Below are 72,089 nucleotides of genomic sequence, written 5' to 3'. Positions count from 1 at the left end.
GTCCAAGTCACCCTGCAACCTCCCCAAAGTCTAAACAGCCTAAGCACATACAGCAAAATGATTAATAACGTTTTCACATCACGGGGATTACTCAAACTACTTTGGCAACCTCAGAGTGACAGACAAATGAACACAGACAAAAAAGGTCAAAGGTCGAAAAATGCTCTTCAAAAGTTTTACAGCAGGTGAAAGAGGGTTTTTTTTAAACTCCTTAGCAGCTTCCTTTCCACACTCCAGTAAGTACATTGCACTGATAGGATGGTAGGCAGATGACATCCCTTCACCACCATAACTAATGCTGGTTAATGGACTGTGGATGGCTGATGATTCAATTTGGGAAAAAAAACATGCACTCAGTGAGGCTGAAGCAGGAGAAAGTCCTTAGGATTTCTAGACTACAATTAACCATGAAAATACAAACGGGGAAAAATTCCGTTGCACCCTGTTTGGGGGCCATAATACTTGCGAGGTGTGAAACTTTGCGCCAGGCGCAGAAGTCTCGCCTCTCGCGAGAATTTGGGGTTATCGCCCCCAAAAGGAGCGCAAAATAAAGCGATCCACTTCTTTTCTGGGGCACTAGCGGGTCGGATACGTCGGGAGTGGAGCACAGCGCTACACACTGGAGGAGATGCTGCGTAGGAAAGGTTCTTTTCTTAACTAAAGAGAAGGGCCCAAGCTGCAAACACTGCATTATAAAAATGGGCGTACCTGGACCACTGGGGAGCAGGGGTGCCATGCGAACAGCCCGGTACTCAAGCAGAGTACAGGGCCTGATCACGGTATGGACACCGCATTCAAAGTCCCAGCTGGATAAAATTGTCAGAATCATTTTTTTTTAAAAAAAGGCCCACACCTCCCCTTTGACATACGCCCGCGAGCAGCCGGCTGCACACTTCACTTCCCCTGTCATCGCCTGGTGCAGCTTCAGGGGGCAATACCCAATTTAGGGCCTGGGGCGCTAATGGGGCACTGCACACAGTGATGATGTCGTCATCACCGGCGCAGCACAGCAGGGCTGTACGGGTTACCGCCACCACTCAAGTCCCGTGGAATTTAGTGGTAGTCGTAAGCGGCGCCACGACACTAACAAGAGGCGCAAACAACCCGAATTTCTAGGCCAAAGATTAAAAGGAAAAGAACAATAAACCAGGCAGCCAAAAGGAATCAGGCAAGGATGCCAAAAAGGGCTAAACAGCACGTACAAGAATGGTTTGCTGCACCCCTGCATGCGAAACAATAAATACCAGCACAAGCTACCAGGGTCATCTGCCCTAAATCAGTATCAGGATCTAAAGGTTCATATATAATGCGCATCTACAATATGGTGTAATAATGTACCAAGACACATTCTAGTCCAGCAAAGATAATTCACATGTCACATGGATCAAGCACTGCAAAACAGGGAACTAAAATCCTCAAGTATAAATCCCCAGCTTCAATAAAATCTTCTGGGATTCCAAAGGCAAGTTTCAACATCCATGATCAAAGACATGCACAAAGTGGTAGAGCACGTTCCTGAGAAACCTTACATAAATCATCAGGGTCTCACACCAGTCAAGGTCTAAAACAATGCCTATTGATTTTCTTGATGGTTCGGTCTTTAGTGATGAAGGCTCCGAAATTGCCCTTCACCTTGATTGGGGGTGGTAACCTTCCAGGGCCAGGTCATCCGGTGCCCGGCCTGGAAGTCCCGCTCACAATGCGGAATTGGGCTTTGCGCTCCTCAAAGGAAGCGGAGCACTGTCTCCAGTGCTCCACTTCCTTTGAGGGGTGCTCCTGGGGCGGTAGCGCGACAATGAGTCCAGCGCCATGGGGAGTGGGCCAGCACTATGCAGATGCTCCACATGGCGCGCTACAGTGCCCTTCCTTCAATTAAAGGGGAGGGCCGCTGCACATTCTGCAAGCCCTTTGGTGGCTGCCACTGGACCACCAAGGAGGCGATCGACCAGGCCAGCAGCCCGACAACCAAAACGGAGTGCCAGGCTGCACGATGGTGGCCCGGTTGATGCAAGGGCCGCCATTGTCAGGCTGACGCAAGAGTCGGCCGACAAATTAAAATGGCGGCCCGGGGCACTAAAGGCCTCCCCTTTAAAGGGCGCTCCGGCGGCAGATCTCCGCGACCTGCGAAGCTGCTGTTGGCATCCACCCACACCACCCTCGCGGCCCGCGAGGCAATTTTCCCCATGGGTTGTTAAGGGGTTGGCGTGGGGCGGTGTGCACGGTGATGACGCCATCGGCGGTTGCGCGCTGGTCCAGGGCGCTAATCATGGTACGGCGCTGCCATTGCAGCGCCCCCCACCCCCGCAAAACCTCTGGGGCATTTTCCCCCAGAGGTGCTAACGGGGCTATAAAAAGAGGCATTACATCCCCAGAGTATTTTGTCTTTTTCCCAGTCTGCAAATTTTCATACAGCAACATTTCAAAACTCAAGACCTAGCCAAACAAATTTGACTTGTTTATTTTCTGATCTTTTGATAAGTTTCTGCCCATTTGTTGTGAAGTTGTGACAGAAAAACAACACAAGACCAAACAACTCAAAAAGTATAGTTACCTGAAACGAAACTTGAAAGCATGTTTTTATATGATTACCACAGAGAAAGAATAAATATATAATAAAAAATTTCTTGTATAACGCATGGTAGAGGTTTGCTTCTCTTGTGTTCACCGTCTTCAAAAAACATATGGGGCTAGATTTTACACTTTTGTGCGGATCGCCCAAAAATGGGCAGTATTTCCGGCAAGGGCGGTAAAAATGGGTTTTCAGATCGCCGGCTTGTCACCCATTTTTAAAGCCCCTAGTCTCCATTTTAAATATTGGGCATTACCACGAGCAATCTGAAATGGGCGGTAGCATTAAATCTCTCTGACCTTCTGCCATAAAGTTTCGCCGTCCTTAGCAACGGCATGGCAATGCTCGTTTTCCCGTGATTCAGGAGGTCAGGGTTCATCATTACATGCACAGAAGAGGAGACAGAGAGAGAGGGAGCAGAGAGGGACTGAAAGCCTGTGTGGGTGTGGTGTGTGCTTGTTTGGCTGTTGTGGGAGGCACGAGGGAGATTCACCATTAGCAAAAAGCCTACTAAGCACCAAGAACATAGTTGGCACCGAGTTTTTGTCCAACAAATAATACATAACATGGAAGGGATGGAGGAGGCCCTGCAACTGTTAGCCAGGAACACTGGTGGCAGAGGGCTCCCAGTGGTCTCGGAATGCGGTACTGCACCCCAAGGTGCCGCACCCCCATTGCCAATGACACATGAGAGCCAGGAGCAACATCATGCTTCTGGCTCAGAGCACGTTCCCACCTCGGAACCATCTGCTCCCCTATCCGTCCAAGCAGCGGTTCTGCCGACATCCCTCCCCCCCAATGAAGCAGAGCCTGAGGAACTCCTCATCCAGGCGGCTTGGAGACAGGAGGGGAACGGAAATGGGTAGAGGTGGGGATGAGAAGTGGGGGTGGGGGGTGGGTGGGGGTTTACAGAAATACTGATGATTTCAGACAAATGGTCAGTTTAAATGTTTTTTATTTAACAAAACCTTGTTGCGCATTGACTCAGATAGCTGCACTGTTACACGCTGGTGATTCCTTATCAAAGGGTATAATTACACAACTTCAATCAACTTAAACTTTAACTGTCACCAAGGTGATGCCCAGCATTGATGTATGACCTGCACACCCAGCAGTGTGTCAGCGTTGTAAATACCACCAACGTTCTTTCAGGCAAAGCGCTCATTTATGAGCTCCTGAAATAAGAGTCTTGCAGCTATGTAGCCACCACAGGCTCATTCCTACAGTTTACAGGAGGGCAGGGGCAGATTTCAGCACCAGCCTGATTGTGTGGCCCGAGGTCAGCGTCCACCTCCTCGTCCTCCTCTTCCTCTCTCTCCTGAGGTGGACCATCAGACCTTTCTGGCAATTCTTGTCCCCTCCTGATCTCCAAGTTGTGCAGCATGGAGCACACCACCATGAATTGAGCTACCTGCTCAGGGTGGTATTGGAGCTCGCCTCCTGAGTGGTCCAGGCATCTAAAGCACTGCTTAAGCATTCCAATGGTTTTCTCCACGATATTTCGAGTGGATCTGTGGCTCTCGTTGTATCACTTCTCGGCTTCGATGTGGGTGTCACGCAGTGGGGTCATCAGCCAAGTGGCGAGTGCATATCCTTTGTAACCAAGCATCCAGCATTGACCTTGTGGCTGATTGTTAAACAAGTCAGATACAGTGCTCTCACGCAGGATGTGAACATCATGGATGCTGTCCAGAAATTTAACATTCACTACCATAATAATTTGCTGGTGGTCGACAACGAGTTGCACATTCAGGGAGTGGAATTCCTTGCGGTTCCTGAAAACCTCTGCATCCTGAAAAGGTGCCCGCATCGCGATGTGCGTACAGTCTATTGCTCCCTGCACCTTGGAAGTTAGCAATTCGGTAGAATCCTAAAGCCCCTGAGCCTCCCTGGTCATAGGGAAGCTGGTAAAGTCCTCCCTGTGTGCGTACAGGGCTTCAGTGACCTTTCTAATGCAGCAATGTTTTGCATGCTGAGACATACCGCAAATGTCCCCAGCTGAGGCCTGAAAAGAATCTGACGCGTAGAACGGTGACTTTGACCCCGACGGACAGTGTGGTCCCTGATGGTGCTGGCAGGCTGTAAGATCTCCCCTTATGAGCTGGCATATCTCAGTGATAACCTGTTTGTGGAAGCGTAGTCTCCGAAGGCAGGTGGTGTCGCACAAATTGAGATAAGACTGCTTCTCCCTGTACTTGCGGGGGTTGTAAAGTTTGGTCCTCCTCATCTTACATTGGGCACATGATGCTGTCGAGCGTACCTTCTGCCATCTAGAATCTGCAGCAAGAGAGGGTGAGAAAGGACAGGCCCCATTCCAATAGCTATCTTTTTTACCGATTGTTCACAAAGAATGAATATCCCCACTAAGACACCTAGTAAATTCCAATCGTCCACACTATGATGTTTATTCAGATGTTCCCATCACCTCCAAAGACCTCCAGAGTACATCCGAACTCCCCCAAGGTTGAAACAGATCAGCCTTTTAAATGATGCAACATGTGATTTAGAACATGGCCTCCATACTGTTGTGAGTACTTCTGGTTAGTTCGGCGAGCGATATTGTGTGCAAGATGCCGAAAGTAAGGATGGCTGATATACTGGGCGTTAGTTTCGGCAAATGTGATATTTACGACAAAAAACAGTGGCCGGGCGGTATTATTAAATCTCGGCATTACGTACAAGCGGAGAGTAACACTCGGCGATAAGTGACCGAGAAATGGGTGTTAGTTTCCATTTTGTGGCTAAATGGGCGATATCTGGCCGTTATACGTCATTTCAGTGTTAAAATGGACATTAAGTGGGTGTTATGCATGCAAAAATAATGGAAAATCTAGCTCATGGTGTTAATATTTCCAGTAATTTTCCTACTACAAGTTTTTGGGATAAAAAGGATAATCTGTTTCCAATTAAGAAAAAGCCAACTGAGCTGGTGATACATTCTTTCAAATCTAATTTCTATTTTTGACTACAATAAAAAAAGTAGTTAGCCTAATTGTAAAGTTTTGGAAGATGTCTTGGGACTGAAAGCTGATAAATCCCCTGGACCTGATGGCTACATCCTAGGATTTTGAAAGAGGTGGCTATAAAAAGTGGTTGCATTGGTTATCATCTTCCAAAATTCCATAGATTATAAAACAGTAGCTAATATAACCCCGCTATTTAAGAAAGGAGGGAGAGAGAAAACAGGGAACTACAGACCAGTTAGCCTGACATCAGTAGTAGGGAAAATGCTAGAATCTATTATTAAGGATGCGGTAAATAGGATTGGGCAGAATCAACACGGATTTCTGAAAAGGAAATCATGTTTGATAAATTTGTTAAGAGTTTTTTGAGGTTGTAACTAGTAGAATAGATAAGGGGGAACCAGTGGATGTGGTGTATTTGGATTTTCAGAAGGCATTCGATAAGGTGCCACACAAGAGGTTATTTAAAGAAATTAGGGCTCATGGGATTGGGGGTAATATACTAGCATGGATTGAGGATTGGTTAACGGACAGCAACCAGACAGTAGGAATAAACGGGTGATTTTCAGGTTGGCAGGCTGTAACTAGTGGGGTGCCGCAAGGATCGTGCTTGGGCCCCAGCTATTCACAATCTATATCAATGATTTGGATGAAAGGATCAAATGTAATATATACAAGTTTGCTGATAATACAAAGCTAGGTGAGAATGTAAGTACATAAGTAATACGAGCAGGAGTAGGCCATTTGGCCCCTCGAGACTGCTCCGCCATTCAATAAGATCATGGTTGATCTGATCATGGACTCAGCTCCACTTCCTTGACCGCTCCCATAACCATTTAGTCCCTTATCGCTCAAAAATCTGTCTATCTACGCCTTTAATATATTCAATGACCCAGCCTCCACAGCTCTCTGGGGCAGAGAATTCCATAGATTTACAACCATCCTGAGAGAAGAAATTTCTCCTCATCTCAATTTTAAATGGGCGGCCCCTTATTCTAAGAGAGTCCCCTAGTTTTAGTTTCCCCTATGAGTGGAAATATCCTCTCTGCATCCACCTTGTCAAGCCTCCTCATTATCTTATAAGTTTCAATAAGATCACCTCTCATTCTTCTGATGTGTATAGGCCCAACCTACTCAGCCTATCCTCATAAGTCAACACCCTCATCTCCGGAATCAACCAAGTGAACCTTCTCTGAACAGCCTCCAATGCAACTATATCCTTCCTTAAATACAGAGACCAAAACTGCATTCAGTACTCCAGGTGTGGCCTCACCAATACCCTGTACAGTTGTAGCAGGACTTCTCTGCTTTTATACTCTATTCCTTTTGTAATAATGACCAACATTCCATCTGCCTTCCTGATTACTTGCTGTACCTGCATACTAACTTTTTTGTGTTTCTTGCACAGGGACCCCAGGTCTCTCTGTACTGCAGCACTTTGCAATTTTTCTCCATTTAAATTATAATTTGCTTTTCTATTATTTCTGCCAAAGTAGATAACCTCACATCTTCCCACATTATACTCCATCGGCCAAATTTTTGCCCACTCACTTAGCCTGTCTATATCCCTTTGCAGATTATTTGTGTCCTCCTCACAATTTGCTTTCCCACCCATCTTTGTATCATCAGCAAACTTGGCTACATTACACTCGATCTCTTCATCCAAGTCATTAATATAGATTGTAAATAGTTGAGGACCCAGCACTGATCCCTGCGGCACCCCACTAGTCACTGTTTGCCAACCGTAAAATGACCCATTTATCCCGACTCTCTGTTTTCTGTTAGTTAGCCAATCCTCTATCCATGCTAATATATTACCCCCAACCCCGTGAGCTTTTATCTTGTGCAGTAACCTCTTGTGTGGCACTTTATCGAATGCCTTCTGGAAATCCAAATACACCACATACACTGGTTCTTCCTTATCCACCCTGCTCGTTACATCCTCAAAGAACTCCAGCAAATTTGTCAAATATGACTTCCCCTTCATAAAACCATGCTGAATCTGTTTGATTGAATTATGCTTTTTTAAATGTCCCGCTTCTGCTTCCTTAATAATGGACTCCAGCATTTTCCCAACAACAGATGTTGGGCTAACTGGTCTTACGGGCCCAAGTTTCCACACGATAAAAAACGGGCGCCCCTCTGAGCTGGGCGCCCGTTTTTCGCGCCTAAAACGGCGCCTAAAAAAAACCTCACGATTCTGGAGAGCCCTGCAGCTCCTTGTCTGTTTAGCGCGGTGCCCAGGGGGGCGGAGCCTACACTCGCACCGATTTTGTAAGTGGGAGGGGGCGGGTACTATTTAAATTAGTTTTTTTCCTGCCGGCAACGCTGCGTGTGCGTTGGAGCGTTCGCGCACGCGCAGTGTGAAAAAAACATTGGCACTCGGCCATTTTTGTAGTTCTTTGTATCTGTTTAATTTTTGAACATTTTTTTAATAAAAGCACATTGCCATCAGCACATCAGCACTTCCCCCCCTCCCCCCGCGGGAAGAATTGGCGCCTCCCCCCCCGTGGGAAAGAATGGGCGTCTCCTCCCCCCCCCCCCCGCAGGAAGAACGGGCGCCTCCTCCCCCCCCCCCCCCCCTGTGGGAAGAACGGGCGCCTCAGGCTGACTGCAGAATCATCCATGGTTGAAGCACTTTCACACAGGTAGGAAGATGGTTTATTTAATCTTTTCTTTGCTTATAAATGTTTATTCAGGTTGGATTTATTTGTATAATATTTGTAGAAGTATAAATAAGGATTTATTGTAGAATTTAATGACTTCCCTTCCCCCCCACCTCGTTCTGGACGCCTAATTTGTAACCTGCGCCTGATTTTTTAATGCGTAGAACAGGTTTTTCCAGTTCTACAAAAATCTTCACTTGCTCCATTCTAACTTAGTTTGGAGTACGTTTTCACTGTGGAAACTTTGAAATCAGGCGTCAGTGGCTGGACACGCCCCCTTTTGAAGAAAAAATTCTGTTCCAAAGTAGAACTGTTCTACCTGACTAGAACTGCAGAAAAAAAATGTGGAGAATTGCGATTTCTAAGATAGTCCGTTCTCCACCAGTTGCTCCTAAAAATCAGGCGCAAATCATGTGAAAACTTGGGCCCATAGTTTCCTGCTTGTTATCTGCCTCCTTTTTTAAATAGGGGCGTTACATTTGTGGGTTTCCGAACTGCTGGGATTGCCCCAGAATTTTGGTAGATTACAACTAATGCATCCACTATCTCTGCAGCCAATTCTCTTAAGATGTAAGGCGTCAGGTCCAGGGGACTTGTCCGCCTTTAGTCCCATTATTTTACCTAGTACTACTTCATTAGTGATAGTGATTGTATGAAGTTCCTCCCTACCTATAGCCCCTTGATTATCCATTATTGGAAAGTTTTTATTGTCTTCTACTGTGAAGACCGATACAAAATATTTGTTCAATGTCTCTGCCATTCCCCTGTTCTCCATTATTAATTCCCCAGTCTCATCTTCCAGGGGACCAACATTTACTTTAGCCACTCTTTTCCTTTTTATGTACCTGTATAAACTATCTGCAAGTTGTGAGGAGGCTGCAAAGAGGCTTCAAGGAGATTATAGACAGGCTAAGTGAATGGGCAAGAACATGGCAAATGGAATATAATGTGGAGAAATGTGAAGTTATCCACGTTGGTAAGGAAAATAGAAAAGCAGAATAATTTTTAAATGGTGAGAGATTAGGAAATTTTGGTGTTCAGAGGGACCTAGGTGTCCTTCTATATGAATCACTGAAAGTTACATGCAGGTACAGCAAGCAATTAAGAAAGCAAATGATATGTTGGCCTTTATTACTGGAGGATTTGAGTATAAAAGTAAAGACATCTTATTGCAATTATATAGGGCTCTGGTGAGACCACACCTGGAGTATCATGTACAGTTTGGGTCTCCTTACCTAAGGATATACTTGCCATAAAGGGAGTGCAACAAAGGTTCACCAGACTGATTCCTGGGATGGGGGTATTGTCCTATGAGGAGAGATTGAGCAGACTAGGCCTATATTCTCAAGTGTTTAGAAGAATGAGAGTTGATCCCAGAGGGCTGTGGAGGCTCAGTCCTTGAGTATATTCAAGACAGAGATCGCTAGATTTTTGAATATTAAAGGAATCAAGGGATATGGGGACAGTGCAGGAAAGTGGATTTGAGGTAGAAGGTTAGCCATGATCTTACTGAATGGCAGAGCAGGCTCAAGGGGCTGAATGCTCTACTCCTGCTCCTAATTCTTATGTTCTTATGTTGGGTGATAAACTGCTCCAAATCCATCTGCATTTGCTGTAAAATACATTTCCCACCTTATTTACTAGAACTATAATTGTTTGAAATTTCCTGGGAATGGTTCAAATATAAACAGCTCTATTATAAACATTGTGACCTATTAGGAATGAAAAAGTGCCTGCTCTGCTGGAGCAAGTTACAGAACATAAAATCAAATGCTTACATCTTTTATGTTTGCAGGAAAGATACTATTCACAGATGTGTCCAATGATACAACTTTAATGTCAATTAAAAGGAAACTCTTGAAAACTACAGAAGTTTTCAATATAAAGTTCAGTTTATAACAGTTGTACAATTATCATTGTCAAAAGAAGTTGTAGCCAAGTTTGATATTAAATTTGGAAAAAGTACAATTTTTTTCCAAAAGAAACATCATTTAACATTGATTTATTCCAAATCACAAATAGCATTGAAGTTTTATTCTTTCATAATTGGTTTTGCTAAAATTACTATTAAACACTGAAAATCTAAACTCCCAATAAAACATTCCGTAAAATGCAGCAACTTGCATTCGTACAGCACCTTCGATGCAGTGAAACATCCCAATGCCCTTCACAACAGGAGAAAACGGACTGAACAGAAATAAATAAATGAGTAGAGGCAAGATGAAAAGCTTAGGGCACCAATTCCATGGGATAGGGGTTAGCTAGCTAAAAGCTCTGCCAACAAGTGAGGAGTACTAGCAGGGGATGGTGGAGAAAGGAGGTGCAGGAGGATCACAGAGCTTGGGCTGGAGGAAGGTGTGGCATGGTCATGGAGGGATTTGTTCATGGGGAAGTTTGAATTCAGTGCATTGGGAACAGGAAGCCAGTGCAGTCACCAGGTCTGGTTCAGTCGGAGTGAGCAACTGGAAAGATGGATCGAATTAAAGGCAAAGATATGGGGCCAGACTTTCCAGAAAGGCCTTCAATACTCAATTGCCCGCTGAGAAGGACGCTGACGCTCGGCGGGAAATAAGCAGACGAGAATTTCCATTTTGAAGGTAAAAGTATGTAGAACTGACCGCCTGGTGAGAAAATGGGCGTTGCACAATCATTCTTGGTGGTTTTCTCAGCGGGTAAGTACAAAGTTAGCCAAATGGGCTGTCGTTACCGGAATGGACAGTAAGTAAGTAGACAAATTAAGGCCGAGGCTGTGGTTGGGCCTACGGAGGAAGGAAAACTTAAAGAAAAAATTTTCATTAAAAAAATAAACACATATAAAGCACTCCCAAGACAGTTTTAACCCTAATCGCCATGGTAAAATTAAAAAAAAAATTAAATAACTTTTAACTTACCTTTCTTTGCAGGTTCCCCCCGCCCCCCACCCCCCCCCCCCCCTTTATCGCCCTGTAAAAGCAGGTTTTATCACTTAGATACACTCAGAAATCTTTCACTATCTTCAGGATTTGTCATGCAAAATTGTGGTACGCAGGCATAAGAACATAAGAAATAGGAGCAGAAGTAGGCCATTTGTCCTCTCGAGCCTGCTCCACCATTCAATAAGATCATGGTTGATCTGATCATGGACTCAACTCCACTTCCCTGCCTGCTCCCCATAACCCTTGACTCCCCTATCATTCAAAATATCCTATGTAAGGCTGTAGTTGAGGTTGAAGAGGGCTCTTAAAAGGAATCCTACTTTTCCTAACGCGTTTTTATTAAAATATTCCAGCAGCTCCTCTAAAAATAACTTTCTTGTTAAAAAGCCATTGTAATAGCTACTACAATAGCTCCCCTGGGAATGATGCTGCACGCAGCCATACAGTCTGCATAGCAATACAACAAAAGCCAGATATCACTGCCGCGTGCAGGATATGGATCGCTGCTTCTTGCTATAGCATGCCAGCCTGCATGTAGTCCCTGATCGAGCAAATTACTTTGGAAATTTCCCAATCTATTGGCTACCCTCGAGTGGCGGGTAGCCAATGTAACCCCACTTTTTAAAAAAGGAGGGAAAGAGAAAACAGCCTGACCTCAGTAGTGGGTAAAATGATGGAATCAATTATTAAGGATGTCATAGCAGCGCATTTGGAAAGAGGTGACATGATAGGTCCAAGTCAGCATGGATTTGTGAAAGGGAAATCATGCTTGACAAATCTTCTGGAATTTTTTGAGGATGTTTCTAGTAAAGTGGACAAAGGCGAACCAGTTGATGTGGTATATTTGGACTTTCAGAAGGCTTTCGACAAGGCCCCACACAAGAGATTAATGTGCAAAGTTAAAGCACATGGGATTGGGGGTAGTGTGCTGACGTGGATTGAGAACTGGTTGTCCGACAGGAAGCAAAGAGTAGCAGTAAATGGGTACTTTTAAGAATGGCAGGCAGTGACTAGTGGGGTACCGCAAGGTTCTGTGCTGGGGCCCCAGCTGTTTACATTGTACATTAATGATTTAGACGAGGGGATTAAATGTAGTATCTCCAAATTTGCGGATGACACTAAGTTGGGTGGCAGTGTGAGCTGCGAGGAGGATGCTATGAGGCTGCAGAGTGACTTGGATAGGTTAGGTGAGTGGGCAAATGCATGGCAGATGAAGTATAATGTGGATAAATGTGAGGTTATCCACTTTGGTGGTAAAAACAGAGAGACAGACTATTATCTGAATGGTGACAGATTAGGAAAAGGGGAGGTGCAACGAGACCTGGGTGTCATGGTACATCAGTCATTGAAGGTTGGCATGCAGGTACAGCAGGCAGTTAAGAAAGCAAATGGCATGTTGGCCTTCATAGCGAGAGGATTTGAGTACAGGGGCAGGGAGGTGTTGTTACAGTTGTACAGGGCCTTGGTGAGGCCACACCTGGAGTATTGTGTACAGTTTTGGTCTCCTAACTTGAGGAAGGACATTCTTGCTATTGAGGGAGTGCAGCGAAGATTCACCATACTGATTCCCGGGATGGTGAGACTGACCTATCAAGAAAGACTGGATCAACTGGGCTTGTATTCACTGGAGTTCAGAAGAATGAGAGGGGACCTCATAGAAACGTTTAAAATTCTGACGGGTTTAGACAGGTTAGATGCAGGAAGAATATTCCCAATGTTGGGGAAGTCCAGAACCAGGGGTCACAGTCAAAGGATAAGGGGTAAGCCATTTAGGACCGAGATGAGGAGAAACTTCTTCACCCAGAGAGTGGTGAACCTGTGGAATTCTCTACCACAGAAAGTAGTTGAGGCCAATTCACTAAATATATTTAAAAGGGAGTTAGATGAAGTCCTTACTACTAGGGGGATCAAGGGGTATGGCGAGAAAGCAGGAAGGGGGTACTGAAGTTGCATGTTCAGCCATGAACTCATTGAATGGCGGTGCAGGCTAGAAGGGCTGAATGACCTACTCCTGCACCTATTTTCTATGTTTCTATGTTTCTATGTAACAACTCTTCTGTGGATTTTTTATGATTAAATACTACTCAACAGGCCTGGTGACATTCCATCCTAACTTGATTGGAACTTTGTTCATAAATCTATTTGGACTCGCTGGCAGGAATCCTGGAGCACATATCCTGTGTATGGAATTTCCCTTGCCGGGAGAAATCTTGATGTGTCACCATTGGGTCTGCAATTAGCATATTATAGGTTCCACTAAATCTCATTGGGCCCTGGGATTCCCAGGTGTCGGTAGGGATGTTGCACTTTAACAAGGAGGCTTTGAGAGTGTCCTTGAAAGGTTTCCTCTGCCCGCCTGGGGATCGCTTGCCGTGTAAGAGTCCCAATAATCTGCCAGCTCACAAGCCATTCAAATCTTTTTTCTAGTGATTAGGAGATAACACTCAGGATTTTCGTCCACCCAATCGAGAAACCCAGTAAAAAAAAACTTACACTGACATAATCATGTTCTAATAACAATAAAAGGTAAAACATGTACTGAGGAGTCCAGAGGAAGCCCCTGCAGTGGTAGTCATTAGGGCAGCACTGGAGGCCGCATCGCCTCCATTCGGTGACCTGTTCTTAAACTGATGATTTTGTTGCAGGTTTGGGCTTTCCATCCAAGAGGTTCCTTTCCTAGCCCTCCTGATTTCGACGCCTAAAGGCACTGCACTTCATACAATGCTCCAATTGTAACCCAGCTATAAATTATCAGAATTCACATTTGAATAGCCACTGCAGATCATACACTTTACTGGATTGAAAATAATCCTGTTAATGAAGAATAAATGTTAACCTCAATGTGTAATTTCATCTATAATGTGAATGCTCTGTAATTCAAAGAATACTTATATTTCCAAGGTTTTCCCTTAGCTTTCTGAAATCCAACAGTCAGGAGCTCCTCTATTCCTGGCCAAAGTGTCACATTTACAGGCATCACAGATGAAGAGTACATATTTATAGTCAGGAAGTCAAATTTGATGTCATACTGCATATGTGGGCAGGCATTAACCACTGCCAGAACAATGCCTGAAGTATACTGTCGTTTGATGAGGTACAGACAAGACGCGTGAATTAAGCTGAAGTTAGTCGCAGTCCAAGAAACTGATGAGTTCAAAATATTCTTCCAATATGAAATTGATGCATCATGGCCATTTTCTAAATCACAAATGCATAATCTTAAATCAACATCACGATCAGCACAACCCTCATAAGGGCTGTATGGAGTCATACGGTCAAATCCTACTAAAGTCATTGCAGCATCTACCTGAGAACTGAAGTCTATGACCACTAAGTATTTTTCTTCATAGTGATCTGTACTTTCTGAAGCTTTTACATAAAGGTCAAGTTTCACAATGGTCTCATTTATGTGTTCTTCGCGAATTTTCACATTGTCAAATCTAAGGCCAATTAATCTTTGACAGACTCTGTAGCTTTTGTAAGAGTGTTTTGCAGTTATCTGTTGTTGGACGATTTCATGGTTCATCTGACCAAGTGCAAATTCAGCAAATAATGCAAAACTAGAATCACTTAGTGCTGGTTTTTCAAAGTCTTGGCATATGCAAAGGTTTGGAGGAATCCTGGGAATACTGTTGCAGGTCCTACTTGGGGAAATTGGGCTCAGTAACCCATCTGCATTCATTCCATATTTCAAAACTTTCCCTTTCATATCCTCAACAAGTGGTAATAAACCTTGTAAAGTATGATGAATATCGAGGAGGCTGATCAACCTGTGCTGGTTTGTATGCAAGGATCGAATCTTCTTTTCACCCAGTAAAATGGCTGCTGTGTCTGGGACAATCATAAATAGTGTGGTGTGGAATAGCTCAACCTGAGATTCTGTGGTCATCGAAACAAACCGCCCGTAATTATTGCCATGATCTGAAAGAATGAAGGTCACAGTGTTTTGTTGATCAGCTAAGAACGATACATGTTTGGCTAGATCTTCATCCACTTGTTTTAACCTGAGGCCTGTATCTTCGTGATTGGAGTCCAACATGAGGAAACTGAACAGAGGCTTTTGCAGAAAAGAGAAACGAGTGATAACGTATTCAATATACTGTAGGAGGTAGGCATGTTGATGGATACCATTGTAACATATAGCAGCAGGTCCATGGAACATATCCTTCACCCCATTTTCTTGAAGAATATCACAGCTAGAGTATGAAACATCCACCCTGTCAATTCCACTTCTTTTGGTTGCTTCCAAGAACAACTTTAATCTTTCAGAAAATGGTGCCTTTTTCTTAAGAGCTCTCAGCTCTTTCACCAAACCCCAATCCCACTTCCAACACAGGTCCTCCAAATATAACATTTCATATCCAAATTCTTTAAAACGTCCAAGTGTCTTGTTGAGATCCACAGCCTTTGGTGGTAACACAAATGAACTAAATGGTTTAAGTGGATTGAATGACTCACCAGCAAACAGAGCTTGGAGAGACTCAAACGTTCTACTTTTTATACCTTGAACCAACTCAAAGTCAAACACGTGTCCAGATTTAAACACGTTAGTGTTCAGATTTATGAACGTATTAATAGTTTTTGGCAGAATTCTATAAAAATGATGCCTGGACACAGAGTCCAAGAGTAGAATATTCACATTCAGTGTAGGTTCATTTGTTAATTTATCAGAATTGGCATCTGCACGCAACACAGGAGGCAGAATAAGAAGCTGCGACATCTTTCTTCCATCATGGCTGAGGCAACGTATAAAGCAGTAACCATGGTGATAGGTCCTCCAATCTATTAGCAGTTCTTGATTAATAAACACCATGGCTTCCACTGTGGATTTAAACTTCTTCCATTGATTAACACCCACGTCTTCACTGTACAATCCTATCACTACAGAGGATGACGCACTGCACAGATCATGGCGACAGGTCGCTTGAGGTTTTTCTGGATTGTATTTCTTACAGAAAGCAACAACAAAAAAATGTAAAGCACAAGAATTAGAAATGTAAAGCACAAGAATTAGAATTGCCACAACAAAGCATCAAGCAGTGAGCAATTGAGCCATGCAGCCCAGAAACATCACACGTTTGATTCCCATTTTGTGCTTAATTAGCTGATCTCAGCTGAACTGTGGTTAGGATGGAACAATTCATCTAAGCGCCCCACATTAGGGAGTTTAAAATTAGCCACTGTTCCCATTCCTTATCAGTATCCATTGACCCATGATAGGAGTGCATGTATGTGGATGTCAAACTGAGGACAAGATCAGGGCCGCACTGTGATGCCCCTGTAGCCGAATAGTGAACACTCACTTTCAAGGTTAATGCATGAAGAATGACCACTTGAGTGAAAACAATACCCCAGCAAGATGTCAATCATTTTAGGAGATGCGGAACAAACAAGGGGGGAGCAAATTGGTGGAAAATAAGTGAGGGGGGGAAAAAAAAAATCACAAATCTTAAACTATTATACTAAATAATCTATAAAGATATTTTATGAGAAAAACTATTTTTTTCCTTTGATTTCCTATCCTTAAGGCAGTAATTCAAATTGGAGTACGGTTTTATGGGAATCAGCAGCCCAAATAGACACTTTTCATGTATAAGGCTGCAAGTGAGCATGGCAGGATCAATCCTGTACTCTCTCCAACATCCACATACACTCACTTCCCAACAGGCTTCACGGAATAGCAATGAGGAGAGGTGGGGTGGAGTGGGTGGAGTGGGGGTGGGGGGAAGAGAGAGGGGAAACTCTGACTGGTGGTTCCCTCTCCAGCCTGAAAATTATTGTACCCTCTCATTAATGTCCTGGCTAAGATCAGCACAGATCAAGGACTAAACGTGGGACCTGAGGGTTTTGTGGCTCAGTGCTTATGGTATAGTGGACGCAGCAGTGCTGTAGTCCCTCACTGTTGGGAAAGCTGCACACACATTCTGTGCTTTTTAGCTGAATAGTGTAGGTGGTTGAAGAGATCATTTGCAGCCAAAAGGTGGCCAGTTTCAAGAATCTGCGTGGTCTGCAATTCAAACGTGTCCTCTTCGACCAGCAGAAGCAAACACTGATGCAAATTTTATATTGAAATCAAGATTTATTGTATGATCTCCGAACTCCTTTTTTCCCAGAACCTCAAAAGGTGAACTCCTTCCTTCCTTCCTTCCCTCAGTCTCTCCTCCTGTGATCTTCATTTAAAATCTCATGTTTGGCAAAATCACAGAATTTTACAGTACAGAAGTAGGCGATTCAGCCCATAGTGCCTGTGCTAGCAATCCACTGAGTCCCACTTCTGAGCCCTATTGTCACCTAACCACGAATTTAGCTACTCGTCTCTTTCACTATTTCCAATCTTAGATGTCCTGTACTATAGACCATTGCTTTTCAACTTAATTTCTCAATTTAAAAAAATTTAATCCAAACTTGACTATTCATCCTATCAGTCCTCCTGCACAGATATTCTTTTCAAACAACATTTCTTGTGGATGCACCTGTAGGGAGTTGAAATACTTGATTAAAAATACATACCTTAATCTCACAAATCACATTCGACAACTGGTACGAACAGTTAGCAGGTCTTTTATCAGCAAACAACTCCTTCATGATGCGGCAAGAACCCGGTACAAAATCTGCTCGCTGACATGCTACCTCCTCCTGAGGTCTCCCTTTGTTTGAGTGCAGCCTGAAAACTGGGCAGGTGTCATCATACTGGTAAGTTTTCAGCCTGGTACTGACTGTGCTAAGGGTTGCTTTGTACTATAAAGAATACAGAATACCACAAGTTAAATGCAAGCATTGAATAAACTTTAATGTTTCAGTAGCAATTTTTAAAAATTAATTCTTCTTACAACCCCTCCCCATCCCTAAATTCGACCCTCAGGAGAGGCAGTCTAGCAAACAACCAAAGTCGTTGATCAGTTTGGCAGAAAACATGCTGAAACATACAAGCATGCTAATTTCATTAGTTTTCCCTCCCAATCAGCAAATTCAATCAAGACTGCAAACTCACTGGCTCACAGCATACTGAGTAAATATTAATAAAGATTTGGGGTTGCAAGTTGAGACTTCAGTGCTCTCGCGCAGGTAAGTCCAAACATGTGCTCTCAAGCTCTGGCAATCTGACTCTCGAAGCTCTGCAAATGCAGATTGATTTAAACTTTTTATTTTTTATTTGCTGGTTTGTCCCATTTGAATTATGTGGGCTTCAAGTTTTGGAGGGGACTGCTGTGAGCATTGTTGCCTTATTGATGAATAAATCCTAAAATCACAAAACGAAGATCTGTCAGCCTCACCTGTTATATATGCAATTTAAAGGGAACAAGGATTTAGACGTCATTGCCTGGAATTTTCACATGGGTTCTCCCAATCGTCCGCCGAAGTTTTAGTAGGAAATTGACGGATACTCTGGAGATACAACGTAAACAGCTGTTTACATTGTTTCTCCAGGGTTTAGAAACATAGAAATTTACAGCACAGAAGGTCATTGCAGCCCATCGTGTCCGCGCCGGCCGACAAAGACCCGCACGGCCCTTGGTCAGCAGCCCTGAAGGTTACATATAACCTATGAACAATGAACAATGGTGGAAAGGTAAAGAGCACCCAGCCCAACCAGCCCGCCTCAAACAACTGCGACACCCCTTAGACTGAAACATTCTACACTCCACCCCAACCGGAGCCATGTGATCTCCTGGGGGAGGCAAAAACCAGATTAAAAACTCAGGCCAATTTAGGCAGAAAAGAAATCTGGGAAACATAGAAACATAGAAAATAGGTGCAGGAGTAGGCCATTCGGCCCTTCTAGCCTGCACCGCCATTCATAGAAACATAGAAAATAGGTGCAGGAGCAGGCCATTCAGCCCTTCTAGCCTGCACCGCCATTCAATGAGTTCATGGCTGAACATGAAACTTCAGTACCCCCTTCCTGCTTTCTCGCCATAACCCTTGATCCCCCGAGTAGTAAGGACTTCATCTAACTCCCTTTTGAATATATTTAGTGAATTGGCCTCAACTACTTTCTGTGGTAGAGAATTCCACAGGTTCACCACTCTCTGGGTGAAGAAGTTTCTCCTCATCTCGGTCCTAAATGGCTTACCCCTTATCCTCAGACTGTGACCCCTGGTTCTGGACTTCCCCAACATTGGGAACATTCTTTCTGCATCTAACCTGTCTAAACCCGTCAGAATTTTAAACGTTTCTATGAGGTCCCCTCTCATTCTTCTGAACTCCAGTGAATACAATCCCAATTGATCCAATCTTTCTTGATAGGTCAGTCCCGCCATCCCGGGAATCAGTCTGGTGAACCTTCGCTGCACTCCCTCAATAGCAAGAATGTCCTTCCTCAAGTTAGGAGACCAAAACTGTACACAATACTCCAGGTGTGGCCTCACCAAGGCCCTGTACAACTGTAGCAACACCTCCCTGCCCCTGTATTCAAATCCCCTCGCTATGAAGGCCAACATGCCATTTGCTTTCTTAACCGCCTGCTGTACCTGCATGCCAACCTTCAATGACTGATGTACCATGACACCCAGGTCTCGTTGCACCTTCCCTTTTCCTAATCTGTCACCATTCAGATAATAGTCTGTCTCTCTGTTTTTACCACCAAAGTGGATAACCTCACATTTATCCACATTATACTTCATCTGCCATGCATTTGCCCACTCACCTAACCTATCCAAGTCACTCTGCAGCCTAATAGCATCCTCCTCGCAGCTCACACTGCCACCCAACTTAGTATCATCCGCAAATTTGGAGATACTGCATTTAATCCCCTCGTCTAAATCATTAATGTACAATGTAAACAGCTGGGGCCCCAGCACAGAACCTTGCGGCACTCCACTAGTCACTGCCTGCCATTCTGAAAAGTACCCGTTTACTCCTACTCTTTGCTTCCTGTCTGACAACCAGTTCTCAATCCACGTCAGCACACTACCCCCAATCCCATGTGCTTTAACTTTGCACATTAATCTCTTGTGTGGGACCTTGTCGAAAGCCTTCTGAAAGTCCAAATATACCACATCAACTGGTTCTCCCTTGTCCACTTTACTGGAAACATCCTCAAAAAATTCCAGAAGATTTGTCAAGCATGATTTCCCTTTCACAAATCCATGCTGACTTGGACCTATCATGTCACCATTTTCCAGATGCACTGCTATGACATCCTTAATAATTGATTCCATCACTTTACCCACTACTGAGGTCAGGCTGACCGGTCTATAATTCCCTGTTTTCTCTCTCCCTCCTTTTTTAAAAAGTGGGGTTACATTGGCTACCCTCCACTCCATAGGAACTGATCCAGAGTCAATGGAATGTTGGAAAATGACTGTCAATGCATCTGCTATTTCCAAGGCCACCTCCTTAAGTACTCTAGGATGCAGTCCATCAGGCCCTGGGGATTTATCGGCCTTCAATCCCATCAATTTCCCCAACACAATTTCCCGACTAATAAAGATTTCCCTCAGTTCCTCTTCCTTACTAGACCCTCTGACCCCTTTTATATCCGGAAGGTTGTTTGTATCCTCCTTAGTGAATACCGAACCAAAGTACTTGTTCAATTGATCCGCCATTTCTTTGCTCCCCGTTATGACTTCCCCTGATTCTGACTGCAGGGGACCTACGTTTGTCTTCACCAACCTTTTTCTCTTTACATACCTATAGAAACTTTTGCAATCCGCCTTAATGTTCCCTGCAAGCTTCTTCTCGTACTCCATTTTCCCTGTCCTAATCAAACCCTTTGTCCTCCTCTGCTGAGTTCTAAATTTCTCCCAGTCCCCAGGTTCGCTGCTATTTCTGGCCAATTTGTATGCCACTTCCTTGGCTTTAATACTATCCCTGATTTCCCTAGATAGCCACGGTTGAGCCACCTTCCCCTTTTTATTTTTACGCCAGACAGGAATGTACAATTGTTGTACTTCATCCATGCGGTCTCTAAATGTCTGCCATTGCCCATCCACAGTCAACCCCCTAAGTATCATTCGCCAATCTATCCTAGCCAATTCACGCCTCATACCTTCAAAGTTACCCTTCTTTAAGTTCTGGACCATGGTCTCTGAAATTACTGTTTCATTCTCCATCCTAATGCAGAATTCCACCATATTATGGTCACTCTTCCCCAAGGGGCCTCGCACAATGAGATTGCTAATTAATCCTCTCTCATTACACAACACCCAGTCTAAGATGGCCTCCCCCCTAGTTGGTTCCTCAACATATTGGTCTAGAAAACCATCCCTTATGCACTCCAGGAAATCCTCCTCCACCGTATTGCTTCCAGTTTGGCTAGCCCAATCTATGTGCATATTAAAGTCACCCATTATAACTGCTGCACCTTTATTGCATGCACCCCTAATTTCCTGTTTGATGCCCTCCCCAACATCCCTATTACTGTTTGGAGGTCTGTACACAACTCCTACTAACGTTTTTTGCCCTTTGGTGTTCTGCAGCTCTACCCATATAGATTCCACATCATCCAAGCTAATGTCTTTCCTAACTATTGCATTAATCTCCTCTTTAACCAGCAATGCTACCCCACCTCCTTTTCCTTTTATTCTATCCTTCCTGAATGTTGAATACCCCTGAATGTTGAGTTCCCAGCCCTGATCATCCTGGAGCCACGTCTCCGTAATCCCAATCACATCATATTTGTTAACATCTATTTGCACAATTAATTCATCCACCTTATTGCGGATACTCCTTGCATTAAGACACAAAGCCTTCAGGCTTGTTTTATTAACACCCTTTGTCCTTTTAGAATTTTGCTGTACAGTGGCCCTTTTTGTTCTTTGCCTTGGGTTTCTCTGCCCTCCACTTTTCCTCATCTCCTTTCTGTCTTTTGCTTTTGGCTCCTTTTTGTTTCCCTCTGTCTCCCTGCATTGGTTCCCATCCCCCTGCCATATTAGTTTAAATCCTCCCCAACAGCACTAGCAAACACTCCCCCTAGGACATTGGTTCCAGTCCTGCCCAGGTGCAGACCGTCCGGTTTGTACTGGTCCCACCTCCCCCAGAACCGGTCCCAATGCCCCAGGAATTTGAATCCCTCCCTGCTGCACCACTGCTCAAGCCACGTATTCATCTGCGCTATCCTGCGATTCCTACTCTGACTATCACGTGGCACTGGTAGCAATCCCGAGATTACTACTTTTGAGGTCCTACTTTTTAATTTAGCTCCTAGCTCCTTAAATTCGTTTCGTAGGACCTCATCCCTTTTTTTGCCTATGTCGTTGGTACCAATGTGCACCACGACAACTGGCTGTTCTCCCTCCCATTTCAGAATGTCCTGCACCCGCTCCGAGACATCCTTGACCCTTGCACCAGGGAGGCAACATACCATCCTGGAGTCTCGGTTGCGGCCGCAGAAACGCCTATCTATTCCCCTCACAATTGAATCCCCTATCACTATCGCTCTCCCACTCTTTTTCTTGCCCTCCTGTGCAGCAGAGCCAGCCACGGTGCCATGAACTTGGCTGCTGCTGCCCTCCCCTGATGAGTCATTCCCCTCAACAGTACCCAAAGCGGTGTATCTGTTTTGCAGGGGGATGACCGCAGGGGACCCCTGCACTACCTTCCTTGCTCTACTCTTCCTGCTGGTCTTCCATTCCCTATCTGGCTGTGGACCCTTTCCCTGCGGTAAGACCAACTCACTACACGTGATACTCACGTCATTCTCAGCATCGTGGATGCTCCAGAGTAAATCCACCCTCAGCTCCAATTCCGTAACGCGGACCGTCAGGAGCTGGAGGTGGACACACTTCCCGCACACGTAGTCGTCAGGGACACCGGAAGTGTCCCTGAGTTCCCACATGGTACAGGAGGAGCATAACACCCGACCGAGCTCTCCTGCCATGTCTTAACCCTTAGATACACTTAAACTGGTAATAACAATGTTAAAAGTTACTGACCAATATAAGAAGAAAAAGAAAAACTACTCACCAATCACCAGCCAATCACTTACCCCCTAGGCTGTGACGTCACCTTTGTTTTTTTGCCTTCTCCCTGTAGCTGCACCGGTACGCCTCTCGCCGACCCCGGACTCGCGCTGCTCCGAGCTCCCGCCTCCTCGACTGACTGCTCGAACTGCCCGACTCCCGCTGGCCTTTATAGGCCTCTCGCCGACCCCGGACTCGCGCTGCTCCGAGCTCCCGCCTCCTCGACTGACTGCTCGAACTGCTCGACTCCCGCTGGCCTTTATAGGCCTCTCGCCGACCCCGGACTCGCACTGCTCCGAGCTCCCGCCTCCTCGACTGACTCCTCGACTGAATGAGTTCATGGCTGAACATTCAACTTCAGTACCCCATTCCTGCTTTCTCGCCATACCCCTTGATCCCCCTAGCAGTAAGGACCTCATCTAACTCCTTTTTGAATATATTTAGTGAATTGGCCTCAACAACTTTCTGTGGTAGAGAATTCCACAGGTTCACCACTCTCTGGGTGAAGAAGTTCCTCCGCATCTCGGTCCTAAATGGCTTACCCCTTATCCTTAGACTGTGACCCCTGGTTCTGGACTTCCCCAACATTGGGAACATTCTTCCTGCATCTAACCTGTCTAACCCCGTCAGAATTTTATATGTTTCTATGAGGTCCCCTCTCATTCTTCTGAACTCCAGTGAATACAAGCCCAGTTGATCCAGTCTTTCTTGATAGGTCAGTCCCGCCATCCCGGGAATCAGTCTGGTGAACCTTCGCTGCACTCCCTCAATAGCAAGAATGTCCTTCCTCAGGTTAGGAGACCAAAACTGTACACAATACTCCAGGTGTGGCCTCACCAATGCCCTGTACAACTGTAGCAACACCTCCCTGCCCCTGTACTCAAATCCCCTTGCTATGAAGGCCAACATGCCATTTGCTTTCTTAACCGCCTGCTGCACCTGCATGCCAACCTTCAATGACTGATGTACCATGACACCCAGGTCGCTTTGCACCTCCCCTTTTCCTAATCTGTCACCATTCAGATAATAGTCTGTCTCTCTGTTTTTACCACCAAAGTGGATAACCTCACATTTATCCACATTATACTTCATCTGCCATGCATTTGCCCACTCACCTAACCTATCCAAGTCGCTCTGCAGCCTCACAGCATCCTCCTCGCAGCTCACACTGCCACCCAACTTAGTGTCATCCGCAAATTTGGAGATACTACATTTAATCCCCTCATCTAAATCATTAATGTACAGTGTAAACAGCTGGGGCCCCAGCACAGAACCTTGCGGTACCCCACTAGTCACTGCCTGCCATTCTGAAAAGTACCCATTTACTCCTACTCTTTGCTTCCTGTCTGACAACCAGTTCTCAATCCATGTCAGTACACTACCCCCAATCCCATGTGCTCTAACTTTGCACATCAATCTCTTGTGTGGGACCTTGTCGAACGCCTTCTGAAAGTCCAAATATACCACATCAACTGGTTCTCCCTTGTCCACTCTACTGGAAACATCCTCAAAAAATTCCAGAAGATTTGTCAAGCATGATTTCCCTTTCACAAATCCATGCTGACTTGGACCTATCATGTCACCTCTTTCCAAATGCACTGCTATGACATCCTTAATAATTGATTCCATCATTTTACCCACTACCGATGTCAGGCTGACCGGTCTATAATTCCCTGTTTTCTCTCTCCCTCCTTTTTTAAAAAGTGGGGTTACATTGGCTACCCTCCACTCCATAGGAACTGATCCAGAGTCAATGGAATGTTGGAAAATGACTGTCAACGCATCCACTATTCCCAAGGCCACCTCCTTAAGTACTCTGGGATGCAGTCCATCAGGCCCTGGGGATTTATCGGCCTTCAATCCCATCAATTTCCCCAACACAATTTCCCGGCTAATAAGGATTTCCCTCAGTTCCTCCTCCTTACTAGACCCCCCGACCCCTTTTATAACCCCTCTCTGACCCATCCAGGCGATCGAAACTAGTCCAGGAGATCACCCTGGCCATATTCAATTCCCTGCAGTACTTACCATTATATCTGCGCCGGCCAATAAGAGGTTATCCAGTCCAATCCTAATTACCAGTTCTAGGTCCGTAACCCTACAGGTTACGGCACTTTAAGTGCCCATCCAACCATCTCTTAAAAGTGGTGAGGGTTTCTGCATCCACCAGTCTTCCAGGCAGTGAGTTCCAGATCCCCACAACCTTCTGTGAGATGATGTCCCCCCCCTCAAAATCCCTCTAAGCCTTCCACCAACCACCTTAAAACTATGCCCCCTCGTAATAGACCTCTCCACCAATGGAAATAGGCCCTTACTATCCACGATGTCCAGGCCCCGCAATATTTTGTACACCTCAATGAGGTCTCCTCTCAGCCTCCTCTGTTCCAATGAGAACAAACCAGCCTATCCAATCCTCATAACTAAGATTCTCCATTCCAGGCAGCATCCTCGTAAATCTCCTCTGCACCCTCTCTAATGCAATCACGTCCTTCCTATAATACGGTGACCAGAACTGCATGCAATACTCCAGCTGTGGCCAAACCAAAGTATTATACAATTTAAGCATAACCTCCCTGCTCTTATATTCTATGCCTTGGCCAATAAAGGCAAGCATTCCATGTGCCTTCTTAACCACCTTATCCACCTGGCCTGCTACTTTCAGAGATCTGTGGACAAGCACTCCAAGGTCCCTTTGTTCATCTACACTATTAAGTGGCCTACCGCTTAATGTGTATACCCTTTCCTTATTAGCCCTCCCAAAGTGCATAACCTCACACTTCTCTGAATTAAATTCCATTTGCCACTGCTCTGCCCACCTGACCAGTAGATTGATATCCTCCTGCAGCCCATGACTTTCCTCTTCATTATCAACCACACAGCCAATTTTAGTGTTGTCTGCAAACTTCTTAATCATACTCCCTACATTCAAATCTAAATCGTTGATATACACACAAAAAGCAAGGGACCCAGTACTGAGCCCTGTGGAACCCCACTGGAAACATCCTTCCAGTCACAAAAACATCCATCAACCATTACCCTTTGCATCCTACCTCCAAGCCAATTTTTGATCCAACTTGCCAATTTGCCCTGGATCCCACGGGTTTTAAACTTCATGACCAGTCTGCCATGTGGGACCTTATCAAAAGCTTTGCTAAAGTCCATATACACTACATCATACGCACTACCCTCATTAAATTTTTTGAGGAGGTAACCAAGAGGGTCAATCAGGTTAGTCAAACACTATCTTCCCTTAACAAATCCGTGCTGACTGCCCCTAATTAATCCTTGCCTTTCCAAATGTAGATTTATCCTGTCTTTCAGGATTTTTTCCAATAATTTTCCCACCAATGAGGTTAGACTGACAGGCCTGTAATTACTCGGCCTATCCCTTTCTCCCTTCTTAAACAAGAGTACTACATTTGCAGTCCTCCAATCTCCAGCACCATGCCCAAATCCAAAGAAAACTGGAAAATGATGGTCAAGGCCTCATTTCCTCTTTTACTTCACTGAGCAGCTGGGATGCATTTCATCCAGGCCTGGAGACTTATCTACTTTCAAAGCTGCTAAACCTTTAATACTTCCTCTCTCACTATATTTATTTCATCCAGAATATTACACTCCTCCTCGATAGCAGTATCTGCATTACCCCTTTCCTTTGTGAAAACAGATGCAAAGTATTCGTTAAGAACCTTACCAACATCTTCAGCCTCCACACAAAGATTACCCTCATGGTCTCTAATAGGCCCTACCCTTTCTTTAGTTAGCCTCTTAGGGTTTTCCTTAATTTTACTAGCCAATAATTTTTTGTGCTCTCTCTTAGCATTCCTAATATCCTTTTTAATTCTGCCTCTTAACTTTCTATATTCCTCTAAAGGTTCTATAGTATTTAGCCGTTGGTATATGACATAAGCGTCCCTTTTTTTCTTTATCCTCCCCTGTAAGTCCCTAGACATACAGGGGGCTCTAGAATTATATTCCCACCCTTTTTCTTTAAGGGCACATGTTTGGCATGAGCCTTCCGGATCTCCTCCTTGAATGCCTCCCACTGTTCCGACACTGATTTACCCACAAGTAGCTGTTTCGACACTGATTTACCCACAAGTAGCTGTTTCCAGTCCACTGTGGCCAAATCACTCCTTAACTTAGCAAAATTAGCTTTGCCCCAATTCGGGACTTTTATTCCAGGCCTATCCTTGTCCTTATCTATAACCAACTTTAATCTGACTGAATTATGGTCACTGGCACTCTCACTAATACCCCTTTAACCTGGCCAGCTTCATTCTCCAAAACTAAATCCAAAACTGCCCCCTCTCGTGTTGGGCTTGCTACATATTAACTAAAAAAGTTCTCTTGAATGCATTTCAAGAATTCTGCACCCTCTATACCCTTCACACTATATTTGTTCCAATCAATATTTGGATAGTTAAAATCCCCTAGTATTACTACCCTATGGTTTTTGGACTTCACAGCAATTTGCCTACAGGTTTGCTCCTCTATCTCCCTCCCACTGTTTGGGGGTCTATAATACATGCCCAGCAATGTGATCGCCCCTTTTTTATTTTTCAATTCGTCCCATATGGCCTCATTTGCTCATTTGACGATCCCTCCAACATATCATCTCTCCTCACCGCTGTAATAGTTTCTTTAATCAGCACTGTGACCCCCCACCCACCCTCCGTCTTATCTAAAAATCCTGTCACCAGGAATATTGATCTGCCAAGCCTGCCCCTCTTTCAGCCATATTTCTGTAATGGTTATAATGTCATACTCCCAAGTATCTACCTGTGCTCTTAGCTCATCCGCCTTATTCACTATACTCCTTGCATTAAAGTATATACCATTTAGCACAGGAAGACCTCCTTGCTTACTACTTACTAAGCCTTGTTTCCTCTGTCTTACAGATTCGCTTTCTAGATTCTTGCTATCCAATTTCTGCTTAACTTTCTTCCCTATTGAATGTGTTCAGGTTCCCATCCCCCTGCCAAGCTAGTTTAAACACTCCCCAAGAGCACTAGCCAAACTCCCCGTGAGGATATTGGTCCCGGTGCTGTTGAGGTGCAACCAGGATTGTACAGGTCTCATCTCTCCCAGAAGCGGTCCTAATGCCTCAAGAATTTAAAGCCCTCCCTCCTATACCAACTGTCCAGCCACATGTTCATCCTCTCTATCCTTCTATTCTTATACTCATTAGCACATGGCACCAGTAGTAACCAGGAGATTACTACCTTTGAAGTCAGAGGCACCATCCCCCTCACCGATACTCAGAAGTGAATATCGGTTTGAAAACGAGATGGACTCATGGCAGGACTCCTGCACCAGCTGCCAAGCATTCTTACTTCATCTGGTGGTCACCCACTACCCCTCTGCCTGTACGCTTTTAAACTGCGGGGTGACCACCTCCTGAAATGTGCTATCAACGTAGCTCTCAGCCTCGCGGATGCACTGTATTGACTCCAGTTGCTGCTTCAGTTCCGAAACGCGGAGCTCTAGTAGTTGAAGCTGCACACATGGTTGTCTAGGCCGCGCAAAGCATCCAGGACTTCCCACATGCCGCAGGATGTGCATTCCACGGGACTGAGCTGCCCTGCAGGAGTATGGCAGGAGGTCACAAGAACCCTCTGAAAATTCTATTCCTTCCCTATGTGTCTCCTTCTGGGGTCCATGGTAATGAAGACAAAAAATGGGAACACCGCTGCTCTAGTGGATCATCCTTTAACATTTGTTAGCATTTACTCTTCTGCTTCCTTCTCTAATCTGTGATTTACAAAGACACTTTCCCTGGTTCCCAGCAGTTACGTACAATTATTTACAATTAATACTAATTATTGAAATGTTTATGGTGTTTCTGCTTATCATGTTATAGTAAATAATTCTGCACTGAGGTCCATTTTGAACAAATGTTTTAAATGTCTTAAGTTCCAAATGCAATCGCAGTTCTGATCACAATGTGTGGAACTTAAAAAAGAATGCTGCTCCTGAGCACCGTTCTTTGAGCTCTGCTAGAAAGTGTATGTGCATGGATATTACGTGAAGACAACACCAACTTGCATTTATATAGCGCATTTAACGTAGCAAAACGTCCCAAGGTGCTTCACAGGAACGTTATCAGACAAGATTTGACATCGACCCACTTTATGAGATATTTTGGCAGGTGACCAAAAGCAAGGTCAAAGAGGTAGGTTTTAAGGAGTGACTTAAAGGAGGAGAGGTAGAGAAGCAGAGAAGTTTAGGGTGGAAATTCCGCAGCTTAGGGCCTAGGCAGTTGAATGCATGGCCACCAATGGTGGAGCGAAGGAAATCGGGGATATGCAAAGAGGTCAGAATTAGAGGAGCGCAGAGATCTCGAACAGAATCACTCATGAAAAACTGTCAGTTGGGTGAGGGACCACAGCACTGCCTGTGTTCACAAAACTGTAAGCAGCATTTTTCAGCAACTTTGAGAGATGGGGAGAAAACACAATGTTTGGAAAAATTATGCTAATTTACCCTAAATGCTGCCACTGCTATTTCAGAGATAAAGTATTTGAAAATCCACCCCTCTGAACTTTAAAAAAAAAATTAAATGTACACATTTTACAACTGGAAAAGTTAATTATTCTTACCAGAGTTCACTTTGTCTGCAAAAAATATAATTAGCTTTCTCTTAAATGTCTAAGAATTCCAGTTATTTTAATAAAATGCTGAATTTTTCAATTTTCCAAAATGATCAATTTACCGACTATCTGTTCCACCTGTGACAGAGACTGTGGTTCTCGTATTGGACTGTACAGCCATCTAAGAACTCATACTAAGAGTGGAAGCAAGTCTTCCTCAATCCCGAGGGACTGCCTATGATGATGAATTTTATGTTACTGTTTTAAACCATATTTTTAAAACGTGTGAAATCATGTTTATCATTTTCTTGGGATGAGGAATATAATATCCTGCTCATCAAATGAGATGCCTCAGCGTTGGAAATTGAATCCTAGTAATATACCTCAACAGACTATACCAAGCCAAATGATCTGCAAAATTATACCATGACACTGCCAGAGGAAAAACTTTTGTTGTGTCAGTCTGAACTGGAGGCAAACCAAAATATCAGAAGGTCAAAGAACAGTGGCCCTGAAATTCCGGCCTCCCTGGGTCTGTACGGAGTTTCTACGGACCTGGGAAGGCATCGGAAAAACTGGTTTTCAGCACACAATGCGCATGGTGCTTGACAGATCTCACGCATATCGGGAGTGCGGACATTTGCACAGGCAAGATTGCGGTATTTATCCATATCTTGCCCAGCAAATGTCCTCAAAATTCTTGCGCCTGATAAAAGCAGGCGCATAGTCTACTTATTACAGGCGTAAGAGTTTAAAAACATACAAAAATATAATTAAATAAAATTTTTAAAAACACATTATTTTTTAAAACCCTGCCCACTACGTTACATTTATTTTTAACCATAATTTTAAAAGCTTTTTAAAAACTCGGAAAAAAAAATTTTCTCTCAGATATTTATTAACTTTAATTTCAATTAATTTTAATTATGTGAGGTGTGTTTTTTAGTTTTTATTACATGTGTTTAGTGTCTTTGTTTTTTTTTCTCATTAATAGCAATAAGAACTCGTAGATACGGAGTTCTCATTGCTATTAATGGGAAAGCTGTGGAATACAGTACCTGATTGGTTAAGCAGTCACACGTGACTGCACCTTCTGCGTGGGAATCTGGAGGACGGGAGCGTGCTTCGCAGCACGGGAAGAGAAGGCCTCCCCACCGGAATCGCAGGCTCTTCCCGGACCACCAGGTAAATTCGTAGAAATGTTTTGGGTCGGAGGCAATTGCCCACGGGAAGCCTCCGACTGGAATTTCAGGGCCATAGTTTCAGTTCATTGTATCTTCCAAACATATGTACAAAAATAATCAAAGTCAAGTAATGAGCTGATTATTCAGAAAATGCCTTAGTGATATTTTGCTCCCTCTGTTGCTTTGTAGTGGTATTACCATCAGCAAACTTATCAGTGCAACAGTTGTCAATTCAGGTTGGATCTCTTGGTCCGGCACCCTCGGGACCTGACCGGTGCCGAAACAGAGAATTTTCTGGACCACGGGAGATCATGCCTAGCCTAATCTTATTTGTACCTGTCGACAGCGCCTGGGCTCCTGTACGTGTATGCTGGCAGCTTGTGGGCGGCTCCCTCAGCACCCGCGCACACACTCACTAGCTGACAGCCACTCCCAGCACTGGCTTAACGCTGGTTTGGTGCTCTCTTTTTTTGTACGGAGTGTTTCCACACAACGACTAATTGCTGTGCAGTGGCTTTCTGCATAGCACATGCGCAGAACGCTTACGGGTCGTTGCCCACAACAGCGTATAAACCCTCCTCTCCCTCAGGCCCAAACCATGAATGTTTCCGGACCAGAGAGTCCTGGACCAGAGAGGTCCAACCTGTAATTACTTACATAATTCTCATTACATACACACAGCTCCAATCTCTTCAAAGTATGGTGGGATGGTAAGTAAACACCAAGCAAGGGAGGAGGTTCAAGAAGAAGGTGGTTCAAGAGGCAGTAAATGCACAGATGAAGAGGAGAAGCCTAAGGATATTTTTGAAGGCAGGAAAAGAGCTGGCACTAAGGTTCTATACTGGAGGTCAGCACCCCATCACACCTGCCCTCATTAAGTTCCACTAGTTTCCTGTGCCCACGAGAGTCAACTAATATTCTCATCCTCCTCATCTTCAAATTCCTCCATGGATTCTCCCTACCCACACCCCCTGCTTCTAGTCTTGCGTCTCTACACATATCTGAAGGTCCTCCAACATTGGCCTACTTCTCACATTCTGATAGTATTCTGGATATTTTTGTATTCTTGAGAGTTGTGAAAGGGGGAAAACTGACAAAGAAAGCATTGAGCTGCAAGGTCAAGCATAGATTCGAATTTTGGCAGTGGGAGGGGGATGTAAACGCAGAGCAGGCATTGTTGAGGTGAACGAAAGTGGGTTTGGTAACAGATCAGATGAAGTAGAGGAAATCGAGCTCAGGGTCAAGCAATAATCCAGGACACTGCACCTCTGGGCTCAACCTGAAGTGGTAGCTGGATGGGATGGTGGGGCCGATGGTTTAAAGACAGCCAGTGGGTTTGTGGGTGTGCATGGAAGCTAAAGATGATGGCATCAGCTTTGCTTACATTAAGTCAGAATAGGTTTTGTCTCATCCAGCTCAATTCCAGAGAGGCAGTTGCAATAACTGTGGGGTCAGTGGAGGTGTTGGCAAGGCATAACATGTGAAAGATGAATCAACGCTTCCAGATAATAACATTATGCAATAAACAAAAAAAAGAGTGGAGCCAGGGATAGAACCCTGAATACATCTTGTAGACAAAGAAGAAAACCTTGTGAGCAATGAGCTGATTGTTCAGAAGCTGCCTTCGTGATATTTTGCTCCCTCTGTTGTTTTGTAGTGTATTACAATCAGCAAACTCATCACTGCATCAGTTGTCAATAATTACTTTCATACCATTAATATCTACAATGCGAGGGATAGGAGTGGAAGCAGGAGAGAACATTGCCATGGAGGTGACTGTGAAGGGCAGACATTTGAAGAAAACGGAATGAGCCACATATGATTTTGATTAATGCGGAGAGAATTTGGAAAATTAGTTTAAGCCAAGCACTGAAGTGGGGTAATGTAGCATGTTCATTATTTTTGTACCAATATATATAGATAAGTTGTACAGGTTGAACTAAGTGAATTAATTTGTAGGTTCACCCGCTGTAAAATAAAGCAGATTATCATTCGTATCAAAGCTCATCTGACCAGGTGTTCACTTCAAGAAATGCACATGCAGAAGACAGGGATATCCCAATCCAGATTAAAAGAGGATACTATTGTTGCATCCCGAGGCTACACAATTGTGCATGTAGTTATGGGACAGTGTGAGTCAACTCCCATAAAAGTAAGATGCTCAGACCACTTAGGGAGCTACTGATGCCACTGTACCTGTCTAAGACTGACCTGAATTCGTAACAAATGCATTTACTATAATATTCATAATGAGTCATTGCTTGGTGAAGAATTTATAGTGTGATGCTTAACTAACTTCATAGATGCCAATTTGCTACAGCAGAGGAATATGAAGCGTGAAGGAGAGAAATACTTACATTTTTAATGCCTCATCACATCTCTCAGAAATTCTCAAAATGTTTCACAACCAATGAATTACTTTGAAGTGATATAGATAAATATTGAGTATCCATTAGATGTACTTCTTTAAAAAATATTCATGATGAGATAACATATGAATAATGCAACCCATATCCCAGGTAGCTCCAGTACTTACGATAGTCATGTTGTCCATATACGCATGGCCAGATATACGATGTGTTGGAGTGGGTACCTCATTTAAAAAAAACTGCAAGCAAACCTGCACAAGAGAGAACAAGGTTGTATATAAATCAAAGAGAAACAACATTGATGGGCCAATGTGTTACTACTTTTATTCTGTTAAAACATATTAACGTGGGAATGGCATACATTCAGGAGTAATTACAAGACAGAAATTTCATTTAGGTTTATTAAATGACTTCATGTAAGGGATTTGAACACCATTTGGAACCTCAAATGAAACTACTGTAGTAATAATTCCCATATATATCCACCTATTAGTGGGTAACATAAAAGGGAACCCAAAATCTTTTATGAACATATAAATAGTAAAAGGATCGCCAAAGGAAGGGTGGGGCAAATTAGGGACCAAAGAGGAGAGCTTCCCTAAAGAAGCAGATGCTGCCAATGCCACAGTAAAGGAGGAGGTAGTAGATAAATTAGATAGCCTAAACAAAGGCAAGTACTTAAAAGGTTGGCAATCCTCAAAGTAGAAAAGTCACTAGGTCCAGATGGGATGTATGCTAAGTTGTTGAGTTGTTGGAAATCCCAAGGAAACCAATACTGAATCAGGGGCAGGGACTCAATAAAATTAACATAAGTAAAATAACAATAATGAAAAAAATAATGGCACTAAAGAGTGACAAATCCCTAGGACCAGATGGTTTCCATCCCAAGGTTTTAAAGGAAGTAGGTGAGCACTGTCAAGTATTCTACATGGCTACTGTTGGTACCATCACAAGGTGTGCCACCAAAGGGCACAGCAGTGGGAGACTTGTAGGTTACCTGTACAGGTGCGCCTGGCCTAGTATAAAAAGCAGGCCACCAGGTGTGATCCTCACTCTGGAGTTAACAAATAAAGGACTAAGGTCACTACAGTTCAAGTACAATACATTGCCTCGTGGAGTCATAATTAGAGCATCCAAGGACACAACAATTGGCGACGAGATTACAAACTTTCATGCAAAAATGGCTACCTTTGGTACGTTGCAGCAGTTCGCCGATGGTGATAATTGGGACGCTTTTGTGGAGAGGCTCGACCATTTCTTCACAGCAAACGACCTGGCAGGCGATGATCCAGCCACACTGGCTGATAAGCGCAGAGCTGTCCTGCTCACCAGTTGTGGGCCCACTGTCCATGGCCTCATCAGGGACTTGCTGGCACCAGCGAAGACAACAAGGAGCTCGTAACCCTGATCCATGAGTAACTCAAGCTCAAAGAGAGCATCCTCACAGCCAGACACCGGTTCTACACCCACCGCGGGCCCAAAGACCAGGAAATCGCGAAATACGCTGCAGACCTCAGGAGGCTGGCGGCACCGTGTGATTTCGGCAACCACCTCAACGATGTGCTGCGGGACATTTTTGTCATTGGAATTGGCCATGAGGGCCTTCTTCATAAACTACTGTCAGCGGATACCACAGTCACACTGCAGAAGGCCATCTCCGTGAGCCAGGCATTCATGACCTCGACCTGCGGTTCTCGGCAGATGACTCACGCTCAGGACTCAAACCCGGCAGGTACTGTGCACTGAGTGGCACCTTTAAGAGGCTGGACTGTAGAACGCGAACCCTCTCAGGGGAGAGAGAACAGGCCTCTGAGTCCGTTAACTCAGCGTCTGCCGAGGGGAGCTAATCGAGTAGCTCCATGCTGGCATTGTGGAAGGAATTACAGGGCTCACCAGTGCCGCTTTAAAGACTGCAAGGACTGCAGCACAAAGGGCCATCTCCAGTGAATGTGTAAGAGAATTATGACTCACTGTGTCAATGAAGAGTCTGCAGATGGCCATGAATCCAGTGTGGACTATGAAACGATAAGCAGAGAGGCAGCTCAGCCCCACGATTAGGTATATAGCATGTTTATCTGCACCACCAAGTGTTCTCCGTTGAGGATGGAAGTCGAGATAGATGGGATTCCAGTCTTCATGGAAGTGGACACGGGGGTGAGCCAGTCAGTAATGAATCAAGAAGCCTTTGAGAGGCTATGGGATAATCAAGCTGAATGACCTAAGTTGGTCCCGGTTCAAGCAGAGCTGCGCATCTACACCGATGAACTTATCCCAGTCGTTGGTAGTGCGAATGTAAAGGTACTCCATAATGGCGCGGTGCACAAGTTAACTCTGTGGATTGTTGCAGGTGATGGACCAACATTGCTCGGCAGAAGGTGGATGGAGAAGATCTATTGAAAGTGGGAAGACTTCACTCCTCCGCATTCGGAGGCACAGCAAGCCCTGACTTGAGGGTGGACCCGGCACCAGAGAGTAGACCAGCACAGCACCCGAGGCACAGACCGTTCAGCACGACTGCGTGAAGATGATCCAGCTGAGACGACCCGAACGCACTTTCCAGGCTCCAGTGGCAGGACTCCGGAGGAAGAAAATCGGATCCAAAGGCGACTTCCCAGCTTCGGTGGCAGAATCCGGGGAGAAGAGGATCACCGCAGTCAACATCATGGATGGAAGAAAGATGGCGCCCAAACCACGGTGAGGTGAGGCGCTGAAGAAAAAGATGGCTGCGGCCAGACCACGAGGTGGAGCGCTGATGGAGCAACACGTTGCACCAAACGGAGAAGAGGATTGAGGTAAAGAAAGCAAGGCTCATTTAAAGGAGGCCCACAACTCACCACAATTAAAGGGACAGTTCCACACACTCCAGCAATGCAATAGCAACTGTAAGTTAGAGGTAAAATGTGTAACTGATGATCAGAGTTGTGTGCAATAAGCAAGGAAAAGTCACGCGATGTAAAATGTGTAATTGATGATCAGAATTGTGTACGTGCAACCAGCGAGGAAAAGTCGCGCAATCGCGATCGGAGCTACAGAGTATCCACAACAAGTAATGAAAAGTTGTGCGTTGTAGGATTTCAACTGCACGCAGCCAATGCAGCGGGCAGACACCCATCGGGAGCACACAGGTTCAGCGAGGTCCCTGGGACCAGAGTTATGCACCATGGAGTGTGGCCACAAGTAGACAATACACACAAGCTGCAGAGCAAGAGATCTCAGGAGGGCAACGACACTGGTATCGATGCCCTGCCCCTGATCGGCTCCACCCCTCAGGCACCCGATGGCACCAACCGCCATGAGCCTGAATGAGCAAACTGTGCTAAGGCACTGCCCCAGAGCCCACCGCCACCAAGGCTATACTTGGAAACTAAGGGTCACCCACTACAGTCCACCCAACGGGGACCAGGACCAGCCAGGATCCCAAACAACGCCCAAGCTAGCGAGTCAGCAGTTCCTGTGCACTGCTAGACGACAGCTCCTCACGGGGCAGCAGCAACCCAGGGCACAAAGAAATGACAAGGAGGTCACAGGCATCTGTGAACCTGCCCGACGTTAGGAACCATGGCAACAGCCCCAAGAGCAGGCAACTTGAGCCAAATGGGTTCCCACTGCCAGCACTGGGCACTGCGCCACCACCAGCAGCAATTCTGGAACTAGTTTGTCCTTACGTACCGGTCACCACATCGATAATGCATCTCACCAGTCCAACGTACATATCTCACAACGGAACCACAAATGTAATGCAAACTTGTTTTTCTGAACTTGAATGTATATGAATGCAATTATCCTCTGGCATAATCTATATGTGGGGGAGGGGGGATGTGAATGAAGTGGTCAGGGACACACACAAACAGCAACCACCAGCACTCTACTGCACCAACCACTCACCCAAGATTAAAACGACCTGCCAAGGGTCAACCAGATAGAGCCCAGATAGAGCTAAGCCCAGAGCACAGTCAATGCAGAGGCGATTTGCACTAAAGAAGAGAGTGATGTCATGTATCCTACATGGCTACTGTTGGTACTATCACAAGGTGTGCCACCAGAGGGCACAGCAGTGGAAGGCTCGTAGGTTACCTGTACAGGTGTGCCTGGCCTAGTATAAAAGGCAGGCCACCAGGTGTGATCCTCACTCTGGAGTTAACAAATAAAGGACTACGGTCACTACAGTTCACGTACAACACACTGCCTCATGGAGTCATTTTTAGAGCATCCAAGGACACAACAAGCACATTGCAGATGCCCTAACTATAATCTTCCAAAGTTCTCTCGATTCAGGAACCTTTCCTTTAGATTGGAAAATTGCGCATGTCACTTCGCCATTTAAGAATGGTGAGAGGGGGAAAGCAGGTAATTACAGATCAGTTAGCCTAACATCTGTTATCAGGAAATTACTAGGGGCCGAAAATGGCCTCCGCCCCATTTGGGGCAGATAATTCGAATTCTCTGGTGAATTACTGCCCGAATCGATGGTGTGGGGAATACAGGGAAATTGCCCTCTTTTCTTTTCCAACATCATCGGGGCGGTGTTTGGGGCGGCAGAGGGGCGGAAACGAGTCGGGAGCAGGGCGGAAGACGGGCGGTGCCACTTAGCAATGACTGGGAGGGACGCTGCGAGACCTACTTGGCGCCCACTGGGCCACCAGGGAGGGTTTCAGCCGGGCCAGTGGCCCGGCATCCAAGAGGGGGTGCCAGGCTGCCATTGGGCCAACTGCAGAGTCGGCCAACAATTAAAATAAAAGGGCGGCCACGGCAGTGTGCCCTTGCCTTTAAGGGCGGACGTGCCGCCCAGCCACTGGCAGCTTCCCGCCGCGCGAAGCTAGCGAGGGCACTGACAAGTGGTCGATCAACTATTTGAGGGCAATGTCACTTCTGGGGCGGAGACCAGGTGGTGCCCTCTAATGACGTCATTATCGGCATTCGCACAGGAGTTGGACGGAATCCTTCTCCGTCTCAAAAAATCGTGAGGGCAATGTCTCGATCGTTGGAGAGACCGCCCCAACTGGACAGAAACTCATTTCTGCCCTTAACTGCTCTTAAAAAAAGATGCAATTTTGACCCCCTAGAGTCTATAATTAAGGATGGGGTGACTGAACACCTTGAACATTTTCAGCTGATCAGAGAGAGTCAGCTTGGATTTGTGAAAGGGAGGTCATGCCTGACAAACATGATTGAATTTTTTGAGGAAGTGACTAAAATAGCGGACAGGGGAATATTTATGAATGTTATTTACATGAACCTCCAGAAGGCATTTGATAAAGCTCCTCATAAGAGACTGCTAACTAAGGTTGAAGCCCATGGAATTGAAGGCAAATTATTGACCTGGTTAGGAAATTGGCTGAGCAGTAGGAGAGAGTAAGGATAATAGGCAGGTACTCTAATTGGGAAGATGTGACTAGTGATGTCCCGCAAGGATCTGTGTTGGGGCCTCAACTATTCATAGTATTTATTAACAACTTAGATGATGGCATAGAGAGCCACATATACAAATTTGTTGATTACACAAAAATAGGCGGCACTGTAGGCAGTGTAGATGAAAGCATAACATTACAAAGAGCTATTGATAGATTAAGTGAATGGGCAAAACTGTGGCAAATTAATTTCAATGTAGACAAATGTGAGGTCATCCACTTTCTATCTAAAAAGCATAGAACAGGATTGTTTCTAAATGGTAAAAAACTAAAAAAAAAAACAGTGGAATTCCAAGAGACTTTGTGGGTCCAGGTGCATAGATCATTAAAATGGCATGCAAAAGCAAAACACTGCAGATGCTGGAAATCTGAAATAAAAACAGAAAATGCTGGAAATACTCAGCAGGTCAGGCAGCATCTGTGGAGAGAGAAACAGAGTTAACATTTCAGGTCGATGACCCTTCTTCAGTTCTGGGTTAATAAATGAAAGCCAGCATGGATTTATTAAAGATAAATTGTGTTTGACTAACTTGATTGAGTTCTTTGATGAAGTAACGAAGAGGGTTGCTGAGGGTCGTGCGGTTGATGTTGTGTACAGGGACTTTCAAAAGGTGTTTGATAAAGTACCACATAATAGACTTGTTAGCACATTTGAAGCCCATGGGATTAAAGGGGCAGAGGCTGCATGGATTCAAAATTGGCTAAGGGACAGAAAGCAGAGAGTGGTGGCGAATGGCTGTTTCACAAACTGGAGGGGTGTTGTCCCTTCGGGGTTTATGTTAGGACCACTGCACTTTTTGATATATATTAATGATCTGGACTTGGGTGTACAGCACATAATTTCAACGTTTGCAGATGACACTAAACTCGGAAATGTAGTGAACAATGAAGAGGATAGTAACAGATTTCAAGAGGACATAGACAGATTGTTGGAAAGGGCAGACACATGACAGATACATTGTAATGTAGAGAATTGTGAAGTGATGCATTTTGGTAGAAAGAATGAGGAGAGGCTATATAAACTAAATGGTACAATTTTAAAGGAGGTGCAGAAACAGACAGATCTTTGAAGTGGCAGGACAAGTTAAGAAGGCTGTTTAAAAGGCATATGGTATACTAGGCATAGAGTACAAAAGCAAGGATGTTATGCTGAACAATAATATAAATCGCTGGTTAGGCCCCAGCTGTAGTATTGTGGCCAACTCTGGGCACCACGCTTTAGGCAAGATGTCAAGGCCTTAGAGAGGATGCAGAGAGGATTTACTACAGTGGTACCAGAGATGAAATACTTCAGCTATGTGGAGAGACTGGAGAAACTGGGGTTGTTCTCCTCAGAGCTGAGAAGGTTATAGTGAGATTTGACAGAGGTGTTCAAAATTATGAAGGGTTTTGATAGAATAAATAAGGAGAAACTGTTTCCAGTGGCAGAAGGGTCAGTAACCAGAGGATACAGATTTTAATTAATTTGCAAAAGAACCAGAGGGGACATGATATAATTAGTTAGCTGAATTAGATAGGTTAGCCAGGTAGATAAAGTGGTCAAGAAGGCATACGGAAATGCTTGCCTTTATTAGCCGAGGCATAGAATACAAGAGCAGGGAGGTTATGCTTGAACTGTCTAAAACACTAGTTAGGCCACAGCTAGAGTACTGCGTGCAGTTCTGGTCACCACATTTCATGAAGGATGGGCTTGCACTGGAGAGAGTACAAAGGAGATTTTCGACGATGTTGCCAGGAATGGAGAATCTTAGCTATGAGGAAAGATTGGATAGGCTGGGTTTGTTTTCCTTGGAACAGAGGAGGCTGAGGGGGGAGACCTCATTGAGGTGTATACAATTATGAGGGGCCTAGATATAGTGGATGGAAAGGGCCTAGTTCCCTTAGCAGAAGGGTCAACAACCAGGGGGCATAAATTTAAAGTAATTGGTAGAAAGTTTAGAGGGGCTTTGAGGGGAAATTTCTTCACCCAGAGGGTAGTGGGGGTCTGGAACTCATTGCCTGAAAGGATGGTAGAAGCAGAAACCCTCACTACAATTAAAAAGTACTTGGATGTGCACTTGAAATGTCATAACCTGCAGGGCTATGGATCTAGAGCTGGAAAGTGGGATTAGGCTGGATAACCTCTTGTTGGCCGGCACAGACACAGTGGGCCAAAATGGCTTCCTTCCATGCTGTAAATTTCTATGATCTATGATTCTATGAAAAATAGTGAAGTGGTTTCTCTGCCCAAACCTTTGGCTCACTACAAATTACCTAAATAGTGGGCAGGTAAAGGCACACACCAGGTCATAGGGATTGAGGGCTTGTGAAAAATATATAAAGACCATAAAGGCAGATTCCTACAATTCAATATACTTTTCAACTAAGTAATCTGCATGTACTCTAAACCAAATATTGTAATTTTTGTTTGATTTTGCCAATCAAAATTAAATGTTTTATTCAAAATTTACCATTCTCTGCAAAACTAGAGATGGCAACCAATCTAGGAAACAATTGGAAAATCTTTGAGAGAATGCAGGACAATCATGAGATTGCATCACATCTCATTAAGCACCAAAAAGACGCAAGAACTGCTACTACACTAATTAGCAATATGAGCTGAGGGGCCCTGAAAATTTGAGGTTTTTTAGTTTGAGACAGATGAAGATTGATGTAAGAGACAATTCTTTGCACCTTGGAACAATGTTATGTTGTAGAAGTCAATTAAATCTGTGAATGCTTTATTTTCAACATTTGTGACCGAGATAATTGGGTTGTATGTATCAATTCTTTGCACCGTTACTAGAACATGCAACTACAAGGCTTTGGAAGAAGTGTCAAGACAGAATAGTTATTGGGATGCAAGCCTGGCCTAACATTGCTCAGCTACACATGCCCTCAGAAGTCTTTAGCTTTAGCATTATGACCTCTTCACTATCGCAATTAACCTGAATCTGTGCCAATACAGCCCTCCCCCATCAGCTGCCCTTCCCAATGACGTTCCCTGATTGACCAGCATCTCACTATTCTGAATAATTTCCAGAACACTTCCTCTTGCCTCCCCCCACCCCCCACTGAACAGCATCTCAAGCACCTCCTCATGGAAAAGATCTTGGAAGCCGACACTTGAGCAGCATCTAGAACTTAATCCCCCTCCCCACCACTAAGCAGCACAGGCCCCTGTTCCACTTTCCCACAAAACATTATCTCAGACCCCAGGTTTGGCTACAGTCCCCTTTCACTCCAATCACCTGTTCTCCCCATCCACACTGAGAATTATTTCAGACTCACCCTTACAGAGAGGATGTTTCCACTGTCCACCGATGGGGGAGACTAGAACTAGAGGGCATAATCTTAGAATAAGGGGCTGCCCATTTAAACAGAGATGAGGAGAAATTTCTTCTCTCAGAGGGTTGTAAATCTGTGGAATTCACTGCCTCAGAGAGCTGTGGAAGCTGGGACATTAAGTAAATTTAAGACAGAAATACAGTTTCTTAAACGACAAGGGGATAAGGGGTTATGGGGAGTGGGCGAGGAAGTGGAGCTGAGTCCATGATTGGATCAGCCATGATCTTATTGAATGGTGGAGCAGGCTCAAGGGGCATATGGCCTACTCCTGTTCCTATTTCTTATGTTCTTATGTTCTTACACATTCAACCAAGCACAATTAAGCCTCCAATCTCACCTTATTTCCTTTGCCTACAATACTTTAGCCCTGCCCACGCCTCACACTAGACAACTTTCCAGTCTTTCCCATCCTTCCGTAAGCAGAACTTGGCCCTCCACCATACCAGTTGTTTCTCTTCCTCCTCTGTCCACGTTGCTACGTCCTCCTATTCATCTCCTCCCTTCCACCACTGCCTCCTTACCATTTCCTCTTCCCATCCACCTCCCCAATTCGCCTCCCAACTCCTCTTCCCCATTTACTTCTCCACTCTCTCCTTCCCCCTCTCCATTCCTTCCTTCTTTCCCCCTTCCCTTCCCTTCTATCCATCTCATCCCTTCTCCTTCTCTTCCCCCAGCCCTGTCTGGGCCCAGTTGTTCCCCCCACCCTCTACCCCTGGTTGACTTGACTATGGCACTTGATCATGACTCTGTTTGTGCAATGCCACAGGGGTTCAACTATTACTATGGAAAACATATCAGAAAAAAAGAAGCTTGTCCTGCTAGGAGTGCAAAATGTAACATACTGAACCATTTCTCAGCCAACTGTCCAAGTCCAAAAACTGGAACAAAGGCAAACATAAACTACATATTGTAGATCAAGATATTATAACAAAAGGTGAAGGTCACATTCCCTCACTTGACGTGGATGGATCTCTGGAACACCAATAAGCCTATATGCTCATAAAAATAAGTCAGATTTCAGCTGGACAAATGGTGCTACTGTTACTGTTCCATCTGAGAATGAATACCTGATCTGTTTGATTACATATGGTGGTGAGCTTCAGGATTCTAACACGTCACTGCCCATCTTCAACAAAACAGAAATGAAGTTACATGGGGAAGGAGACAGTGTTAAAAAAATTCCAAAACAGCAAAAAGTATATAATTGAGTTTCAAATAGTGCTTAGTGGCATAGATCTTTTCTGGGTACAAGAGTTGTTCAACATATACAACTTGTGAAGAACGTGATAATGATGGAATGTTTGTCAAAACTTACAAAATAAAATGTCATGCTCAAGTACTATATGTTGTACTCCACAAAGGAGAAGGGAAGTTGAAGGGAATTCTGCACTTCCAATTTTATCCCAAGATCTCACCTACACCAGACTCAACATTCTCTAGCTGTAAAAGAACGTCGAGAAAAACATCAGCGAGCTTATCAGTTGAGATACTAACTGGTGCTTCAGCGGTGATGGTGATGATGAAAAAGAATGATAAAGTTCAGCTGTGCATGAATAAAAAGCCATTTAACAAAGTGATGGTCTGAGCCACTTTGAGACATCTCAGAGACACTGTACTCTATTTTACTGTTTCCTGCCACAGGGTGGTGCCCTTCAGATTCAGCAGACAGTGGAAGAAGCATGGACAGACAGACATATTTGCTGCTAAAGTTTAACTTATTGTTAATTAGGAATTAGACCTCTGTTAATGTGATTCCTCCAGAACTACAGTTAAGTAAATAATTTATCTTTATTGCTACTTTATCAGATTGCTCTTGGATTATTGTATTGTTCCTGATGGTGAACTGCAAAAAATCTAATGGTGTTCCTTGCTTTGTATTCTTACAGTTCACCGCACATAATAAAGGATTTGGAAATCGAAGCCCTGATCGTTGGCCATATTTCTTGGTGTTGCGGTTGACGCTAGCTGGTGAAATTAGAGTTATCGCTTGCCTCAAGCTACATTCTTACAGAAGCCAGTACAGTAAATTAAATTTGACGAACTGACATAAGAATTACTTCTGAGTAATTTCCCAGTGGTCACTATACAGAACGACTATGTCAGAAGTCCCCGATACTACATTGATTCCCCTTCACAGTGAAACTCAACACCCAGAGCTTGACGAGATCTCTCCCGGTACTACAGACCCTGTGGGTCGACCGCAGAGAGAGAGACATCCCACTTTGAAAGCTCTCAACAATGATGCAGAAGCAGGGAAAAGAAAACTACATCAACACTGGGGGAACACAGAACAAATTCTTGAAAACCTGCCCCAGATGACAAAACCACCCTTCAGATGCCCGCTCTGCACTCCAGATGTACACTGAGCTATGGTCTGTGCTTAAGGACCTCTACACCCAAGACAAAACGGGAGCATTCAAGGAAGATGCCCTACAAACTAAATGAACCTCTCAAAAACTGTAACCTCGCGAACAGCACCAACACTCACACAATGGAGCGGGTCCACACCTTGGCCCTAGAATCACACTCAAACATCAGCAGACGGTCAGGACACTCGGCAAGGAGCTCAAGATCATCGTCTTCAGTTCTGAGTGCCCGGGCCCAAGCTCTGGTCAATGCTGCTGCTGCAGCCGAGAACACAGCCTATGAGGAGGCCATAGCGAAATGAACAGCTGAGGTGGAAGCAGAACAAGCTACGTCGGAGGCAGACCTCCGGATACTTCATGCTAGACAAACTGTCGCTGTAGAGAGAGCAATGTTAGATTCAATAGTGCAAGCCAAGCAAGATGAACGGACGGATTTGCCCCAAAACTCATCGGAACAGACCCCAAGTGACCATGCCTCGCTGTTCCGAGACCTCGTTGACATGTTAGCTATGTCTGCCCCAGTAAGCCAGCCTAGGGTAGCAGCCCCAATCTTTTAAACAACCATAACAGAACAAACAGCTGTCCTACCACACATCGATGCAACTCCAAATGACTCAAACTCCACTCCTCCTGAGATGTCAACCAACAAAGTGAATCCATTCCTCAATCTGACAAGAGAAATTTCCGACACACTCGCTGGTCAGCAACGGCCTGCACATGCTCATTCAAAAACAGGCCCACACCCCATTCACGCAGAAGCTTACTTTACCAAAGGGGAGGTCAAGATACTAATGGACAGGTTCCGTTACCATTATGATTCTAACACTGATACGACCTACCAAGAAGCATGGAAGGAACTCAAAGAGAGATTCAGCAACAAGACAAAGATCACAACGTCCGTCATTCAAAAACTTGACAGCTTTCCTAAGTTCAAGGCAGATGAAAGCCACAAAATTCTTGAACTTGCCGATTTGTGCATGGACGTTGCAGCACAGATGGACGACTCGCCCGACTTGAAAGTGCTTAGTTACTCCCACTATCTCCATCCAATTCTCGACAAACTTACTACCTACATACACAACGCATGGAGGAGGCGTGTATCAGAGTATAAGATGAGAATTCCACAGATTTACAACCTTCCGAGAGAAGAAATTCCTCCTCATCTCAGTTTTAAATGGGCGGCCCCTTATTCTGAGACTATGCCCCCTAGTTTTAGTTTCCCCTATGAGTGGAAATATCCTCTCTGCATCCACCTTGTCGAGCCCCCTCATTATCTTATATGTTTCGATAAGATCACCTCTCAATTTTCTGAACTCCAATGAGTAGAGGCCTGTGGTATATGTAGGCACCTTTAGTAATGACTCCGCGAGGCAGGGTATGATACTAAAAGTGTGTAGACCTGTAGTCCTTTATTTGCAGCTCCTGAGTGTCGACAACAAGCTGTGTGTTCCTTTTTATACTGGGTTACCTGCAGTGTGCAGATAACCCTTAGGTCTCCAGCAGCAGCACCCTCTGGTGTACAGGCAAGGTGTGTACAGTGTAAGGGTACATTCAGTGTTGCATAACAGTGTTACAGACATCACACAGTAAATAGACATGCATACACAACAACACTTCCCCCCTAAGCATTTTTCATATCCTTATTGTCATGCCCAGGGGAGGTGATCAGTGGTGGGCTATGGGAGGTTGTGGTGAGGGTTGTGTGGTTGCCAGGTGTTACCCCTGTGCTTGAGGCTGGCCTCGTACATTTCCCCTCCCTCACACATGTGGGTGTTACTGTTGTGGGATCCCTTGGAGGGGGTAGCCACGGCAGCAGTGGGTGGTGTGTATACACTGTGATGTGGGTAGTTGTGGGCAGGGCTACAAGACTGTGTGGGCTCCTTGTCCACTGTTGTTGTGGGGTGGTGGGCAGGGCCACAAGACTGGGTGGGCTCCTTGTCCACCAATTGGGATGAGGGTCAGGTCATCCCAGGGTTTGCCAGGGAAGCTAGAGGGTATTGGCCTCATGCTCCTGATGTTGGCCCTAGTGGCCTAGTGGATAGAGAATTGGCTGGCGAACAGAAAGCAGAGAGTCGGGATAAATGGGTCCTTTTCGGGTTGGAAATTGGTGGTTAGTGGTGTGCCACAGGGATCGGTACTGGGACCACAACTGTTTACAATATACATAGATGACCTGGAAGAGGGGACAGAGTGTAGTGTAACAAAATTTGCAGATGACACAAAGATTAGTGGGAAAGCAGGCTGTGTAGAGGACACAGAAAGGCTGCAAAGAGATTTAGATAGGTTAAGCGAATGGGCTAAGGTTTGGCAGATGAAATACAATGTCGGAAAGTGTGAGGTCATCCACCTTGAGAAAAAAAAACAGTAAAAGGGAATATTATTTGAATGGGGAGAAATTACAACATGCTGCAGTGCAGAGGAACCTGGGGGTCCTTGTGCATGAAACTCTTTTTGGAGTTTATCTGCAAAACAAAACACATTAAACCGTGCCACCCGACCTGGGTGACACACCAGACATTTACAAGGCCCTTTTTTTCCTTTTTTTGGTTTTTTTTGGGGGGGTTTTTTTTCTTCTTTTTTTTTGTTTTTTTTTGGGCACTAAAATCACAATTTTTCCCCAGTGCCCCCTATAAAAGGGAAGGGGACACTAAAAACACCGGCAATTAAAACAAATTAAACTTTAAAACGTAAAATCAAATTAAAATTTGGTTGCCGGGCGTGATGATGCACTCCAGTCCCTCCGGTGCCCACCTCTCGCGGAAGGCCGCGAGCGTACCGGTGGACCAAAAAGTTAGTTTGCAGGTGCAGCAGGTAATCAGGAAGGCGAATGGAATGTTGGCCTTCATTGCGAGAGGGATGGAGTACAAAAGCAGGGAGGTCCTTCTGCAACTGTATAGGGTAATGGTGAGGCCGCACCTGGAGTACTGCGTGCAGTTTTGGTCACCTTACTTAAGGAAGGATGTACTAGCTTTGGAGGGGGTACAAAGACAATTCACGAGGCTGATTCCGGAGATGAGGGGGTTACCTTATGATGATAGATTGAGTAGACTGGGTCTTTACTCATTGGAGTTCAGAAGGATATGGGGTGATCTTATAGAAACATTTAAAATAATGAAAGGGATAGACAAGATAGAGGCAGAGAGGTTGTTTCCACTGGTCGGGGAGACTAGAACATAGGGGCACAACCTCAAAATACGGGGGAGCCAATTTAAAACCGAGTTGAGAAGGAATTTCTTCTCCCAGAGGGTTGTGAGTCTGTGGAATTCTCTGCCCAAGGAAGCAGTTGAGGCTAGCTCATTGAATGTATTCAAGTCACAGATAGATAGATTTTTAACCAATAAGGGAATTAAGGGTTACGGGGAGTGGAGCTGAGTCCACGGCCAGATCAGCCATGATCTTGATAAATGGCGGAGCAGGCTCGAGGGGCTAGATGGCCTACTCCTGTTCCTAATTCTTATGTTCTTATGTTCTTATGGTTGTAGGGCTGATCTGGTGCAGGTTGCCATTGGTGGTGGCTGGGCTGCCCATTGACCACTGTAGTGGGTCTGCTCCCACTAGCTGTGTGTGTCCTGCAAGGGGCATCACATTCGTTCCAAAGGTCCAGGCTACATGGTTAGGTAGCCTGCTGGACCTGGAGGTCTCCCACAGGGGGATGGCATCAGCATGGTCCCTGTAGGACCCAATGTCCTTTCGCAGTGTCCTACCAGTATACATGACACCTTGGCTCTGATCACACATAGTTGAGCCTGCATTATACATTCTAGCATTTACATCACTTTTGGGTGTCCTGGTTTCAACAGACATGGTTACATTAGGCATTTCACATTGGCATCACACAGTAAACAGGCATGCATACACAACAAGGCCCAACCTACTCAACCTATCTTCATAAGTCAACACCCCCATCTCCGGAATCAACCAAGTGAATCTTCTCTGAACAGCCTCCAATGCAACTATATATTTCCTTAAATACGGAGACCAAAACTATATGCAGTACTCTAGATGTGACCCCACCAATACTCTGTACAGTTGTAGCAGGACTTCTCTGCTTTTAGACTCTTATACCCCTTGCAATAAAGGCCAACATTCCATTTGCCTTCCAGATTACTTGCTGTACCTGCATACTAACTGTTTGTGTTTCATGCACAAGGACCCCCGTTGCAATTTTTCTCCATTTAAATTATAATTTGCTTTTCTATTTGTTCTGCCAAAGTGGATAACCTCACATTTTTCCACATTGTACTCCATCTGCCAAATTTTTGCCTACTCACTTAGCCTGTCTATATCCCTTTGCTGATTTTCTGTGTCCTCCTCACAATTTTCTTTCCCACCCATCTTTGTATCATCAGCAAACTTGGCTACATTATACTCGGTCCCTTCATTCAAGTCATTAATATAGAGTGTAAATAGTTGAGGTCCCAGCACTGATCCCTGCGGCACCCCACTAGTTACTGTTTCCCAACTGGAAAATGACCCGTTTATCCCAACTCTCTGTTTTCTGTTAGTTAGCCAATCCTCTATCCATGCTAATATATTACCCCCAACAACATGAGCTTTTATCTTGTGCAGTAACCTCTTATGTGGCACTTTATCGAATGCCTTCTGGAAATCCAAATACACCATATCCACTGGTTTTCCTTTATCCACCTGCTCGTTACATCCTCAAAGAATTTCAGCAAATGTGTCAAACACGATTTCCCTTTCATAAAACCATGCTGACTCTTGCTTGATTGAATTATGTTTTCCACTACTGGACAATAATGGACTCCAGCATTTTCCCAATGACAGATGTTAGGCTAATCGGTCTATAGTTTGCTGCTTTCTGTCTGCCTCCTTTTTTAAATAGTGGTGTTGCATTTGCGGTTTTCCAATCCGCTGGGACCTCCCCAGAATCCAGGGAATTTTGGTAGATTACAACCAATGCATCCACTATCTCTGCAGCCACTTCTTTTAGGAACCTAGGATGCAAGCCATCAGGTCCAGGGGACTTGTCCGCCTTTAGTCCTGTTATTTTACCGAGCAAAATCCCACGTCCCGATTTCTATGAGAAGTTTCACCACCTCAGGTCGGTGGCGAAAAGGATATCCGAGTTGAGAGAAGATGCAGACATCATCCTCCTCATTGGAAGAAATTGACCCTAACCCCTTAAGATCAGGGAGTCTCGCAATGGGCCAAGAGGAAAACTGGGAACAACGTACCGACTTAGGCTGGACAGTCTCCGGACAGGTTTGCATGAACGGTGCAAATGGGAAAGTCCATGCCTCTGTCAACCGTACCATCCTTCAACCACAACCAGACAACTCAGGGGCCAGCAGGAATCACATTTACATGAAAGAACATCTCTCCATGCCTTGCCAGACGAAACAATGAACGAGTTATACAAAGGAACTCCCGAAGATAATCTGAAAGCCATGTCCATCCAAGACCAACACTTCATCATGATCTTGACAGAAGGTGCTCACATCAACTTCAAAGACCACTTGGAGTTCCCTCTGCCCCTCAAGAAGGACCAGATGACCCTTCCTAACAACGACCCCCAGGCACTCACTCCTTCCTGCCATGCTCTTGAATATGAAAACTCAGCCCCTCCAGGCACCACCTGGCAACTTCATGAAGAAAGATCTGTATGGACGATGACATTGGCGATGGGCCCAATATCTCGCAGATCAATTCTGGATTCGATGGCAGAAGGTGTACCTTCAGAGCCTGCAGCCTTAACAGAAGTAGAACGAGAATAAGCCTGACGCCTCCGTTGGAGATGTAGTTTTCTTCTGGCAGAAGGATCTTCCCCGGAACAACTGGCCACTTGCACTTGTCACTAAGTCTTACCCCAGCGATGACGGAAAAGTACGCAAGGTGGATGTTATGGTCTGCAGCGATGGCACCCGCCTCAAAGTTGTTCCCATAAACTAATGAGTGCTGAACTCTAACTATAATAGTTTGGTGAATTAGTAAAAATTCAATGCTTGTTATTTTTAGACGGGGAGTGTGATGGTGTGAGCCACTTTGAGACACCTCAGAGACACCGTACTGTGTTTTACCGTTTCCCACCACAGGGTGGCGCCCTTCGGTTTTGGCAGACAGTGGAAGAAGCATGGACAGACATATTTGCTGCTAAAGTTTAACTTATTGTTAGTTAGGAATTAGACCTCTGTTCATGTGACCACAGTTAAATAAGTAATTTATCTTTATTGCTGCTTTATCAGATTGCTCTTGGATTATTGTATTCTTCCTGATGATGTACTGCAAGAAATCTAATTATGTTCCTTGTTTTGTATTCTTACAGTTCATCGCACATAATAAAAGATTTGGAAACCGAAGCCCTGATCTTTGGCCATATTTCTTGGTGTTGCATTTGATGCTGGCTGGTGAAATTAGATTTATCGCTTGCCTCAAGCTACATTCTTACAGAAGCCAGTACAACAAACTCCTCAAATATAATGGCTGCTCACTTCAAGCCATAGGTGATATTGTATCTGAACTGGTGAAAGCAAAATTATTCACGGTTGTGAAATCAAAGAATGGACTTTGGCATGTTGTATTAGATGATTTATTCTGCTGACTACCTTTTCAAGACAATTTGGAAGATACACATAGTTGCATAACCAGAGCCACAGAATCATTCCAGCTGCTGTGAATGTCAGAGAAGGCTTCATGAAGCACTTGAAAACCTGAAAGTAGTCATTGTCAAGGTGGATGACATTTTAGCCTATACTACAGATGAACAGGACCACAATTGGAAGCTTGAAGCACTGTTGGAACACTGCCAACAAAAACAATCAAATTGAACAAGGAAGCATGAAGTTGAAGGAATGAGGACTGAAATACTTGGTTTATTAATGTTCTAAAGATAGACTAAACCCAGATCCTGGTTAAAATACATGCACCCATTGACAAACAAGATATCCTAAAAATTCTCAAAATAAGTAACTTTATGCATCATTTTGCTTCAAAATTACTCGAGGTGACTGCTTCTTTTTGTGACCTACTGAAGGAAGAGGTTGAGTTTACATGGAAATATCACCATGAGAAGTATTTGGATGAGATCAAACGGTGGTGATCTCTCAATAAATCAGTACTAAAATATTCTGACATCAATGGGATGCAATTCTGCAATGTGACGCAATAAAACAAGATTGGAGGCATGTATCGTGCATGAAGATCAGCCTGTGGTTTATGCCTTAAGACCTCTAACTGAAATGGAGACCAACTATACTCAGAACCAAGCAAACTGACAACCATTGTTTCAGGTTTTGAAAAATTTGAGCCATATGCCATTGAAAAGAAAATTACTCTGGAAAGTAATCACAAGTGCTTGAAGGCACTTTTGAAAATGAATTTAACTTGTGCATCCAATAGACTCCAGAGAATAATGCTTCATCTTCAAAAATACATATCTCATGTCTACAACAAAGGCAAGAAGCTGTTTCTTTCTGGTGCACTGTATAAAGTATATATACTCAAATGATCAGAAAGATTCACAATGAGAAAAATTATGTTGTGACACATGTTCAAAAACAGAAAGGGAGAAACCATCAACATGCTGCAATATTTACTCCATATGAGGATGTATTGATCAACATTAAGCAAGCTACTGGAGTAAATGAAGATTTAAAATTATTGTGAATGACAATTAGCAAAGGATGGCCTGACACAAGAGAAGTGCGACTCCAGATTGCAATGCATGTCTACATTAGAAATGAACTCAGTGTACGGAGGATGGACTGATAGTCAAGGGTTATCAAGTAGTTAAAAGCCACCATCTGAGAGAAGAGATGAAGCACAGACTTCAATTAAGCTACACCAGAATGCAAGGTTTTCTCCGGAGGGCTGGAGCACGAAGGCATCAGGACATAGAGACACACAAATCAAGACATGATCTGGGAGAGAGAAAAGATCTTAGCTCGGAAAATCAAGAAGTAGAATCAGTTTGGGTGGAGCTAAGAAACAGCAAGGGGCAGAAAACATTGGTGGGAGTTATTTATAGGCCCCCAAACAGTAATGGTAAAGTTGGGTACAGGATAATTAGGAAATTAGAGGTGCATGTAACAAAGGTAATACAATAATCATGGGGGACTTTCATCTACATATTGACTGTGCAAACCAAATTTCCAGTAATAGTGTGAAGGACAAATTCATGGAATGTATACAAGATGGTTTTCTAGATCAGTATGTTGAGGAACCAACTAGAGAACAGGCTATTTTAGATCTAGTATTGTGCAACGAGAAAGAGTTAATTAATAACCTTGTAGTAAAGGGGTCATTAAGGAAGAGTGACCATAATATGATAGAATATTGCATTAAGTTTGAAAGTGATTTAGTTAAAACCGAAACTAGGATCTTAAATCTAAACAAACAAAACTATGTAAGTATGAGGGGAGAGTTGGCTAAGGTAGATTCAGAAACTACATTAAAAAGGTATGATAGTAGACAAGCAATGGCTAGCATTTAATGAATTAATACATAATTTATAACAAATATACATTCCTTTAAGGCACAAAAACCCCACAGGAAAGGTGGTCCAACCGTGGCTAACAAGAGAAGTTAAAGATAGTATTAGATCAAAGGAAGAGGCTTATAATGTTGCCTAAAAGAGCAGTAAGCCTGATGATTATGATTTTAGAATTCAGCAAAGGAGGACCAAGAGATTCATAAAGAAAGGGAAATTAGAATATGAGAGTAAACTAGCGAGAGACTTAAAAATATACTGTAAAAGCTTCTTTGGTATGTAAAAAGGAAAAGATTATCAAAAGTAAATGTGGGTCCCCTACAGGCTGGGACAGGAGAAATTATAAAGAGGAATAAGGAAATGGCAGGGAAATTAAACAAATACATTGGGTCTGTCTTCACGGAAGAAGACACGAAAAACCTCCCGGAAATAGTGGAGAACCAAGGGTCTAGCGAGAATGAGGAACTGAAAGCAATTAGTATTAGTAAAAAAAATAGTACTGGAGAAATTAATAGAACTGATAGCCGATAAATCCCCAGGACCTGATGGCCTACATCCAAGGGTTTTGAAAGAGGTGGCTATAGAGATAGTGGATGTGTTGGTTGTCATCTTCCAAAATTCCATAGATTCTAGAACGTTTCCCGCAGATTGGAAGGTAGCTAATGTAACACCACTATTTAAGAAAGGAGGGAGAGAGAAAACGGGGAACTACAGATCAGTTAGCCTGACTTCAGTAGTAGGGAAAATTCTAGAATCTATTAATAAGGACGTGGTAACAGGGCACTTAGAAAATAATAATAGGATTGGGCAGAGTCAACACGGATTTATGAAAGGGAAATCATATTTGACAAATCTGTTAAGAGTTTTTTGAGGTTGTAACTAGTAGAATAGATAAGGGAGAACCAGTGGATGTGGTGAATTTCAATTTTCAGAAGGTATTTGATAAGGTGCCATACAAGAGGATACTGAACAAAATTAGGGCTCATGGGATTGAGGGTGATATACTAGCATGGATTGAGGATTGGTTAATGGACAGAAAACAAAGAGTAGGAATAAACAGGTCATTTTCAGGTTGGCAGGCTGTAACTAATGGGGTACCACATGGATTGTGCTTGGGCCTCAGCTATTCACAATCTATATAAATGATTTGGATGTGGAGACCAAATGTAATATATCCAAGTTTGCTGCTGATACAAAGGGAACATAAGTTGTGAGAAGGATGCAAAGAGACTTCAAGGGGATATAGACAGGCTAAGTGAGTGGCCAAGAACATGGCAAATGAAATATAATGTGCAAAAATGTGAAGTTATCCACTTTGGTAGGAAAAATAGAAAAGCAAGAGTATTTTTTAAATGGTGAGCGATTTGGAAATGTTGGTGTTCAGAGAGACCTGGGTGTCCTTGTACACGAATCACTGAAAGTTAACATGCAGGTACAGCAAGCAATTAAGAAAGCAAATGGAATGTTGGCCTTTATTACAAGAGGATTTGAGTATATGACTAATGACGTCTTACTGCAATTATATAGGGTCCTGGTGAGACCGCACCTGGAGTACTGTGTACAGTTTTGGTCTCCTTACCTAAGGAAGGATATACTGCCATTAAGGGAGTGCAACAAAGGTTCACCAGACTGATTCCTGGGATGGGGGATTGTCCTATGAGGAGAGATTGAGTAGACCAGGCCTATATTCTCTAGAGTTTAGAAGAATGAGAGGTGATCTCATTGAAGCGTATAAAATTCTTACAGGGCTTGACTGGGTAGATGCAGGGAGCATGTTTCCTCTGACTGGGGAGTCTAGAACCAGGGGTCACATTCTCAGAATAAGGGGTAGGCCATTTAGGATTGAGATGAGGAGAAAATTCTTCACTCAGAGGGTGGTTAATCTTTGGAATTTTCTACATACGAACATAAAAAATAGGAGCTGGAGTAGTCCATTTGGCCCCTGGAGCCTGCTCCGCCGTTCAATAAGATCATGGCCTCAACTCCACTTCCCGTTCCCCATAACCCTTGACTCTCTTATCATTCAAAAATCTGTCTATCTCCACCTTAAATATATTCAATGCGCCTCCGCAGCTATCTGGGGGTATAAGTTCATGACCCTTTGAGAGAAGAAATTCCTCCTCATTTCCATTTTAAATGGGCGACCCTTTATTCTGAAACTATGTCCCCTAGTTCTAGATTTCCCCAGAGGGCTGTGGAGCTCAGTCCATGAGTTTTTTTTTAAACTCATGCTATGCTTGCTTTTACCAGGCATAAGAATTTCATGGGTATTCGCTGGGCAGAAGTTGGGCAAATAGCCCAAATCTCTGCCCGGGGATTCACTTTTCACAGGGATACATTGGATCAGACAAGAAAATTCTTGACAGATCACAAGTTCTTGTTTTTTGCGCATGCACTACGCGTGCGAAAACCTGGAACTTACGCGGCCCTTATGGCCCAATATCCACTGCCCAGACAGTCCAAAATAAACAAAACCACTAACACAACAGAAGAAAAGCTCACAGCCAGGAATAAATTAATGGTAGCGAGCACAACAAGTGGGATCTCTGTTGGGAAGGACTCTTATTAATAGAAGAAAATCCCACAGCCCGTTACCCGAACAAGGAATGGAAGAATAGTCAAGGCATCTAATAACAGTTTTATCTATCTGTGACTTTGTCTAAACTGTTAATAGTTGCACTGTTGAAATTTCAGTTGATGTACATTTTATCATTGCTGTTCATGGGACATAATTTAAAACGTTATTTCATAGAAACATAGAAACATAGAAAATAGGTGCAGGAGCAGGCCATTCAGCCCTTCTAGCCTGCACCGCCATTCAATGAGTTCATGGCTGAACATGAAACTTCAGTACCCCCTTCCTGCTTTCTCGCCATAACCCTTGATCCCCCGAGTAGTAAGGACTTCATCTAACTCCCTTTTGAATATATTTAGTGAATTGGCCTCAACTACTTTCTGTGGTAGAGAATTCCACAGGTTCACCACTCTCTGGGTGAAGAAGTTTCTCCTCACCTCGGTCCTAAATGGCTTACCCCTTATCCTCAGACTGTGACCCCTGGTTCTGGACTTCCCCAACATTGGGAACATTCTTCCTGCATCTAACCTGTCTAAACCCGTCAGAATTTTAAACGTTTCCATGAGGTCCCCTCTCATTCTTCTGAACTCCAGTGAATACAAGCCCAGTTGATCCAGTCTTTCTTGATAGGTCAGTCCCGCCATCCCGGGAATCAGTCTGGTGAATCTTCGCTGCACTCCCTCAATAGCAAGAATGTCCTTCCTCAAGTTAGGAGACCAAAACTGTACACAATACTCCAGGTGTGGCCTCACCAAGGCCCTGTACAACTGTAGCAACACCTCCCTGCCCCTGTATTCAAATCCCCTCGCTATGAAGGCCAACATGCCATTTGCTTTCTTAACCGCCTGCTGTACCTGCATGTTAACCTTCAATGACTGATGTACCATGACACCCAGGTCTCGTTGCACCTTCCCTTTTCCTAATCTGTCACCATTCAGATAATAGTCTGTCTCTCTGTTTTTACCACCAAAGTGGATAACCTCACATTTATCCACATTATACTTCATCTGCCATGCATTTGCCCACTCACCTAACCTATCCAAGTCACTCTGCAGCCGAATAGCATCCTCCTCGCAGCTCACACTGCCACCCAACTTAGTGTCATCCGCAAATTTGGAGATACTGCATTTAATCCCCTCGTCTAAATCATTAATGTACAATGTAAACAGCTGGGGCCCCAGCACAGAACCTTGCGGCACCCCACTAGTCACTGCCTGCCATTCTGAAAAGTCCCCGTTTACTCCTACTCTTTGCTTCCTGTCTGACAACCAATTCTCAATCCACGTCAGCACACTACCCCCAATCCCATGTGCTTTAACTTTGCACATTAATCTCTTGTGTGGGACCTTGTTGAAAGCCTTCTGAAAGTCCAAATATACCACATCAACTGGTTCTCCTTTGTCCACTTTACTGGAAACATCCTCAAAAAATTCCAGAAGATTTGTCAAGCATGATTTCCCTTTCACAAATCCATGCTGACTTGGACCTATCCTGTCACCATTTTCCAGATGCACTGCTATGACATCCTTAATAATTGATTCCATCATTTTACCCACTACTGAGGTCAGGCTGACCGGTCTATAATTCCCTGTTTTCTCTCTCCCTCCTTTTTTAAAAAGTGGGGTTACATTGGCTACCCTCCACTCCATAGGAACTGATCCAGAGTCAATGGAATGTTGGAAAATGACTGTCAATGCATCCGCTATTTCCAAGGCCACCTCCTTAAGTACTCTGGGATGCAGTCCATCAGGCCCTGGGGATTTATCGGCCTTCAATCCCATCAATTTCCCCAACACAATTTCCCGACTAATAAAGATTTCCCTCAGTTCCCCCTCCTTACTAGACCCTCTGACCCCTTTTATATCCGGAAGGTTGTTTGTATCCTCCTTAGTGAATACCGAACCAAAGTACTTGTTCAATTGGTCTGCCATTTCTTTGTTCCCCGTTATGACTTCCCCTGATTCTGACTGCAGGGGACCTACGTTTGTCTTTACTAACCTTTTTCTCTTTACATACCTATAGAAACTTTTGCAATCTGCCTTAATGTTCCCTGCAAGCTTCTTCTCGTACTCCATTTTCCCTGCCCTAATCAAACCCTTTGTCCTCCTCTGCTGAGTTCTAAATTTCTCCCAGTCCCCAGGTTCGCTGCTATTTCTGGCCAATTTGTATGCCACTTCCTTGGCTTTAATACTATCCCTGATTTCCCTAGATAGCCACGGTTGAGCCACCTTCCCTTTTTTATTTTTACGCCAGACAGGAATGTACAATTGTTGTAATTCATCCATGCGGTCTCTAAATGTCTGCCATTGCCCATCCACAGTCAACCCCCTAAGTATCATTCGCCAATCTATCCTAGCCAATTCACGCCTCATACCTTCAAAGTTACCCTTCTTTAAGTTCTGGACCATGGTCTCTGAATTTACTGTTTCATTCTCCATCCCAATGCAGAATTCCACCATATTATGGTCACTCTTCCCCAAGGGGCCTCGCACAATGAGATTGCTAATTAATCCTCTCTCATTACACAACACCCAGTCTAAGATGGCCTCCCCCCTAGTTGGTTCCTCAACATATTGGTCTCGAAAACCATCCCTTCTGCACTCCAGGAAATCCTCCTCCACCGTATTGCTTCCAGTTTGGCTAGCCCAATCTATGTGCATATTAAAGTCACCCATTATAACTGCTACATCTTTATTGCATGCACCCCTAATTTCCTGTTTGATGCCCTCCCCAACATCCCTATTACTGTTTGGAGGTCTGTACACAACTCCTACTAACGTTTTTTGCCCTTTGGTGTTCTGCAGCTCTACCCATATAGATTCCACATCATCCAAGCTAATGTCTTTCCTAACTATTGCATTAATCTCCTCTTTAACCAGCAATGCTACCCCACCTCCTTTTCCTTTTATTCTATCCTTCCTGAATGTTGAATACCCCTGAATGTTGAGTTCCCAGCCCTGATCATCCTGGAGCCACGTCTCCGTAATCCCAATCACATCATATTTGTTAACATCTATTTGCACAATTAATTCATCCACCTTATTGCGGATACTCCTTGCATTAAGACACAAAGCCTTCAGGCTTGTTTTTTTAACACCCTTTGTCCTTTTAGAATTTTGCTGTACAGTGGTCCTTTTTGTTCTTTGCCTTGGGTTTCTCTGCACTCCACTTTTCCTCATCTCCTGTCTTTTGCTTTTGCCTCCTTTTTGTTTCCCTCTGTCTCCCTGCATTGGTTCCCATCCCCCTGCCATATTAGTTTAAAACCTCCCCAACAGCAGTAGCAAACACTCCCCCTAGGACATTGGTTCCGGTCCTGCCCAGGTGCAGACCGTTCGGTTTGTACTGGTCCCACCTCTCCCAGAACCGGTCCCAATGCCCCAGGAATTTGAATCCCTCCCTGCTGCACCACTGCTCAAGCCACGTATTCATCTGCGCTATCCTGCGATTCCTACTCTGACTATCACGTGGCACTGGTTGCAATCCCGAGATTACTACTTTTGAGGTCCTACTTTTTAATTTAGCTCCTAGCTCCTTAAATTCGTTTCGTAGGACCTCATCCCTTTTTTTTACCTATGTCGTTGGTAAGGGGGCAGATGTATGGATATTGATTTAACTTTGTGTCCAGAATCAAGTACAGGAAGTTCCCTGACTTTTTCATCTAACCTGGAGTGTTTGTATGATTGACAACTACAGGCAATTGGTTGAAAATGGCTCAGCAGTAAAGAATACGCGTTCGAGCAAAATAACCTGCATTTATAGAGCACCTTTCGCGTTCTCAAAAACTCCCAAATCCTTTCGCAATCAATGAGGTACTTTTGAATTGCAGTCACTGTTGCAATGCAGAGAAACACTGAAGCTCTTCAGTCTAGTTTGCTTCCAACCAAATCTAGCAACAAAATCCGCAGCCCTAGCCAGGATGTGCTCGAGAGCCGATACCTGACAGATCAAATGACTTTTAGTGCCTGCTTAGTCCTAATGAGTGGCAGTTATGGTGTTACATCCCTAACTATTCTAATGGTCTTAATATAGGAGCAAATCTAATCTAATTTAGCATAAGAAGCAGAAGTTTTTGGTACAGATTTAGACTATTGTAAAATATGGCTCACAAGGAAGTTGAAAATAGTTACGGCCGCAAAGCGACCTACCAGGGAAAGAAAGGCACAGCACGGTAAAAGGTAGCAGGTGCACCGTCGGCGGGCTCTCCGAAACAGCATGGCTCCTCCTTCATTCGCGGCTAGAGCTTCTCACGGAAATGTGGTGCTCCTCTCCAAAGATTCTGACAGCGACAGGGCCGCTCACACAGCGATGCTCACAGGAGGCCGATCTTCACTCCGGCTGCAGCCCGGCCCCGAGCAGCAAAGACCCGCGCATGCGTGCAAATCCTGCGGTTCGGAGGCTGGGATTTGAAATCGGAGCGGGAGAGAGAACACTGTAACCAGGGGCACAGTGTAAGCAGGGGCACAGTGTAACCAGGGGGAACACTGTAATCTGGCGCACAGTGTAACCAGGGGAACACTGTAACCTGGGGAACGCTGTAACCAGGGGACACAGTGTACCCAGGGGGAACACTGTAACCAGTGGAAATACTGTAACTAGGGGAACGCTGTAACTGGGCGGAAAACAGTACCCAGGGGAACAATGTAACCAGGAGAAACACTGTAAACAGGGGAACACTGCAACCAGGGGGAACACTGTACCCAAAGAGAACACTGTACCCAGTGGAACAATGTAACCAAGGGAAACACTAATCAGGGGAACACTATAACCAGGGGAAACATTGTAACCAGGGGAACACTGTACACAGAGAGAACACTGTACCCAGGCGAACACTGTAACCAGGGGAAACACTGTACCCAGAGAGAACACTGTAACTGGGGGGACACTGTAACCAGGAGAAATACTGTACCCAGAGAGAAAACTGTAACCAGGCGAACATTATAACCAGGGGAAACCCTGTAACCAGAGAGAAAACTGTAACCAGGGGCCCAATGTAAGAAGGGGGACACTGTAACCAGGGAGAACACTGTAACCAGGGAAACAAAGTACCCAGAGAGAACATTGTAAACAGAGGGAACACTGTATCCAGGAGAACAGTGTAACTGGGGGACAACTCTATCCAGGGAGAACACTGTACCCAGGGTAACATTGTATCCAGGGGAACACTGTAACCAGGGGAACATTGCAACCAGAGAGAACACTGTAACCAGGGGGAACACTGTAACCAGGGGGGAAACTGTACCCAGAGAGAAAACTGTAACCAGGGTAACACTGTATCCAGAGAGAACACTGTAACCAGGGGGAACACTGTAACCAGGGGGAGCGCTGTACCCAGAGAGAACTTTGTAACCAGGGGGAACACTGTACCCAGAGAGAACATTGTAACCAGGGGAAACAAAGTACGCAGCGAGAACATTGTAACTAGGGGAAACAAAGTACGCAGAGAGAACATTGTAACTAGGGGGAGCACAGTATCCAGGAGAACAATGTAACTGGGGGAACACTCTACCCAGGGGGAGCACTGTACCCAGGATAACACTGTAACCAGGGGAAATACTGTAACCAGGGAGAACACTGTAACCAGGGAAACAGTGTAACCAGGGGGGCACTGTAACCAGGGAGAATGCTGTAACAAGTGGAACAGTGAAATCAGAGAGAACACGGTAACAGGGGGAAACAAAGTACCCAGAGAGAACATTGTAAACAGGGGGAACACTGTATCCAGGAGAACACTGTAACCAGGGGAAACACTGTAACTCAGGGGGCACTGTGCCCAGAGAGAACACTGTAACCAGGGGAAATACTGTAACCAGGGAGAACACTGTAACCAGGGAAACAGTGTAACCAGGGGGGGCACTGTAACCAGGAAGAACGCTGTAACAAGAGGAACAGTGAAACCAGAGAGAACACTGTAACAGGGGGAAACAAAGTACCCAGAGAGAACATTGTAAACAGGGGGAACACTGTATCCAGGAGAACAGTGTAACTGGGGGACCACTCTATCCAGGGGGAAGACTGTACCCAGGGTAACATTGTATCCAGGGGAACACTGTAACCAGGGGAACATTGCAACCAGAGAGAACACTGTAACCAGGGGGAACACTGTAACCAGGAGGGAAACTGTACCCAGAGAGAAAACTGTAACCAGGGTAACACTGTGACCAGGGTAACACTGTAACCAGAGAGAACACTGTAACCAGGGGGAACACTGTAACCAGGGGGAACGCTGTACCCAGAGAGAACTTTGTAACCAGAGGAACACTGTACCCAGAGAGAACATTGTAAACAGGGGAAACAAAGTATGCAGAGAGAACATTGTAACTAGGGGGAGCACAGTATCCAGGAGAACAATGTAACTGGGGGAACACTCTACCCAGGGGGAGCACTGTACCCACGATAACACTGTAATCAGGGGAACACTGTAACCAGGGGAAACACTGTAACCAGGGAGAACACTGTAAATAGGAGAACAGTGTTAGCAGGGGAACACTGTAACCAGTGGAACACTGTGAGCAGGGGAACAATGTAACCAGGGCAAACACTGTAACAAAGGGAACAATGTACCCAGAGTGAACACTGTAACCAGGGGAACACTGTAACCAGTGGAACATTGTAACCAGGGGATAGACTGTACCAGAGGGAACACTGTACACAGACAGAACACTTTAACCAGGGGAACAATGTAACCAGGGGAAACACTGTAACCAGGGAGAACACTGTAACCAGGAGAACAGTGTTAGCAGGGGAAGCACTGTAACCAGGGGACCACTGTAACCAGAGAGAACACTGTAACCAGGGGAACACTGTAACCAGTGGTACACTGTAACAAGGGGAACACTGTAACCAGGCAGAACACTGTAACCAGGGGGCACACTGTAACCAGGGGAAACACTTTACCCACAGAGAAAATTGTAGCCTGGGGGAACACTGTACCCAGAGAGAACATTGCAACCAGAAGGAACACTGTATCCAGAGAGAACATTGTAACCAGTGGGAACACTCTACTCAGGGGGAACACTGTAACTAGGGGAAACACTGTAACTAGGGGAAACACTGTAACCGACGGTTCATTGTAACTGGGAGAGAAACCAGAACAAGGGGAACAATGTACCCGGGGACCACTGTAACCCGGGGAACACTGTAATGAGGGGAACAATTCACCAGTGGAAACACTGTCACCATGAATCACTGCAAACAGGGGAACAATGTAACCAGGGGAAATACTGTAACCCGGGGAACACTGTACCCAGAGAGAACACTGTAACCAGGGTAACACTGTACCTAGGGGAACACTGTACCCAGAGAGAACACTGTAACCAGGGGGAACACTGTAACCAGGGGAACACTGTAACCAAGAGGTACACTCTACACAGGTGGAACAATATACCCAGTGGAACACAGTAACCAGGGGAATACTGTAACCAGGGGAAACGCTGTAATGAGGGAACACTATAACCAGGGGGAAACATTGTAATGAGGCGAACACTATACCCAGAGGGAACACTGGAACAAGAGGAACACTGTACCCAGGGGAACACTATAACCAGGGAAAATACTGTAACCAGGGGAACACTGTACCCAGAGAGAACACTGTAACCTGGGGAACATTGTAACCAGTGGGAGCATTGTAACCAGGGGAACACTGTACCCAGAGAGAACACTGTAACCAGGGGAACACTGTAAACAGGGGGACACTGTTATGAGGGGAAGCACTGTAACTAGGGGAACACTGTACGCAGACAGAACACTGTAACCAGGGGAACACTGTAAACAGAGGAACACTGAAACCAGGGGAAATTCTGTAACCCAGGGGAACGCTGTACCCAGAGAGAACACTGTACCCAGAGGAACAATCTACCTAGAATGAACACTGTAACCAAGGGGAACACTGCACCCAGGGAACAGTGTAACCAGGGGAAACACTGTAACTAGGGGAACATTTTACCCAGAGAGAACAGTGTAACGAGGGGAACACTGGAAACAGAGGGAACACTGTACACAAAGAGAACACTGTAACCAGTGGAATAATGTAACCAGGGGAACATTGAACCAGGGGCAACCCTGTAACCAGGGGAAACACTGTAATCAGGGGAGCACTGTAACCAGGGGGAACACTGTACCCAAAGCGAACACTGTAACCAGTGGAAAACTGTAATCAGGGGAACACTGTAACCAAGGGATACACTCTACCCAGGTGGAACAATATACCCAGGCAAACACTATAACCAGCAGAATAAAGTAACCAGGGGAAATACTGTAACCAGAGAACACTATAACCGGGCAGAAACATTGTAACCAGTGGAACATTGTACCCAGAGGAACACTGGAAACAGAGGGAACACTGTACACAAAGAGAACACTGTAACCAGTGGAATAATGTAACCAGGGGAACATTGAACCAGGGGCAACCCTGTAACCAGGGGAAACACTGTAATCAGGGGAGCACTGTAACCAGTTGGAACACTGTACCCAAAGTGAACACTGTAATCAGGGGAAAACTGTAACCAGGGGAACATTGTAACCAGGGGATAGACTGTACCAGAGGGAACACTGTACACAGACAGAACACTTTAACCAGGGGAACAATGTAACCAGGGGAAACACTGTAACCGGGGAGAACACTGTAACCAGGAGAACAGTGTTAGCAGGGGAAGCACTGTAACCAGGGGACCACTGTAACCAGAGAGAACACTGTAACCAGGGGGAACACTGTAACCAGTGGTACACTGTAACAAGGGGAACACTGTAACCAGGCAGAACACTGTAACCAGGGGGCACACTGTAACCCGGGGGAACACTTTACCCACAGAGAAAATTGTAGCCTGGGGGAACACTGTACCCAGAGAGAACATTGCAACCAGAAGGAACACTGTATCCAGAGAGAACATTGTAACCAGTGGGAACACTCTACTCAGGGGGAACACTGTAACTAGGGGAAACACTGTAACTAGGGGAAACACTGTAACCGACGGTTCATTGTAACTGGGAGATAAACTAGAACAAGGGGAACAATGTACCCGGAGACCACTGTAACCAGGGGAACACTGTAATGAGGTGAACAATTCACCAGTGGAAACACTGTCACCAGGGAATCACTGCAAACAGGGGAACAATGTAACCAGGGGAAATACTGTAACCCGGGGAACACTGTACCCAGAGAGAACACTGTAACCAGAGTAACACTGTACCTAGGGGAACACTGTGCCCAGAGAGAACACTGTAACCAGGGGGAACACTGTAACCAGGGGAACACTGTAACCAAGAGGTACACTCTACACAGGTGGAACAATATACCTAGTGGAACACAGTATTTAGGGGAATACTGTAACCAGGGGAAACGCTGTAATGAGGGAACACTATAACCAGGGGTAAACATTGTAACGAGGCGAACACTGTACCCAGAGGGAACACTGGAACAAGAGGAACACTGTACCCAGGGGAACACTGTAAACAGGGAAAATACTGTAACCAGGGGAACACTGTACCCAGAGAGAACACTGTAACCTGGGGAACATTGTAACCAGTGGGAGCATTGTAACCAGGGGAACACTGTACCCAGAGAGAACACTGTAACCAGGGGAACACTGTAAACAGGGGGACACTGTTATGAGGGGAAGCACTGTAACCAGGGGAACACTGTATGCAGACAGAACACTGTAACCAGGGGAACACTGTAAACAGAGGAACACTGAAACCAGGGGAAATTCTGTAACCCAGGGGAAGCTGTACCCAGAGAGAACACTGTACCCAGAGGAACAATCTACCTAGAATGAACACTGTAACCAAGGGGAACACTGCACCCAGGGAACAGTGTAACCAGGGGAAACACTGTAACTAGGGGAACATTTTACCCAGAGAGAACAGTGTAACGAGGGGAACACTGGAAACAGAGGGAACACTGTAATCAGGGGAACACTGTAACCAAGGGATACACTCTACCCAGGTGGAACAATATACCCAGGTGAACACTATAACCAGCGGAATAAAGTAACCAGGGGAAATACTGTAACCAGAGAACACTATAACCGGGCAGAAACATTGTAACCAGTGGAACACTGTACCCAGGGGAACACTGGAAACAGACGGAACACTGTGCACAAAGAGAACACTGTAACCAGTGGAATAATGTAACCAGGGGAACATTGAACCAGGGGCAACCCTGTAACCAGGGGAAACACTGTAATCAGGGGAGCACTGTAACCAGGGGGAACACTGTACCCAAAGCGAACACTGTAACCAGGGGAAAACTGTAATCAGGGGAACACTGTAACCAAGGGATACACTCTACCCAGGTGGAACAATATATCCAGGCGAACACTATAACCAGTGGAATGAAGTAACCAGGGGAAATACTGTAACCAGAGAACACTATAACCGGGCAGAAACATTGTAACCAGTGGAACACTGTACCCAGGGGAACACTGTAAACAAGGGTACACTGTAACCAGGAGAACAATTAACCAGTGGAAACACTGTCACAAGGGGAAGGCTGTAAACAGGGGAACACTGTAACTCGGGAAAATACTGTAACCAGGAGAACAATTAACCAATGGAAACACTGTCACAAGGGAAACACTATAAACAGGGGAACACTGTAACTAGGGAAAATGCTGTAATCAGGAGAACACTGTAAACAATGGAACACTGTAACCAGGGCAAACAATGTAACCAGGGGAAACACTGTACCCAGAGAGAACACTGTAACCAGGGGAACATTGTACCCAGGGGAACACTGTAACCAGGGGCAACACTGTAACCAGCGGGAACACTGTAATTAGGGGAACGCTGTAACCAGGGGAAATAATGTTCCCAAAGAGAAGACTGTAACCAGGGGAACACTGTAAGCAGGGGAACACTGTACCCAGAGAGAACACTGTAACCAGGGGAACATTGTACCCAGGGGAACACTGTAACCAGGGGCAATGCTGTTACCAGGGGAACACATTAATCGGGGGAACACTGTAACCAGGGGAATAATGTTCCCAAAGAGAACACTGTAACCAGGGGAACATTGTAAGCAGGGGCACACTGTACCCAGAGAGAACACTGTAACCAGCAGAAACACTGCACCCAGAGAGAAAATTGTAACCAGGGGGGGAAAGGAACCCAGAGAGAACATTGTAACCAGTGGGAACACAGCAGATTTTAACCAGGGGGAGCACGTAACCAGCGGAACAATGTAACCAGGGGAACACTGTAACCAGGGGCAACACTGTACTCAGGGAGAACACCATAACCAGGGGATCACTGTAACCAGGGGAACGTTGTAACCAGGGTGAATATTGTACCCAGAGAGAACAGTGTACCCGAGGGGAACAGTGTACCCAGAGAGAACAGTGTACCCGAGGGGAACAGTGTACCCAGAGAGAATACTGTACCTAGGATTACATTGTATGCAAGGGAACACTGTAACCAAGGGAACACTGTACCCAGGAGGGCAATATAACCAGGAGAAAACTGTTACCAGGGGAACGCTGTAACGAGGGGAAACACTGTAACCAGGAGGAACATTCTAACTGGGGGAACAGTGTAACCAGGGGGACATTGTAACCACAGGGAACACTGTACTCAGAGAGAACACTGTAAACAGGGGAACAATGTAACCAGGGGAAACACTGTAACCAGGGGAAGACTGTAATCAGGGGGAACACTGTACCCAGGGGGAAACGGTAACCAGGGGAACACTGTAACCAGCGGAAACACTGTAACCAAGGGAACACTGTACCCAGGGAGAACACTGTACCCAGCGGGAACACTGCACCCAGAGAGAACATTGTAACCAGGGGGAAAATGTACCCAGAGAGAACATTGTAACCAGGGGAGACACAGCGCATTGTAACCAGGGGGAGCACTGTAACCAGCGAAACAATGTAACCGGGGAACACTGTAACCTGGGGCAACACTGTACTCAGGGAGAACACCATAACCAGGGGATCACTGTAACCAGGGGAACACTGTAACCAGGGTGAATATTGTACCCAGAGAGAACACTGTACCCAAGGGGAACACTGTACCCAGAGAGAATACTGTACCTAGGATTACATTGTACGCAGGGGAACACTGTAACCAGGGGAAACACTGTAACCAGGAGGAACATTCTAACCGGGGGAACAGTGTAACCAGGGGAACATTGTAACCACGGGGAACACTGTACCCAGAGAGAACACTATAAACAGGGGAACAATGTAACCAGGGGAAACACTGGAACCAGGGGAACACTGTAAACAGGTGTACACTGTAAGCCGGAGAACAATTAACCAGTAGAAAGACTGTCACAAGGGGAACACTGTAACCAGGGGAACACTGTACCCAGAGAGAACACTGTAACCAGGGGAACATTGTAACCAGCGGAAACATTGTAACCAGTGGAACACTGTACCCAGAGAGAACACTGTCACAAGGGGAACACTGTAAACAGGGGGACACTGTTATGAGGGGAAACACTGTAACCAGGGGGAACACTGTACGCAGAGAGAACACTGTAACCAGGGGGCACTGTAAACAGAGGAACACTGAAGCCAGGGGAAATTGTGTGACCCAGGGGAACACTGTACCCAGAGAGAACACTGTATCCAGAGGAACAATGTACCTAGATGCACACTGTAACCAGGGGGGACACTGTACCCAGGGGAACACTGTAACCAGGGGGAACACTGCACCCAGGGAACATTGTGACCAGGGGAAACACTGTAATTAGGGGCACATTGTACCCAGAGAGAACACTGTAACCAGGGGAACACTGGAAACAGAGGGAACAATGTACACAAAGGGAACACTGTAAACAGTGGAATAATGTAACCAGGGGATCATTGTAACCAGGGGCAACCCTGTAACCAGGGGAAACACTGTAATCAGGGGAGCACTGTAACCAGGGGACCACTGTACCCAAAGCGAATACTGTTACCAGGGGAACACTGTAACCAGGGGAACACTGTAACCAAGGGATACACTCTACCCAGGTGGAAAAATGTACCCAGGGGAACACTATAACCAGTGGAATACTGTAACCAGAGGAAATACTATAACCAGAGAACACTATAACCGGGCAGAAACACTGTAACCCGTGGAACACCGCACCCAGGAGAACACTGTAAACAAGGGTACACTGTAACCAGGAGAACACTTAACTAGTGGAAACACTGTCACAGGGGGAACACTGTAACTAGGGAAATATTGTAACCAGGAGAACACTGTACCCAGAGAGAACACTGTAACCAGGGGAACATTGTAACCAGGGGAAACACTGTAACCAGGGGAACACTGTACCCAGAGAGAACATAGTAACCAGAGGAACACTGTAAACATGGGGACACTGTAACCAGGGCAAACAATGTAACCAGGGGGAACACTGTACCCAGAGAGAACACCATAACAAGGGGAGCATTGTACCCGGGGGAATACTGTAACCAGGGGCAACACTGTAACCAGGGGGAACACTGTAATCGGGGGAACACTGTAACCAGGGGGAATAATGTTCCCAAAGAGAACACTGTAACCAGGGGAACACTGTAAGCAGGGGAACACTGTACCCAGAGAGAGCACTGTAACCAGTGGGAACACTGCACCCAGAGAGAACATTGTAAGCAGGGGGAAAATGTACCCAGAGAGAAAATTGTAACCAGGGGGAACACAACACATTGTAACCAGGGGGAGCACTATAACCAGCGAAACACTATAAGCAGGGGAACACTGTAACCAGGGGGAGCACTGCAACCAGCGGAACAATGTAACCAGGGGAACACTGTAACCAGGGGCAACACTGTACTCAGGGAGAACACCATAACCAGGGGATCACTGTAACCAGGGGAACACTGTAACCAGGGTGAATATTGTACCCAGAGAGAACACTGTACCCAAGGGGAACACTGTACCCAGAGAGAATACTGTACCTAGGATTACATTGTACGCAGGGGAACACTGTAACCAGGGAAACACAGTACGCAGGAGAGCAATATAACCAGGGGAACACTGTAACCAGGGGAAACACTGTAACCAGGAGGAACATTCTAACCGGGAGAAAAGTGTAACCAGGGGAACATCATAACCACGGGGAACACTGTACCCAGAGAGAACACTGTAAACAGGGGAACAATGTAACCAGGGGAAACACTGTAACCAGGGGTAGACTGTAATCAGGGGGAATACTGTACCCAGGGGAAAAGGTAACCAGGGGAACACTGTAACCAGCGGAAACACTGTAACCAAGGGAACATTGTAACCAGGGAAATACTGTGACGAGGAGGGAAACTTTACCCAGGGGAACACTGTAACCAGGGGAAACACTGTAACCAGGAAACACTATAACCAGAGGGAAACACTGTACCCAGGGGAACACTGTACCCAGGGGAACACTGTAAACAGGTGTACACTGTAAGCAGGAGAACAATTAACCAGTAGAAACACTGTCACAAGGGGAACACTGTAAACAGGGGAACACTGTAACCAGGGAAAATACTGTAACCAGGGGAACACTGTACCCAAAGAGAACACTGTAACCAGGGGAACATTGTAACCAGAGGAACACTGTACCCAGAGAGAACACTGTAATGAGGGGAAACACTGTAACCAGGGGGACCACTGTACACAGACAGAACACTGTAACAAGGGGAACACGGTAACCAGGAGGAACACTGTAACCAGGAGGAACACTGTAATCGGGGGGAAAGTTTAACCAGGGGGAACAATGTTCCCAAAGAGAACACTGTAACCAGGGGAATATTGTAACAGGGTAACACTGTGACCAGAGAACACTGTAACCACGGGGAACACTGTACCCTGAGAGAAGACTGTAACCAGCGGGAACACTGCACCCAGAGAGAACATTGTAACCAGGGGGAAAATGTACCCAGAGAGAACATTGTAAGCAGGGGGAACACAGCACCCAGAGAGAACATTGTAAACAGGAAGAAAAATTTAACCAGGTAGAGCACTGTAACCTGGCAGAATACAGGCCCCAGTGAGACCAATGTAACATGGGAGAATACTGTAACTAGAGGCAACACTGTACCCAGAGAGAACTCCCAGTGTAAGCAGAGAGAACATTGTAACCAGAGAGGACACTGGATCCAGAGAGAACACACTAAGCAGGGAGAACGCTGTACCCAGAGAGAACAATGTTACCAGGGGAAACACTCCACCCAGAGACAACATTGTACCAAGAGAGAACACTGTACCCAGAGAGAACACTGTAACCAGGGGGAACTCTGGGCCCAGAGAGAAAACTATACCCAGAGAGAAACTTTAACCAGGGGGAAATCTTTACCCAGGGAGAACACAGGGTCCAGAGAAAACACTGTACCCAGAGAGAACACAGGTGCCAGGGAGAACACTGTTGCCAGAGAGAACGTTGTTAGCATGGGGGAACACTATACCCAGGAGAACACTGTAACCAGGGGAACACTGTAACCAGGGGAACAATGTACCCAGAGAGAATACTGTACCCAGAGAGAACACTGTACCCAGAGAGCATACTGTAGCCAGAGAGACACTGTACTGGAGAGAACATTGTACTCAGGGAGAACGCTGTACCCAGAGAGAACAATGTAACCAGGGGGAACACTGTACCCAGAGAGAAGACTATAGCCAGAGAGAACACTATACCCAGAGAGAACAATGTAACTAAGGTGAACATTGTAACCAGGGGGAACACTATACCCAGAGAGAACACTGTAACCAGGGGAACACAGTACCCAGAGAGAACAATGTAACCAGGGGGAACACTGTATCCAGAGGGAAAACTGTAACTTGGGGGAACACTGTACCCAGAAAGAACACTGTACCCAGAGAGAATACTGTAGCCAGAGAGACACTGTACCAGAGAGAACATTGTACCCAGGGAGAACACTGTACCCAGAGAGAACACTGTAACCAGGGGGAACACTGTACCCAGGGAGAACACTGTACCCAGAGAGAAAACTGTAACCAGGGGGAACATTATACCCAGAGATACCACTTTAACCAGGGAGGACACTTTACCCAGAGAGAAAATTGTAACCAGGGGGAACACTGCAGCCAGAGAGAACACTGTAACCAGGGGGAACACTGTAACCATAGAGAACATTGTAACCAGGGGGAATATTGCACCAAGAGAGAAACATTTATCCAGGGTGAACACTGAACCCAGAGAGAACATTGTAACCAGGGAGAACACTGTAACTCGGGGGAACAGTGTACCCAGAGAGAAAACTGTAACCAGGGGGAACACTGTATCTAGACAGAACATTGTAACCAGGGAGAACACTGTAACTAGGGGGAACATTCTACCCAGAGACAAAACTGTAACCAGGGGGAACACTGTACCCAGAGAGAACATTGTATCCAGACAGAACACTTACTGTAACCAGAGAGAATAATGTAAACAGAGAGAACACTGTAACCAGAGGCAAAACTGTACCCAGAGAGAACTCCCAGTGTAAGCAGAGAGAACACTATAACCAGAGGGAACACTGTACCCAGAGAGAACACCGGGTCCAGAGAAAACACTGTACCCAGAGAGAACACAGTAGCCAGGGAGAAGACTGTTGCCAGAGAGAACATTGTTAGCATGGGGGAACACTATACCCAGGAGAACACTGTACCAGGGCAACACTGCAACCAGGGGAACAATGTACCCAGAGTGAATACTGTACCCAGAGAGAACACTGTACCCAGAGAGCATACTGTAGCCAGAGAGACACTGTACTGGAGAGAACATTGTACCCAGGGAGAACACTGTACCCAGAGAGAACAATGTAACCAGGGGGAAAACTGTACCCAGAGAGAAGACTATAGCCAGAGAGAACACTATACCCAGAGAGAACAACGTA

The 72,089-nt window shown here is 45.1% G+C and overlaps 1 protein-coding gene across 1 annotated transcript; it reads right to left on the bottom strand.

Moving 5' to 3' along the window:
* Nucleotides 1–12,440: 12,440 nt before the first annotated feature.
* LOC139233285 (uncharacterized) lies at nt 12,441–59,606 on the bottom strand. The gene is made up of 4 exons (XM_070863888.1): nt 59,433–59,606; nt 33,330–33,413; nt 17,624–17,851; nt 12,441–16,061 (listed from the first exon to the last, which is right to left on the bottom strand). Exons 1-4 carry the CDS (start codon nt 59,499–59,501, stop codon nt 13,968–13,970), a joined length of 2,475 nt encoding a protein of 824 aa, XP_070719989.1. The 5' UTR covers nt 59,502–59,606; the 3' UTR covers nt 12,441–13,967.
* Between the last annotated feature and the right edge of the window lie 12,483 nt (nt 59,607–72,089).

This window comes from Pristiophorus japonicus, chromosome 2, assembly GCF_044704955.1.
Source record: "Pristiophorus japonicus isolate sPriJap1 chromosome 2, sPriJap1.hap1, whole genome shotgun sequence".
NCBI lineage: Eukaryota > Metazoa > Chordata > Chondrichthyes > Pristiophoridae > Pristiophorus > Pristiophorus japonicus.
This window is presented reverse-complemented; position numbering and strand designations above follow the sequence as displayed.

Coding starts and splice junctions, on each gene's coding strand:
- LOC139233285 (XM_070863888.1), bottom strand. CDS start 59,501: ATGCTGTTTCGGAGAGCCCGCCGACGGTGCACCTGCTACCTTTTACCG. Junction 33,414..59,432: donor GCTGTGCCTTTCTTTCCCTG/GTAGGTCGCTTT, acceptor TCTCTTGTGCAG/GTTTGCTTGCAGTTTTTTTT. Junction 17,852..33,329: donor ATATGGACAACATGACTATC/GTAAGTACTGGA, acceptor TATTCTTTATAG/TACAAAGCAACCCTTAGCAC.